The sequence below is a fragment of the Panicum hallii genome, chromosome 7 (assembly GCF_002211085.1).
Source record: "Panicum hallii strain FIL2 chromosome 7, PHallii_v3.1, whole genome shotgun sequence".
Classification (NCBI taxonomy): domain Eukaryota; kingdom Viridiplantae; phylum Streptophyta; class Magnoliopsida; order Poales; family Poaceae; genus Panicum; species Panicum hallii.
The window spans coordinates 10746152-10818240 of record NC_038048.1 but is presented as its reverse complement, the minus strand read 5'-3'; the positions used below and the strand labels follow the sequence as shown (position 1 = coordinate 10818240).

The 72089-nt window shown below is 48.1% G+C and overlaps 1 protein-coding gene and 1 long non-coding RNA gene across 2 annotated transcripts; both read right to left on the bottom strand.

Annotated features, from left to right (window-relative positions):
- Nucleotides 1-62602: 62602 nt before the first annotated feature.
- Nucleotides 62603-65163, bottom strand: LOC112901550. The gene is made up of 2 exons (XR_003230321.1): nucleotides 65132-65163; nucleotides 62603-62850 (listed from the first exon to the last, which is right to left on the bottom strand). It is a non-coding gene; the product is annotated as an uncharacterized LOC112901550 (long non-coding RNA).
- A 1695-nt stretch (nucleotides 65164-66858) lies between these two features.
- On the bottom strand, nucleotides 66859-70666 carry LOC112900483 (the record flags this gene model as incomplete). Its single annotated transcript, XM_025969344.1, has 3 exons — nucleotides 70071-70666; nucleotides 68511-69229; nucleotides 66859-68141 (listed from the first exon to the last, which is right to left on the bottom strand). Coding segments are annotated over exons 1-3 (2598 nt in total), but the record flags the coding sequence as incomplete, so codon positions are not given.
- Between the last annotated feature and the right edge of the window lie 1423 nt (nucleotides 70667-72089).

Below are 72089 nucleotides of genomic sequence, written 5' to 3'. Positions count from 1 at the left end.
ACCATGCAGACAGACAATCCTGGAGATGTACAACTCTGCGAGTCTAGCATCGGAGTAAGTAGTGTTCACCGGGATAAAGTGAGCAACCTTCGTCAACCGATCCACTACTACCCATATGGAGTTGTACCCTTTCTGAGTACGAGGCAAGCCGACAATGAAGTCCATAGTGATTTCCTCCCATTTCCACTCTGGAATCTTCAACGGTTGCAATAACCTGGCTGGCCTCTGATGCTCTGCCTTGACACGCTGACAAGTGTCACAGATAGCCACGTACTCTGCAACTGAACGCTTCATTCCAGACCACCAGAATCGTTCCTTCAGGTCGTAATACATCTTCGTGCTGCCTGGATGGATAGAATACGCTGTATCATGAGCCTCACTCAGAATCAGCTTCCTGAGATCTGCCACATCCGGCACACATATACGACCCTTGTACCACAGGGTACCCTGATCATCCTCCCTGAAATGAGGAGCTTTGCCAATCTTGAGCAACTCACGAATCTCCTGCAGCTTCTGATCTTCCTTCTGATGCTGCCTGATCTCAGCCTCTAGAGTGGGTTCCGCCTCGAACGATGTACCCGAAGTGTGATGCAAGAAACCCAGACTCAACTGCTCAAACTCCTCGCATAACTCCTGAGGCATCTGAAAAGCCACGGCCATGTTAACATAGCTCTTCCTGCTCAGAGCATCTGCTACAACATTGGCCTTGCCCGGATGATAGTGAATCTCCAGGTCGTAATCCTTGACCAACTCTAGCCATCTTCTCTGCCGCATATTCAGCTCACTCTGAGTGAAAATGTACTTGAGACTCTTGTGATCGGTGTAAATATCACACCTCTGCCCAAACAAGTAATGCCTCCATATCTTCAGAGCATGCACAACTGCGGCTAACTCCAGATCATGAGTGGGATAATTCAGCTCGTGCCGGCGCAACTGCCGCGAGGCATAAGCTATCACTCTGCCTTCCTGCATCAGAACACAACCAAGACCATCTCTCGAAGCATCACAATACACTGTGAACCTCTTGCTCTGGTCCGGCAGAGTAAGGACTGGCGCCGTAGTCAACCTCTTCTTCAGCTCCTCGAAGGACTTCTGACGCTCATCAGTCCAAGAAAAACCCACATCCTTCTCCAGCAAGGAAGTCAAAGGCTTCGCAATCTTGGAGAAATTCTCAATGAATCTCCGATAATAACCTGCTAAGCCCAGGAAAGAGCGGACTTCCTTCACCGTCTGCGGTACAACCCAGTCAAGCACATCCTTCACCTTTCCGGGGTCCACAGCAATACCTCCCCTGGAGATAACGTGACCGAGGAATGGGACCTCGTCAATCCAGAACTCGCACTTGCTGAGCTTGGCATACAGCTTGTGCTCTCTGAGCCTCTGCAACACAAGCCTCAGATGCTTCTCATGCTCCGCTTCTGACTTGGAATATATCAGGATATCATCAATAAATATCACCACAAAGGTGTCCAGATAATCCATGAAAACCTTGTTCATCAGATGCATGAAGAAAGCCGGAGCATTAGTCAAGCCGAAGGACATGACCGTATACTCGTATAACCCATACTTGCAGGTGAATGCCGTCTTCTGAATATCCTCAGGACGAATCTTCAGCTGATGATAACCCGAACGCAGATCAATCTTCGAGAATACACAAGCACCCTGAAGCTGATCAAAGAGATCCTCAATACGGGGCAATGGATGCTTGTTCTTGATAGTGACTGCATTCAGATCCCGATAATCGACGCACATCCTCTTCGCGCCATCCTTCTTCTCTACAAGCAATACAGGAAAAGCCCAAGGAGAGAAACTGCGACGGATATAACCCTTAGCTAGCAACTCGTCGACAGTCTTCTTAACCTCCTCATGCTCGACAGGAGCCATACGATAGGGCCTCTTAGCAATAGGAGCTGTGCCAGGCAAGAGATCAATAGAAAACTCAATGTCGCGATCAGGCGGCATACCTGGCAAATCATCCGGAAAGACATCCGGGAATTCAGACACCACGCGAATACCGTCCGTGGGTCTAGCCTCCATCTGATGAAGAAATCCAGAAGGCTCCGTAGCTCCAACAGTAACCTCCTGACCATCCGGTGCTGACAGAAGAACCGTCCTCTGAGCACAATCTATCCGGACTCCCCACTTAGCAAGAGTCTCCATCCCAAGGATCACATCGATGCCCTTGGAGTCAAGCACCATCAGATTTGCACTGAAATCTACCCCCCTTATGGCCACACTGACTCTGGGACAGAAGACATGAGACCTCAACTGCCCTCCCGGTGAAGATACTATCATGCACCTCTTTAATGTGCTAGTAGGAATACCATGATGCTCAACAAAAGACTGGGTGATGAAAGAATGTGTAGCACCAGTATCAAAAAGCACTGTAGCAGGATGGGCATTAACCATGAACGTACCAATAACCACGTTGGGAGCCTCGGCCGCTGACTCGGCCGTCACGTGGTTCACCCTGCCCTGAGCTGGGGTCTTGGGCGGTGCTGCGCGCCCCTGCTGTCCTGCCTGCGCCTTCCGAGGGCAGACGTTGGTGTAGTGCCCTGGCTCGCCGCAGTGGAAGCACACTCGAGGAAGTGCCGGAGCCTGCTGCCCAGGAGGAGGAGCGGGCGCTCCCTGCCTCTGAGCTGGTGGAGCCGGAGGCGCCGGAAGCCTCTGACCCTGTCCCGCCTGCTGCTGCTGCTGAGGACGAGGCGGAAACTGCTGCCGCTGCTGGTACTGCTGGGGCGGCCTCTGCTGCTGCTGCTGCGGAGGGTACTGGTAGCGGGGACGGGTGTTGCTGCCCGAAGAGGATGGAGCCATCTTCCTCTTCTTGTCCTCAATCTCCCGGCGCTTGCGCTCGGTGTTGAGGGCCGCATCAACCAGCTGGTTGAAGTTGTCGAAGCGGTGGTTCAGCAGCGCATACTGGATGTGATCATCCAGTCCCTCCTTGAAGTACTCCTGCTTATCGCTATCACGAGCGACGTCAGCAGGGGCGTAGCGGGCAAGCTGAAGGAAACGGTCACGATACTCCGTCACCGTCATAGATCCCTGAAATAACGAACACAGATAACAAGGATAGAAATCGCTCAATTGGTCAGGTTACGAAAGAAATCAAGGATGGATCAAGCTCAAAAGAAATGGTAGGGAATTTCCGTTAAATTTTTACCTGCTTAAGAGCACGGAACTCCTTCTGCTTCATCTTCATTATGCCCTCAGGAATGTGATGGTTCCTGAAACGCTCACGGAACTGGTGCCACGTGAGAGCCTCACGATCCCGAGCTGGATAGGACTCCCACCAGTCAAGAGCGGAGCCTCGCAGCTGCCCTGCTGCGTACAGAACTCGCTCCCGGTCGTCGCACTGCGCAACAACCAACTGGCGCTCCACCGAGCGAAGCCAGTCGTCCGCCTGGAGTGGGTTGGTGGCGTGAGAGAAGGTCGGCGGGTGACCTCTCAGGAAATCCGCACGCCTGTCCCGGGGCTGAGGCGGCGGAGGAGGCGGTGGCTGAGCATGGATCTGCTGCAGAGCCTGAACGGTGTTGTTCAGGGTAGCCATCATCTGCATCTGGAGCTGGAAGAACTGCTCCGGGGTCAGTGGTGGCGGCATCGGCAGCGGCTGACCGGTACCCTGGTCGTTCTGCTCCTGCTGGTCAGGACCGGAACCGGTGCGCCTGGTGTTCACCATCTGATTGCAACAAACGAAATTTATGAGAATAAGATGTCGTGCAGCTGCGGAAACGAAACTTCGGAAAGATATAACAGAAAGAAAGGAATATAGGTTTTACCCCCAACGTTCTAACTCAATTTTATTATTTAGTTCAAGTTGGGTTAAGTCGATTTGCATGAACAAGTTTAACTACTAGCCTATGCAATCAACCAAAAATCCAAATCAAACATTTGCACAATAACAAACATTCAATATTCACAAATTAGTCGAGTTTTCCACACTACTCGACCAACACACTCGTTCTAGCGTATTTTATCGGGACAACTTAAACTTATAACTTATAAGATTAGGCGACTCAGGCCAACGTCTATGGAAAAACTCGAGCTACTTCTCAGAAAAGACGGGGGAGATAGCGAATCGAGGGCTTAAAACTCAAGGAATAGGAGCAGAAACAATGATGGTTGAGGATTTGCGGAGGCAAGCAAGAGAACAGAAGTCCTAATCTCGACCAATCCTACCTAGGCTTCGTCCTACAGTCGACACGGCTCTGATACCAATCTGTCACACCCGATTTATAAGAACATAAATCGAGCAATCATATATGCGCCAGGATCAAGTCACGCATATATACAACAGATCATCAAGATATCACAACACATGTCACGAATAACATTAATATAAATCATAAATGAATCAATAAATGAATTATTTTATTACAACCGAATCAAGAATCGGTTCAAGAGTTGCGGAAGCGTAAAAGGAATACATGAAGAGCTGGGCGCCACAGGGACGTCGACTGGGAGACAAACGCCTAGAAGTCGTCGAAGCCGCTGACGTAGTCCTCCACGTTGCCGGGCACTGAGCAGCAGTCGAAGATATCCGAAATAGAACAGAAGAGTAGAGAGACAAGTGTGAGTACAAACTCGTACTCAACAAGTATAACACGAGCATGAGGCTCTAAGGTTAGCTGACTCAACTGCATTAGCTTTTAGTCTTGGCAAATTTTATTTAAGCTAATTACTACAAGTGGATGAATTACCATAAACCCAATTGCATAATAAATTAATCAATATTAATTAAAAACTACTGAGAACCATCCAACCAAAACCACCCGGGGAATCACCCTCGTCAAAGGTTGATAACCCCACTAATCAGACGGAGGATCTGGGCCGCTCATGACTGTGAGCACAGCTGATATATCAGTTTTACACTCTCGAGAGGTTGCACAACTTTACCCACAAGTCGTGAGCTACGCTAGTTGTTCATCACACTTCCTTAGGTGAGATGGCTAGCAAGCGCACTACGAGACCATTACAAAGGATCACGTTGGTAAGGTGTAACCGCTAAGGATTCTGGATCAGCGACGATGGGGCCCACCTCCGGGGGTACAAGACACACAGCACAGACCAAGCCGGAGGAGCAGGGACCATTGAAGCTTACCACCCCTCTTGCCCACGCAGGTAAGTTACTCCCGAACCAAAATGACCTAATTAATAAGTCAAGACCGTCCCATACCAGTCTTGTGGTTGCGCGGTTGTCCCAGGTTGTCGCTCTATGAACCGGTCCTTATGGAGAGTGGCCAACCAAGCACTAAGCACCGTGCTGGCCCCCTAAACCATGTTTCTAACAAGAACATCTTTTAAGGACGCACAAACCACTCAAGCACACAGCACAGAGGGTCGGCTCCAGAATTAAGTTGCATAAGACCATTAATCAAATTAATTAAAAAGGACCAAGATTTGTTATAGCGCAGCAACCTAGCACAACTAACCAAAATGCAACCCAAAGGATATATATAAGGATATAAAGGTGGCTAGGAAGTCCTTATAGGTATACAGAATTAAATGCAGTATGAAATTGTATTTAAAAGTGATAGGAGGTTCATGTTATACTTGCCTTCCTCGTACTCTCCCGGCTGCTGCTCAAACTGCTCGGAACACGGCTGCTCCTGGTACTGCTCCAAAGGCTCCGCGTCTACTCACGATCATCAAACATAGTCCACACATACACACATGCATAACAAGAACAAACTATAAGCAAACAGTACAACATTACATAGAAACAGCACATGAAACTAGCCTAGAACTAATCTACGCGTTACAACGATCGCGTGCATATAAAGAACACCTAAAACGGAGCTAAAACGTGAAAACTGCGCTTAAAACAGGATCCAGGGACCTATTTGTAAGAAAAACTGAGCAACCAGGGGCTTCTGGACAAAAACCGAGGACTAAAACCTAATTAAACCCTAGATACAGGGGCTAGCGCGTGAGAACACGAGGCTTGGACTGCGGGTTCAAAATTCAGGAAGCTCAGGGAGTCAAACGTGAAGGAAAGGGCCTGCCTGCAAATACTTTTTAACCTAAGCGGGACGGCGGGTTGATTTCAAACAAACACAAGGACTCTTTAGCAAAACTGCCATGGCTGAAGGGGTATGCGGCTTCTAATCTGGGCGGTTGGATCTAAATCGAACGGTTCGGACGCATCCGGGTTCGGACGGTCCGATCTGAACAGCGGGGTTCGGACGGTCCGATCTGGATCGGACTGGTCCGATCTGGCTGGCTCGCGGGGACGGCGGGTCTGCACGGCGGCACACTCCGGCGATGGCGTTCCGGCTACGGAAATGGGCTAAGGTCCACGGCATCGAGGGCAAAAGGACCGGGAAAACGTGCTGTTGCTCACCAAGGGCTCGAACTGGCCGGAGAAACAGTGCAGGGGGGTCAACGTCGATGACGGGCGGCGGCGCACGGACGGAGTTGGGGAAGAAGTTGCTGCAGAGGTCCTCCTGGCTTCTAATCACCGCGGGTCGGCTTGGGGTGTTCCTGCAGAGGTGCCACGGGGTTAGGGCAGCCCGGAACCGGCCGGCGACGAGGAAATTGGGGCGGCGGAACAGCTCACCGGCGGCGGTTTCTTCGCGAAATCCCGATGATGCCGAGCTCGGAATACAAATACTGGGCTCGGGAAGCTTCTAGGAGGCGCGACGGAACTCTTGCGGGGGATTTGGCGGTCTGAAGCACGGCGGGGCGGCTGGACCACGGTGGAACCGAGGTGACCGGAGCGGAAGAAGAACGGGGCGGCGGTGCTGGGATGTTCGGGTTGCAGGGCTGGGATTAGGGTTCTGAGGGGCGTGGGGCCGCTACTTGTAGGGCGGCGGCGCTGCCCTGGGCGTGCGGGCCCGGATAAGGAAGCTCGCCGGAGATCTCGGGGGAAGTTGAGCGCCGGGGAAGAAGGAGGAAGAAGGGGAAGGGGCCGACAGGTGGGGTCAGCTGAAGGAATGACCGAGAATAGAAAGAGTTACTGAGAAAAGAAGGAACGACTGAGAATAGGAAGGGTGACTGGGATTAGAAGGAATGACTGAGAAAAGAACGGAATGACTGAGAACAGAAGGAATGACTGAGAACAGAAGGAATGATTGAGAACAGAAGGAATGACTGAGAACAGAAGGAATGACTGACCCACCTTCCTGTTTCCCTCCTTTACTCTTCCCGCACCAGCTCAACCTATTTGAATTCGACTCAAATTTGAATTCAACCCCTATGCACTCAACCAAATAAAACTTATGCACCAGCATGAATGCACAAACATGTTGAGCCTAAGATAAATTTTATTTTCTCATGTTATAAATTGCTTTAAATGCCACAAAAATTAAAGAAAAGCCTGGGAAATTTACTTAAGCCAAATAAATCTATTAAAATTTAAGGAAATTACCTTAGGGTGTTACAGCAGCACCTAGCAAAACTAACCACAATGCAACCCAAGGATGAATATATAAAGATAAAGGTGGCTTGGAAATCCTTATAGGTATACAGAATTAAAAATGCAGTATGAAATTGTATTTAAAAGTGATAGGATATTCATGTTATACTTGCCTTCCTCATACTCTCCCGACTGCTGCTCGAACTGCTCGGAAGATGGCTGCTCCTGGTACTCGTCCAAAGGCTCCGCGTCTACTCACGATCATCAAGCATAGTCCACACATACACACATGCACAAACAATAGCAAACTATAAGAAAACAGTACACCAATACAATAGAACAGCACACAAAACTGGCCTAGAACTATTCTATGCGTTACAACGATCACGTGGATATAAAGAACACCTAAAACGGAGCTAAGACGCGAAATCTAGGGCTAAAACAAGGTCTAGGGACCTTTCTGCGAGAAAAACAGAGCTTCCAGGGGGTTCTGGGCAAAAACCAGGGACCTAAACACAATTAAAGGCTAGACGCAGGGGCTAACTCGTGAAAACCCGGGGCTTGGACGGCGGGCACGAAAACTGGAAAGCTCAGGGGTCTAAACGAGTAAAACAGGACTTGACCGCAAATATCTTTGAACTACACAGGAGCACGGGTTAATTTCAGAAAAACCCGAGGGCTCTTTAGCAAAAAGGGCAGGCCGAAGCGGTATGCTCTGATTAGAGCCATTGGATTAGGATCTGGCGGCTCGGGTCTAATCTGGATCTAGATCTAATCTCATTCGCTGGATTGGAAACGGACGGCTCGGATCTAATATGATCCGCGAACCGGTATGGGCAACGCTCGGCCACTGGATCGCGATCGAAGAGCTCTGGTCAAAGGGTGCGCGGAGTCTAATCTTACGCGTCCGGCACGGATCGGACGGCCAGGATTAAGCGGGCTCGCAGGCGGTGGCAAAGGGGGTCGTGTGCGCCTGCGCAGCGTGAGGGCGAGCCAGTGCTAACTCGCGCGCGGGGGGGGGGGGGGGATTGCCGTGCTACAGAGGCCCTACTGCGGCAAATCCACGGCGTGCGCGGCGGCGGAGTGCCGGCTGTGCTGCGCCCCAGGTCCAAAGGCGTGCAATGGGCCGAAACGACCAGTGCAACGGAGAGGGAGGGTAGGGAGGTGGCTCACCGAGGCTGGAATTAACCGGACGCGCAGCGAAACAGGGCCGGCAGCGAGCTCCGTAGAAATCCGACCGCTGCGTAGGCTGGAGTCGAAGAAGGCGGCCGCGGAGAGGTTCCTGGTGCTCGGGCGAAGCTCCTGCGGGGTCCGGTCGGGGCTAGAGCGCAGGGGAGCGGCGTGCCCGCGGCGGCGGGGGCTCTGCTCCGAGCACAGGCAGGGCAGCGGGCGCGTCTAGGGTTTTTTTTGCGGCGGCGCTGGTGGGAATGGGTGGCCGAAGGGGTGGCGTAGGGGCATAAGAAGGGCAGGGCCAGGGATCTTGGGTATGGTTGCGGCGGGGAAGAGCCGGGGATCCCGGCCGTGCAGCGGCGCGGCTGTTGTGGGAACGGGGTGCGGGAGGAGGGGGATGACAGGTGGGTCCGGTTCGTCGGTGAGGGAAAGGGCACTGCGCTCGCGGGCTGAGCGAGGGAGCGGGTGCGTGCGCTGGGCCAACCAGACTGAGCGCGGCAAGAGCTGGGTTGGCACGGCCCACGTGGGGGAGAAAGGGAGGGGGAGTGGCGGCTGGGCTGCGGAGGGAAAAGGAGAGGGGAAACGAGATGGACCGCGAGGGAAGGACCGGCCCAAGAGCTTTTGCTGCCTTCTTTTGCTTCTTCTTTTTCCTTGTCTTTTCCCACACTTAACCATTCAAACAATTATATTTGAATTCAAAAGAATTTGAATTCAAACCCTATACACTCAACTCAAATAAAATAATGCTCCAGCATGAATGCACCAACAAGTTGATCTTATATTAAATTTTAATTACTTGCGTTATAAAATTACTTTAAATGCAAGACAAACTAGAGAAAAACCCTAGAAATTTTATTTAAGCCCAAATAAATTCATTAAAATTAGGGGAAATTACATTAGGGTGTTACAGGCGTGCGGGTCATTTGCGCAATGGCCCCCCGCGCCTCCCGCGGATGCGTTGCGGGTTGATCTAATCCAAGTGCAGGCGGCTTCTAGAAAGGAAGAGGGGCTCGGGTGCTGGCCAGCGGGGCCTTGCGAGTGCAGGGAAGGGAGCCCAGGGGTGCGGCGGAGCGGCCCACAGTCAGCGGCAGGGCGGCCGGCCGGTGGGGGAAGAAACAGGGGAGGGGAAGGAGAGGGAAAGAGGATGCTGACGTGCGGGCCCCGGTTGGCAGAGGGAGAAGGAGAGAGCGGGGGTGGTGGCGCACGGGCTGGGGAACTGGGCTGGCGCGGCTGCCGGGCCGCGCGTGGAAGAGGAGAGAGGGGGGCCCGAGGGAGAGAGAGAGGGAGAGGGGAGTGGGCCGGCGTGGCCCATGCGGGAGAAAAGAGGGGGAAGGGGAGAGCAGGGCCGAGCCAAAAGGTTTGGGGCTGCTTTCCTCCTTTCTTCTTTTCCTTTTTCCCTTCTACACTCAAATCATTCAAACAAAACTATATGAATTCAAATAAATTTGAATTCAAACCCTATAAACTCAACACAATTAAAACAATGCGCCAGCATGAATGCACAAGCAAGTTGATCCTATAATAAATTTTATTTCCTTGTGTTATAAAATCACTTTAAATGCAAGATAAATTAGGGAAAACCCTGGAAATTTTATTTAAGCCCAAATAATTTCATTAAAATTGGGGAAAATTACATTAGGGTGTTACAGAAATAGGTTCGGGTGAGGGCCGAACATGAAAATGGGTTGATAGCGCTGGTTGAACATGAACGGGTTATTCGAGAGTACGAAAAAGAGAAGGGAGAGATCAGGCCGAGTCATTGGTAGATCAGTTCAGGACCTTGCAGCGGCGATTCTGGTTATCGGAACTAGCAGTTCGCTAGCTTCAACAAGCAATCGAACTCTAGGATAGAAAGAGAAAGGGAAATAAGGGGGTTCGCCTAAGGTTCCTCAAAGAGAAGCTTCGGGTCTATTTTCCCGATGAAACGTGACACCCGACGAGATAGTGGTGGTGACCGAGCTGAAACTCGCACGCGGCACGTTTGTAGGGTTTAAGGCGGAATAGGCTCAAAATGAGTTGAATCTAGCTCAAGATGGAAAGAAAACAAATTCAGTTTCCAGAACATATTTTCAAGCTTAAAATAATCTAGAAAAGTCTAGATAAATCTTTTAAACCATGAAAAATATATCTAGAAAAATCCCAAAAATTCCGAGGAAAACTCTGGAGATATTTTGGGACACGAGGAATCCAAATAAAATATTTGGGACTCATGAAAAAGAATTTTAGAGCCTTCAAAAAAAATGGATCTAGCTCTAGGAAATGAGAATAATTGCTAGAAAAATCTTTAAAATTCTTGGAAAACCCTATTGATAGATGAACACATTCTGAAAGACACTCACATACTAGAATTAAATATTTTAGGGTGTGACAGCGCCCAGCCCCCAAGCAGGATCACCGGCGGAGTCACAGAGACAAGCCAAATCAATAGGCGGTGCCCAGTTCCAGAGCAGGGCCGCTGGCAGAGTCACAGAGATGCATTGAGTCAATAAGCAGCGCCTAGCCCCCAAGCAGGGTCGCTGGCAGAGTCACATAGATGCACCGAGTCAATGAGCAGTGCCCAGCCCTCAAGCAAGGTCACTAGCAGAGTCACGGAGATACGCTGAGTCAATGAGCGGCACCTAGTCCCCGAGCTTGGTTGCTGGCAGAGTCATGGAGATGCACCAAGTCAATAAGCGGCGCCCAGCCCCCGAGCAGGGTTGCTGGCAGAGTCATAGGGACACATCAAGTCAATGAGCGGCCGCCATCCCCTGAGCAGTGTCACTGGCAGAGTCATGGAGACATGCCGAGTAGTTTCAAACTTATTCCCTAAGAAATCAGAAACCAACAGATCCAAAATCTTTTTTGGGAGAAACTTCTGGAACACTGCTTGATCTCCTTGCCATCTACCGCCTAAAGTTGTTTCCCCCTTTTTACCGTTGCCTTCCTATGCGCAGGTTGGGTCTTTTACGATTGGGACTAACGGTGCCACCAGGATTTTTACCGTTCGCCCGTCCGTTCCGTCTCCTCATCCGCCATTAGGGGTGATTCGAATTTTGAACGCAGAGCCAAACGGGCGGTTAGGTTTTGGGCCGATATAAAAGAAACTGACCCAGCCCATCCTTATCCATTCGGTTTTTCCTTCCTCTGCCTTCTCCACCATCACCGACCCATTCTAAATCTCGCCGACATCCTTCAAAAAGATTTTGCCCTCTTTCCTACATAGCCGTTGCCGCCTTTCTTCCCGATCCACCAGCCTCGCCTAGTCTCAAGATGGCTAGTGACTCCACGCCCTCCTCGCCATCGGCCACCGCCCAAGGGGACATGCCACCACCAGCTAAAGAATCATGGGCGCCCAGTACCCTTACTGAGGAGGAGCTGGAGGACATGGAGGCGCACAGCATAGAAGTGATACTATGGCCTGGAATTCCCCTCGGAGGACCGGACCGAGATGATCATCTTCCAGTCTTTCTATGAGAAGTAATTTAGCATGCCTGCGGGAGCATTCTTTTGTGGGCTTATCCACTTCTATGGTCTGGAGGCGATCCACCTCAAGCCCAACTCCATTGCGCAAATCGCGATCTTCATCCATCTGCATGAGGAGTTCTTGGGCATTCCTGCCCATTTCAACCTCTGGCGGGCGCTGTATCACCTGAGGGTGAATCCTTTGAAGGACGCGCCCAGCATGGTGGGTGTCGCCACCTTCTCGCTTCGCTAGAGGGTGAAGTACTTGACGCTGTCCTCAAGGATAGCAACAAGTGGTGGGCGGAGGAGTGGTTCGTGGTGGCGAACCCCACTCCAAGTCTTCCGCCCCATACCGGGTATCCCCCAATCCTCAACAAGAAGTGGGAAAAGATGCCCTCCGTGGATGAGATGGTCCAGTTGCGGGTCCTATTGGCCAAGCTATCAAAGCTCAAGGCTGAGAAGCTAAATGGAGCTGCCATGGCCCTATTATTCTTCAAGCGGCTGACCCAGCCAATCCAGCATAGGGCCCACCCAGGATACGAGTACTCAGGTCGGCATGACCCGACCCGGGTGAAGAACCGCAAGGTCTCCTACAAGGAGGCGTTGAAATGGTTCACCCGCGTCGTGAGCGGGGAGGTCTGGGACAAGTGCTACCTAAAGGTGCCTCAAGCGGCCGACCACCAAGGTAAGAACCGCTTCCTACTGAGTTGATCTGGTTTCCTTCTGAGTTGATTTCTTTGTCGGAGTCCTTTTGAATTTGAAATTTGTAGTAGATAGCACCCTTTGGGTTATGACATTGCTCGGGTCTTTGTAGGGAAGGGTGCTAGATTCTGGTGCCCTGCGCTGCTGCAGGAGGGGCAGCAGGGGAAGGCAATCGACCCTCCTGCCGGCCTTGCACAGCCGGCGGAGGGGGCTCTAGATTTCTCCTCTGATTCCTCCATTGGGAGTGAGTCAGGGGATGTTGAGTTGGCTCCATGACGAGGAGGCAGCAGCGCCCCATGCGCAAGGTGCCCATCTCCAGGGCGCCGAAGGGAGCGGCCCAGCCAAAAGGCGTGCGTGCCTCCATATATAGAGCAGAGGGGGACATGAACATCGCTGAGGAGATAGCCGATGGTGGCTATACGGACACTGCCAGCCTAAAGGAGTAGGCAGCCTAGGAGCTATCTTGGATGCAGCAGAGGATGCCGCCCGCGGCGCTGGCACGGTCACTACCAGCCACGGTGTCACTAAAGATGAGCTTCATCGCGCATCACAGCAAGAAGTAAGTTGTAATCCTTCTTTTGCATTATCTAAATTGTAGATGTATATTGTGTTTTGTTGAGGAAGTATCGAACCACAGGAAGGTGTCACTTAGCGGTGCCAAGAGGAAGGTCGAGGAGTTCGCCGAGGAGGCCGACTCGGCTGAGGTGGCCAAGGGGCTGATTCATGCGGATGAGCGGCCCACTACCCGTGCCCGCTTGGAGGATCATGCAACGGCGGGTGAGAAGACAGAGGTGAAGGGAGCGGCGAGCATAGTGCCACCCTAGAGTGTCGATGCCGAGTCAGCATCACGACCATAGGAGGAGGTGGACGAAGCTGCAGCCGCACCGGACTTTGCTCCTGCCTGCGACCTAGTGCGGCGCATTCCACCGTTGGCTCATCTAGCTGCGGTGCAGCCTCGTGGAGGGGAAATGCATCAACAGGCAGCCCTAGTGAAAAAGGAGGCATTGGTGCAGCGACCCAGCTGGCGGTCAAGGTGACGCTGGTAAGTATTTGATGCTCTGTTGGTTTTCCAATACCTTGGCATATCTTTTGATGTTGGTTGCCGGTAAGCCCTGGCCGACCTGAGTCGGCAGGCAGCAGTTTAGCTGTGGGTTGAGGATGACCCGGCCGACCAACTGCACTAGCTGGAGGCGTGGGTGGTGCAGCTGGAAGCGCGGATGCGGGAATTAGGGCAGGAGCGCTTTGATGCTGCGAGGAAGCACGCTGAAGAGGAGCGAGGTGAGCTTACTTCTATTCCCCTATGGTTTGGTTGGAAAGTTGTGCCGAGCTGACTCAGCAGTCCTATTGCAAAGTTGCTTAAGGCTAACCGCTTGATGGCCCGGGAGCTCGAGGTGGCTGTGAAGGCCAATGAAGAGCTGCATCGGCTCCACGAGGGTGCTGAGGGCTAGGAGGCCAACATGCTGGGCAAGCTCTTGATGGAGAAGAAGCACTGTGAAGGTGATGGCCCTATCTTGGATATGAGTCGAGTTGCTGGGACTCTCTCGCGGTACCGAGGTGACTTATTTCTTTTGTTTTCGTAGAGCTAGAGTTGTGCATGGCTGAGTCAAGGTCAGCCCTAGACCAAGTGATCGGCAAGCTAGATTCCATTCTTGTGGTGTTCGAGCCGGAGGAGGTCACCCTCGCTGAGGAGATACCGACCCGCATGGAGGCTGCTCGGGGCCACCTCATGTCTGTCATCAAGAAGGTCGCTACGGATGCGGTGTAATTCTCGATGGTGCTTGTGAAGTTCCATCTTCTGGAGGTGATGAGTGGACGGAGGGCATCACACTAGACTGCACTGATGATGAGTGGACGGCGCATCATGACCCAGGTTGACCTGTAGGTAGTTTAATTAAGTTATGTTGGAACAACTAGTGGCCGAGTGCTGGCCGAAAAAACATTGTTTATTTTGCATGTAATTAAGTTATCTTTTTTATCGCTCCTGAGCCGAGTAGTTTCTGATTTGGCCGAGTGGTTAGGGTGCCAACTCCGCGAGGTGCTCTGTTCCATTGTGTTGAGAGCGGGTCATCGTGCACGTGATGGGTGGGAGTGACGCAGAGTGGATCCAAGACGCACAAGGTTGTCATCAGTTACGGGGTTAGAAGAAACAAAGATAGCTCATGGGCGCCACTGGTGGACTGGATGCGATGCAAGACCATGTTGCCCATGTTGAAGTCTCGGCCATGTACGTTTCGGTCGTGGTAGCGCCAGGGCTATTGTTCGTACCGGGCGTGTTGTCGGCCCGCAACAATGCGGTGTTGTTCGACCGAGTCGATGTCTTGGCGCCGAGTTGTTTCAGCCTCACCTTTTTCATAGTTCTGGATGCGCGGGGCACCGAAGGCAATGTCACTCGGAAGGACGGCCTCAGAACCGTAGACTAGGAAAAAGGGAAAGCAACCTGTGGCTCGGCTTTTCTGGGTGCGTAGGCCCCAGATGACTTGCGGTAGATCTTGGAGCCATTTGGAGCTGTACATCTCGATCGGGTCCAAGATTCGCACCTTGAGCCCCTGGAGGATCATACCGTTAGTGCATTCAACCTGGCCATTGCATCGGGGGTGGGCCTCTGAAGCATAGTAGACATCGATGCAGTTGTCCTGGCAGTGATCCCAGAACTCTCCTCCGGTAAACCATGTGCCCAAATCGGTGATGATCCTATTGGGAACCCCGATTTGTGTGGGATCTCCTGGATGAACTCGGTTGCCTTGGTGGTAGTGGTAGCGGTGACCGGCTTCACCTTGATCCACTTGGTGAACTTGTCGATTGTGATGTAGATGTGGGTGAAGCCACCTATGGCGGTCTTGAGGGGTCCAACTGAGTCGAGTCCATAGCAGGCGATGGGCTATGAAGGCGGTATTGTTCTCAAGACCTGTGCCGGGACGTATTTCTGCTTGGCGAAGAACTGGCATCTTATGCATTTTTTGATGATGTCGTGGGTGTCGGCGAGTGGTGTGGGCAAGTACAAGCTAGACCTGAAGGCTTTCTTCCCTAGGGTGGAAGCTCCGGCATGGTTCCCGCAGATGCCTGAGTGGATCTTGCTAAGTAGAGCTACTCCATCGCTCTGGGAGATGCATTTGCATAGGGTTCCTGAGGAAGCCAAGTGCTTGAACAAGTCCTTGCCGATAACAATGTAGCTGGCCGCTCGTCTGGAGAGCTTTTCATGTTCTTTCTTCTCAGGGTCAGACTTGTTGTCGATGATGAAATCGATAATGGGTGTTCACTAGTCGGACTGATGACTACTTCCTAGCCCTCGGCTGGTACAAAGTCTGGCTTGGTGGGAGCATCCTCCTCAAGCTTCACTGTGGGGCTATTGAGCGTCTGGACAAACACTCGTGCCGGGACAAGAGCTCATTTGGATCCAAGGTTGGAAATGACTTTTGCTGTGATGTTATAGTCCCTGAGGATGTGGTGGAACTCCTTATAGTGTTTGTTGACCTGATGGATGACAACTTCGGAGTTGCCGTAGGCTAGAAGCTGCTTGATGCCGAGCGAGACGGCGATCCAGAGACCGTGGATGAGAGCCTCATACTTGGCAGCTGGAGGATGTACTTTAGTTGTTCTCTTTTTGGTGATATGAGAATGACTCCAGTGCTAGCACTGTCGAGGTTGAGGGCGCCATCGAAGTAAATCTTCTAGTGCTTGGGTTGTTGCTTGGACGGTGGGTCTTGAATCTCAATCCACTAGGCCACGATGTCAGCCAGGGCCTGTGACTTGATCGTAGACCCGGGCATGAACTCGATAGAGAGTGCGCCGAGCTCGACTGATCATTTGACGACTCAGCCATTGGTGTCTGGGTTGTGAAGGATGTCACCGACTGGAAAGGAGGAGATGATCTTGACATTGTGCGCATGGAAGTAGTGTTGTAGTTTTCTGGATGTGATCAGGATCGCGTACAGGAGCTTCTAAACTTGTGGGTATCGCACCTTTGAGTAACTAAGTACTAAACTTTTGAAGTAAATGGGTCGTTGCACCTTGTTGGCATGCCCTGGTTCGTCTCCTTCAATGACCAAGCCGGTGCTAACCACATGAGTGGTAGCCGCGATGTAGAGGAGTAGGACTTCACTCGGGTCCGAGGCCATCAGCACCGGTGGCGTGGATAGGAACTCCTTCAGGCTGAGGAATGCCTTGGAGGCGTCATCGTTCCATATGAACTTGTCGGCCTTTCATAGAAGCTTGAAATAGGGCAAGCCTTTGTCACCGAGTTGGTTGATGAATCGGCTGAGGGCCACCATGCACCCTGCTAGCTTCATCAGATCCTTCTTGCACCGAGGAGGCTTCATGTTTCTAATGGCGTCAACCATGGTGGGGTTGGCCTTGATGCCTCGATTGCTGACAATGAAGCCAAGGAGCTTTCCCAAGGGAACACCAAAAACACAATTCGTAGGGTTTAGCTTCCATTTGAATTTTCGGACATTTTCAAACGTTTCAGCTAGGTCGACGATGAACTGGTCCCCGTACCTTGTTTTTAACACTATGTCGTCAACATAGGCTTTAACACACTAATTTTCAAATTAGGAACCCAAATAAGTTTGGTAGATTATTTACAGGATCCATAAGGTTTTATTCAATTATTTTAATTTGAAAATATTTACCGTTAATTAATAGTAATTTACTTAACCATAAAAAGAAATATAAGGAAATATAGATCTTGTGCATTTCATGCCACATTGTATCGTTTCATTGTTTGTCTTCCATTTGAATTTAAATTTCAAATTCAAATTCAAATACATTTGAATGCATTTCTTTTCTCTCTCTCTCTTTTTCTCCTTTTTGGCCGGCCCATCTTCTTTCTCCTCTTTTCTTTTTCTTCCACGCGGCCTAGCCCAGCTTGGCCTTTCCCTCCCCTTCCTACATCCTGCACGGCCCAGCCCAGCTGGCCTGCGCGGCCCAGCCAGCATGTGTTCCTTTCCTCCCCGCGCAGCCCAGTAGCCTGGATCCCTCATCCCCTCCTCTCCCGCTGATAGGCGGGGCCTGCCTGTTAGGGTCATCCCCGAACTCGAGCCAGACTCGGGCTCGAGCCCGAGGCTGGCCACGGCACAGCATGGACGCCGGCGTCTTTGCCGCGCCACCCGCACGCTGCCTGAGCCCGCACGTCGAGGCTTCCCGTGGCCGCCCTATAAAGCCGCCGCCTCGTGCCCTAGGCTCCGCACATCCAGCAGCCACCACCTTTTGCCTCGCAACCCTAGTCGCACCGCCGCCTTCGCCGCCCAGCTCGGGGACGCTACTGTCTTGCCGCTCCGCTGCCGCTTCATCGCCCACGCCCGCTGCCGAAGCTCCACGTGGAGGTGGGCATCGTCGCCGGCCCTTTTCCCCTCTGTTTCCCACCTTCCCGCGAGCACCATTGCTCGCCGGAGCTCCGCGACCACGCCTCGCCATCGTCCCCTTTCCCCGGCCCTTGGCGCCTTGTCCCAACCTCCTAAATGCGTTCCCCTCCTTGCTCTCTTCCTCCCAGGCCAAACCCAAGTTGAAACCGTGGCTCGAGTCGCATTTACACGATTTTCCGATGAGCCGCCGCCGCCCGTCGCTGCAAGACCTTGCCGCCGGCTTCCAGCGGCGCCGCCTCGCAGCCGCTAGCCATTCCCCGCCATTCGATCTAGATCTGACAGTGTAGAATAGATCTAGACTGGAGTCAAATAACCGAATACGGGTCAACCCTAGGGTATTTTGCGCTTTAGCCACGGCAGTTCAAAAGTATTCATGAGTAGATCCTTTTTTTCTGTTTAAGCCCCTGTCCTTTCTAAAATAGAATCCGCCATCCCTAGCCCCTCTATTTTTCAATCTAACCCCTAGATTTAAGGTTTAATTATGTTTTAGCCCTTGATTTCTTTGTTCAGAGCCCCTGGAATTTTGCCGGCATACCTCGGCTTCTCTTCCCCGTCGAGCCGAGGACCTAATTGCTTTGATTTAAATCTTCTCGAGGGCCTGGCTGCAAGATCCCAGTCCCTCCCCTCAATTCAAAATCAAATACAACTTTTGTTACTAGATTTTGGTTTGAAACCAAATACTTTTTGAGTTATTTTAAAACTTAACAAAAAGGTATCTTGAGCATAACTTGTGCATGCTAGCTCTGGTGTTTGTGATTTTTGATGTGTAGTCTGTTTAGGTTATGAGTAAGCTTGTGTGAAAATTTCAAGTACAGTACTGAACTCTAGTTTGAATTAAATTAAACTTATGCAAATCAAGCTTAAAATGATTTAAATTCATTCAAGCATGCTACTAAGGTTTTCATGCATAGATCTTTTTACCATAGGATGTGCTATATTTGGATGGTTCATAGTAAATCTTTCAAGAATTTATAGCACTGTTTTGCCTAGGATTTGAATTTAAACTTGAAAGTAAAACTTAATTCAAATACCTTAGTGTCTACTAATGAAGAAATAAGCTTACCCACAAAAATTCAAGGCCATAGCTTTTGTGAATTTCAAAATAAAAATCTAACTTGTTAACCTAATTCAATTAATCCAAGTAATTGTAATAATTGAACTAAGATACAATAGTAGGTTTGAATTATAATTTCTTGTCTTATGAAAATTGTGTAAATCCAATTGTTGGATTGCAACTTTATCGTGAAGTAGAGTTCTTAAATCAATACCTATTGCTTCAAATCGCTGCATATCATGTAGATTCGACTACAGTCGTTGACGGAACCTACGAGCTGATCCCGGAACCTAAGCAGGGCATTTTGGAAGATCAAGTAAACATCACCGAGGAATTAACTGAAGCCCCGAACCAAAGTTCGGGAGATATTGACATCTCTGACCCCAGCCCCACCAACGAAGGCGAGGCCCGCACATAAACCGCTATTTTTGCTACACTGCAATTTATACATTCATATACATCTACTTGTGCATTAAGTTTCGAGGATTTGTATTGAAACTTTAGTTGCATATTCTTAGGAACCTATGTATTGAATACTAGAACCTGAGTCCAACTAGCTGCTAAGCTAATAGGTCCGGTAGAGGTCGAGTGATTCCCTGTCACTCGTGAGCTTTATAGGAGTTGCAATGTTTATATTCCTACAACCACTATAAGGATGACGGACGGGGTTGTGATTATGATTCATGACCTTGGTAAAAACCCCGTCTGTGTTGATGAAAATTTGATAAGATCGCAGTGTGTGGTAGCGGTGGTTAAGCGTTTGAAAGTACTAGCCACATGCCGTGAAATATGGTAAGCGGTAAGCCTAGTAACCAATCGGCCCGAGGAGTGGACATACCCCCCACCACTCTTATTCTAGTTTTTCACACGCACCGACGTGCGGGAGTACATTCCGCACAGTGGATAGGAGTACGGTCATGTAGTTGCGCTACAGACGTACGTCCTGCATATTGGATGTGCGTACGGTCCTACAGTCGCTTGTGGTGGCACTGATCCACGAGTCGGAATGAAAGGCAAACGATTGCTTCGGAACAATCATTGGATGTTCGAAGCGTGTGAGTTAGGTTTACCTTTGCAAGGTTTTGAAATTCGATTCAGAATCGTCCATTTCTCACAGAGATTGAGACTGCTTGATCCCTTTGCCACATAGAGTAACAAGAGCAACCTTATGGTTATCAACTAGAATCTGAAAGCCAAAATTTGAAATTAAGGATCTACTCTTTGTTGCTTTTCAGCTGAAAACTATACCCAGAACCATTACATGCCTTTATAGTCTAGCTACATGGCTAAGTATACCATGAAACGGGTAAGCCTTGATGAGTATTAGCATACTCAGCCTTGCTTTGTGACTTTTGTTCTAGGTAATCCCCATAAGGACTCTACTCTGCCTATGCCATGGCCCTATGCTCTTCCCGATGGTTGGTCCGTGGAGTGGGATCCGTCCCCGACCAACACAGGTCCCTCCGAGTGATGTTGAGCATGGGCTTAGCTCAAACATCCATTGTGCGACGTCTGTAGTGTCACATTTTGTTTAATGCTGCAGATACTTCCACCTAAACAGTATTGTACAAACTCGTACTAGTTAGGTCTTGCTACGATGTTTAAATACTAATATAATATTATGCCTATGATGTAAAAAAAATGGCTGGCAGTTGTATCTCTGGACTCGCCTTCGTGCGAGGTACCTTGTTTTGATCCTGTGATAGGTGCTTTTATCGGGACTTTACCTGACAGACCATGGGGTTACACAGTTTGAAGTGCGGTTGAGCCTTTAATGCCTTCCGAGAAAGGATTAGCGTACTTGAGCTGGTGTAATTCAGGTTGGTTCTACCACAGGTCCCTCGGTCAACGGCCCGCGATCCGGCACACGACCTGGCGTCTGGGTCGCTAGACGTGCCACCTGACCTTGTACCTGATCAGGAAGGTGTAGAAGTGATTTATGTTAGTTTCCTACATGCACAGATATGTATAAACATTAGTCCGAGCTATGATCGGCTCATCGGGATATTCCCGATATCGGCTGTAAAGAGCCGATTGTGTCCAGTATCAGATCGGATCTAAATATTTGAATAAAGTGCGCATATTCGATGGTAAAATAAAACTTGCTCTGTAACCATTAAGCTGATCCAATCTACAATGGTTAAAGCTTTCACTGCATAGGCGGAACATCCTACACATAATTGAGCCTAAAAGATACAGAAGGTAACAGAATAACAACCTAAACAGAGGCCTAAAAACCAACAGAGAGCCGATTCCCAGAACAATCCCTCTTTAGGTTGATACAAAGCATCAAGCATACCGCTGGAATGTTCAACCCATTTGAAGGGCCTAATCATGCAGATATTAAGCTAAATCTTTGATGAACAAAGACTAACCATAACAGATTGGATCCACTAAACAAAAACAGAGCAAGGTGCTGCCCTTACACCCGAGATCGGGCACGAGGATAGGTAAACGTTTACAGATAACAAATGATGCATGAAAAAAACATGAAAGAGCCGATGCTACTCTATAAACGCTAGGATAACTAGTGTTACTCGCCATCAGCTGTGACAACCAGGTAATTAGATATATAGATACTAGACTTAGTGTAAAGAGTATGTGCTTGCTATGGTATTTATGTATAGTACAAATAATTAAGAGTATATTTGTAATTTCTATAGAATATAGGTCCTTGAGTGTTGATTAAGTGGAGTGGAAGATATCTTTAAAACCTAGGATAAATATAACACTAGGTGTTAAGTCTATATCACCATACGAACGAAAGTGTAATAGATAGTCTAAATCACATGAAAAATGGGTTTTTGTGTGGAAAACAAGGACCTAAATGTAATTAATGCAAAAATATGGGTCCTTTTATGCAAGTTAAGTAGAGTATAAAAGTGACTTCTAAAGTTTACTTAGGACTATACTGCAAGAATGCCAGTCATCATGACAATCCTGAAAACTTATAAATAGGTCCAAATTTTGACCAAACCCCTTTTGGTAAGAACCAAGGTAATTCAAATTTTACCTTTGTTCAAAATTCAACATGTAACGCTGCAAGTTTTGAGTTTTTAAGCTTGAGCCCTAAAACAATATTGTAGGGCTTGAAAAGTTCTACAACTTTCGTTTTGGGCCTCTTCTCATTAGATCTCTGTATCAGTGGGAAAAGTTAGTTTACCGTAGAGTCCCTGTGATTCTTCAGTTTTACAAATAGGTCCCTAGGAAAATCCCCTTTCTCTTCCTCCTCTGGCGCTTCTCTGTTTCTCTTCTCCGCATCTCGCCGCTGTTCCGGCCGCCCTCGCCACCTCCTACTGCTAAACTCCACGCGCCTTGAATTCTTCCGCAGGCAGCTATGCCGCCCCTCCATCGCCCATCCTTATCCTCTCCTCGCATGACCTTATCCTTCTCCCTGCGCACTGCTCTTCTTCCACGCTCTGCTCCGCCTGCCCTCGGGCGCGTGCAAGCTCTCCCCGTGCACTGTCGGCCTCGTGCCCCAACCTCGCCGTCTGGCTCTTCCTCTTATCCTCTCCTCCCGTGCCGGCACCCCAGTTTCCCCTTGCCCCGTCGCGCACCCGAACCACCTCCGCCTCACGCGCCCGCCGCGCGCCTGCATCTCCGCTCCGGCGCCGGGCCCCGAGGCCGCCTACGCGCCGCCCTCCCTCAATGCCGTAGCCGGGAGCCAAGCCCAAGCGCCGCACGGTCCGCCCGCTCAGCTCCCTGTGGCGCGTCGTCCTCCTCTGCACTGGTTTACTCCGGCTTGACGTCGCGCGGGACAACGCGATCCTCCATGGCTTCACCCCAGCCGGCAACCCCAGATGCCTCCTGTGACACCCTAGGTGTCAAATTGTACCATAATAAGTATGAAATGTAATGCATGTGTTGAAATGTATAAGGTTGGATGTATTTGTAGAAATAAGACCCTATGTGTAATTTTATATGAATATGAGTCCTTTTGTGCAAAATGCATGAGTTACAAAAGTAATCTTCAAAATTACTAGGGGTCAAATTATAAGAATGCAAGTAATCATGACTTACCTGAAAACTTGCATTTAGGCCCAAGTTATGTGTAAAATAATTAGCAAGGACAAAATCTTATAAAATTTAAAGTTAATCCAAAGTTTTAAAATAAAGTTGCATACTTTGAGTTTTTGAATTCAAACCCTAAAGCAATGTTGTAGAGCTTGAAAAGTTACACATTTTCTATTTTGGTCATTTCTCCATTAGAACCCTATAACAGTGGGTAATTTGGCTTTACTTTTAGGCCCCTGAAGTTTTTGCATTTTGCAATCAGGTCCTTGGCACCCTTTTACCTTTCTTCTTCCTCTGGCTGTTTCCTCTGCTCCTCTGTTTTTTTTACTGCTCACCGCCGCTGCCGCCGTTCCTCGAAATTAGGCCGCGGCAGTGCAGCCCCCCTCGCTCCCCCTCACTCTTAGGCGCCGCCCTAGCCCTGCCCTTTACCCTAGCCCGCCCCCGTGGCCTCTCCTCGCGCCCCCACGCGCTCAGCACTGCCGCCGGCTCTGCCACCTCCACGCCGCCGTGGTGCCCGGCCATGCGCCCCTCCCTTCCCTTCTCCTCTCTATAAGAAGCTACCCCGGGACCTCCTGAAGCATTTTCCCCATCCCCTTGTGCTTCTCCCTCGCCGGAGCGTTGCTCCCAGCACCACCCCGCCGCCGCCCTTCGGCCTCCACGCCGGCGGACCTCCTCCGGCCGTCCCTTCTCCTCCCAAGTACGCCAATCGGTGCGCCTCAAGCTCCTAGTGCCCGTAGGCCAACACTTCTCCACCCTTGACGCCCGACCTCGCCGGAATTTGGCCTTAACCCGCCACCGGTGTCCTGTTTCCGGCCATAGGGACCACATTGCAAGGTCTCAAATCTTTCCGAGGGCCTATATGAAAGTTTTCAATCCTTTCTCCCTTTTCAAGGTGCTGAACTTTGGAAATTCCTAGGAAATCTAGAAAATTTAAAAAAAGGTAAAACCAGTTGGGCCTGAATCCTTATTTCAAATTCTATCACTCTTGTTTTGTGACCATGATATGAAAGTGTATGATCTGTGCTGTATTTAAATTAGAAGTAAGTGAATGCTTGTTATTTCATGTGAGTGGTATTTTTGACTTGTAAATTCAATAGAAAATTGTAGGGAATTCCAAAAATTGCAAAACCAGTTTTGTTGGAAACTAGATTTTGAACTCTACAATTTCTATTAAGTAAGTTGGATATGAAACTAAATACTTTTGAATCTATGTTAAATCTAAGACATGGGAGTGTAATATCCTATCCATAGTTCCAATTTTGTTCCTACATGTTAACTTTGTGATCATAATTTTGGATATGCAATCTCCATAGATTAAGTGTGAAGTGATGTGAAATTTTCAAACCTAATCCTGTTTATAATTTAATTTTTTTTAAGTTGATCAATTCAATTTGTTTTATAGTAAAATTTGCTAAGTCTTTTCAGTAAAGCTTGTCTAATTAGATCTTTTGGTCAGAATCTTTTAAGTATGCAATAGAGCTATGTTTAAATTTTCAAAACTTTATAACTTCAATTATCCAAGCTTCACATTCAAACTTAAATTTAATTTTGAGTATTTTAATTCTTGTTTTCAATTAAATCAATGTTATAGTCATGAGTTGAATGTTTATGATTCAAAGCTTAGATTTCCTTTTTGTACCATGAGTTCTTGAGTGTTAGCCTTTTGGGATTGCAAATTTACCGTGAATTGAGATGAAAGTGTGTGCATCCATTGAACTCCATCTTGCATATCATGTAGACTCGGCCACTCTCGCCGATGGAAATTACCAGCTAATCCCGGAACTAGAAGGAGGATGTTCTGAAGACCCTAAGGACTTCGTCAGGGGATTCTCTGAAGGCCCGAACCAAAGTTCGGACGTTATTAACTTGACTAACCCTAGCCCCACCAGTAAAGGCAAGCTCCGGACATAACCCACTATTTTGTTACACTGCAATTTATATCTATTTACATATTCTATGCATTAAGTTCTTAGGAATTGCTTGAAATCCTAGTTGCATTCTCCTAGGAACCAATGTGATGGATATTGACACTTGAGTCCGACTAGCTGCAATGCTAATAGGGCCGGTAGAAGTCGGGTGATTTCCTGTCACTCGCGCGATATAGGAGTTGTAATATTTACATTCTTGTTACCACTATAAGGATGCCGGACGGGAGTTTTGTAAGGTATCATGGTTGAGGTGATACCCCATCTGTGTTGATGAATTTTGATAAGGTCGTGGTGTGTGCCGATTGGGGTTAACCATTTGAAAGTACTAACCACATGCCACGAAATATGGTAAGCGGTAAGCCTAGTAACCAATCGGCCCGAGAAGTGGACATACCTCCCACCACTCGTCTTGCTTCTTTTGGTTACTTATGTTCGATTGGGGAAATACGTGTTGCAAGGGCAACCAAGAATACGGGTTTTGTAGTCACGCTACAGACGTATGTCCTGCACTTTGAGAGTGCGTATGTTCCTGCAGTCGCTTGTGGTGGACCTATCCATGAGTCGGAATGAAAGGCAAACGGTTGCTTCGGAACTATCGTTGGATGTTCCAAGCATGTGAGTTAGGCTTACCTTGCAAGGTTAAATTCGATTCAGAATCGTCCGCCTCTCACGATGATTGAGACTACTTAATCCCTTTATCACACAGAGTAACAAGAGCAATTATATGATAAGTAATACTGATGGTTGAGATAAAGAGCTCTACCTTGCTTGTTTAGTTATAAGTGCTTATCTAGAATGGATAATCACATAGAACTTGAAAGCTAAAAGTTGAAAATAAGGATCTACTCTTAGTTGCTTTTCAGCTGAAACTTAACCCAGAACTATTATAAGCCTTCATAAGTCTAGTTATGGGCTAAAGTATACCCAATCCCGGGTAAGCCTTGCTGACTATTAGTATACTCAGCCTTGCTAGTTATATGTTTTGCAGGTAATATCTTGAAGACCCTACTCTTCCCTTGCCTTGGCCCTGTGCTCTTCCAGATGATTGGTCCGTGGAATGGGATCCGTCCCCAACCAACATTGGTGATACCGAGTTATGTCGTGCCTGGGCTTAGCATGACATCCGTCTTAACGACGTGATGCAATCATTGCATATGTTTTCCGCTGCTAAAAACCATAATTTTAACAGTTTATAATCTTTTCTCTGAATTTGAAACTTCATACCTCTTTTGGAAACATTTGTAATGTAATTCTCTGTAATGTAACATGTGATGGTGATTGTATCTCTGGACTCACCTTCGTGTGAGGTAACCTTATTTGATCCTGTGTATCGGTGGTTTATCGGGACGTTACCCGACAGGCCAAGGGATTATACCGTTTGAAGCACGTTGGAGCCCTCTGGAGTGGACTCGCGTACTTGAGCCGGTATAATTCAGGTTGGTTCTACCACACCTCCTGCCCGGCCGGTCTGAGCAGCGCGCGCCCCTGAGCTCTACCCCCCCCCCCCAATGCCAAGGTTTCCCTTTTTGGTTTCCTCCCGTGGAACCGAGCCCCTCCCCAAGCGCCTCCTCTGCTCCAAATGCAGGTGAAGGACCTCGTGCAACAATTGGAACAAGTTCAGGGAGTTTTCTGCAAAGTTCTAGACTCATAGGAACAATGCTGTTTGGGGATCTCTGTGTAAATGTTAGTGTTATTTCATGTGAGTAGTGCTGCTGGCTTGTAAATTCAATAGAAAATTGTAGCAAATTCCAAAAATTGTCAAACTAATTTTGCTGGAAACTAGATTTTAAATCCTACAATTTTTGTTAAAAGAGTTTGGTTTAAATCTGAGTATTTTTGAATCTATTTTAAATCTAAGATAAGGGAGTATAATGTCCATAGCTCCTACATGTTAACTTTGTTGATCATGATTTTTGGTATACAATTTGTATAGATTAAGTATGAATTAATGTGGAATTTTCAAAACTAATTTTGTTTTGTAATTTAAATTCTTTTAAGTTGATCAACTCAATTTGTTTTATAGTAGAATTAGCTAATTATACCCATTAAAGCTTAACTAACTAGATCTCTTGGTCATAATCTTCTAAAGTATGCAATTGATCTATGTTTAAATTTTCAAAACCTTATAACTTTAATTATCCAAGGTTTACATTCAAATTTGAATTTAATCTAACTTGAAATATTTTAATTTTTGTTTTCAATTGAGTCAATGCTATAGTCATAAGTTGAATGTAAATGATTCAAAGCTTAGATCCCTTTTTGTATCATAAATTCTTGAGTGTTAGCCTTTTGGATTGCAGCTTAGCGTGAAATAAAGTAAAAAGACTATGCATCTCTTAATTTTATATCCTTGCATATCATGTAGACCCGACTACTCTCACCGATGGTGATTATGAGCTGATCGCAGACCAAGCCGTGGAAATTCCTGCAGACCCCGAAGACGCCGTCGAAAGTCTAACAGAAGTACCGAACCAAAGTTCGGAAAATACTAACTGCCCCAACCTCGTGCAAGAATGCAAGCCCCGGTGCATAACCCAGTATTTCAAATTACTACATTATGCAATCTTATATTTATATATTATATCTTGCATTAAGTCTAGGAGATGAAATGAAACCCTAGATGCATGAATCCTAGGAACCAATGTATTGCACCTGAGGTCATATCGAATAGATGCTCTGCTAATAGGACCGGTAGAAGTCGGGTGATTTCCTGTCACTCGCGCGATACAGGAGTTGTAATGTTTACATTACTATAATCACTATAAGGATGACGGACGGGGTTATGTGCAGTATCATGGAAAGGAATGATACCCCGTCTGTGTTGTTAAATTGGTTAAGGTCGCAGTGTGTGCCGATCGGTGTTAAGTGTTTGAAAGTACTAACCACATGCCGTGAGTTTTGGGTAAGAGGTAAGCCTAGTAGCCAATCGGCCCGAGGAGTGGACATACCTCCCACCACTCATCTTGCTTCTTCTGGTTACTTAGTTCGACGTGTGGGAATACATGTTGCAAGGGCAACCAGGAATACGGATTTTGTAGTCGCGCTACAGACGTATGTCCTGCACTTTGGAAGTGCGTATGGTCCTGCAGTCGCTTGTGGTGGACCTGTCCACAAGTTGGAATGAAAGGCAAACGGTTGCTTCGGAACAATCGTTGGATATTCCAAGCGTGTTAGTTAGGTTTACCTTGCAAGGTTGGAAATTCGATTCAGAATCGTCCGCTTCTCACAAAGATTGAGACTGCTTGATCCCTTTATCACACAGAGTAACAAGAGCAACTATATGATGAGTAATATTGATGGTTGATATAAAGAGCTCTCTCCTTTTTCCTTTTCCCCTTTTTTTCTCTCTCCTATTTCTTTCTCCCTTTTTCCCTCTCTTTCTTTTCTTTCTTCCTCCCTTTCTTCTCTTCCCCTCTTCCCTCCTGCCTGGTTCCCGCACTCGCACCCCTGCCCCCCTGCCGCGCCAGGCACCGGCCGCCCCCCCTTTCTCTCGCACACCGTCGCCCCTGTGCCCGGCCGCCCGCACCCGCGCGCGCGCGCAGCGCGTGCATCGCGTGACCGCGCTGCCCGCCGCGCACGCCGGCCGCCGTGCGCGCTTCACCCGAGACGCCGCGACGACCGCCGCTGACACTGCTCGCGCACGCGCCCACGCGCGTCCCTACTCCCCGCCTTCCCGCGCACGCGTGCTCTGGCTCGCGTACGCTCGGACCACGCGCTCGCGCACGCGCCCTCGAGGCTGCGCGGCACGCCGCGCCGCCCGCCGCTGGCACTCCGCCCTCGCCGCTCGCGCGTCGCCCTGTGTCCGCACAGCGTCCCCCACGTGCTCGCCGAGCCGTTGCTTCGCCCCGGCTTCGTCGCCCGCGCCGCGACACAGGAGCCATTAAGGCGCTCCGCGCCGCTCGCCAGCCTCCTCACCGGCCACCACCGCCCACCGCCTTTAGCCGCCTATAAATAGGCCCCGCACAGCCCGCTGTCCCCCCCCCCACAACTCCCACCGCCGCCCCTGCCCTCTCTTCTAGCTCGCAGCGCCGCCGCCGCCCGTGGCACCACCGCCGCCTGCCGCCCACCGTGGGCACGCCTCCCCGCTCCACCTCAGCCCAAGGTGAGGCCGGGGGTGGGATCCCCTTGCTTCCCTCTCCCTCACCCCCCTGCCCCGGGCCGCCCTTTGGCCCTGGCAGGCCGGCACGGCCGCCGCCGCCGCCCCTGTTCCCTCTCCTCTGTTTCGGTCACAGGGGAAGAGAGGAGGAAGAGGGGCACTTTGCCCAAAAGCCCCCCCCCCCCCTTTTCCTGTAATTCCCCAAGAGACCCCCCCTTCACTCTAATTCCCATAAACACCCCTATTCACTCCCTTTCGCAAAAGAAACCTCGCTCTTTCTATTATTTCAAAACGAACCCTCCATTACATAAACCTAGATACACTCAACACCCTTCAGCATACCCTGAATATTTCTAGGGTTTGCAAATAAGCCCCTACCCTCTTTTGATAATTACGAACAAGTCCCTAGACCCCCGTTTAACCCCTGAAACCACCTTTAACTCATCATTTTATGCGCCAAACGATCTCTGATTGAAACGAAACTTTACCACGCCCTTTCTAGTATAGTTCTAGCCATGCCATTAGGAAACCACCCAAAAATATTACCCCTAACTCCATAACTAAATTATTTCCGATTCAAGCTTAACGATAAAAGCTTTTAGTTCGTTCGCTTGATTGTATGCCTGATTGTTTGCGTCGTAGGACACGGAGTAAATGAGGAAGGTCCCAACCGTTACCAAGTGAACGAAGACCAGTTCTGCGACCCCGAACCCGAGGGACAGTGCGTCGACCAGGACCTCCCGCAAGGGTTTGATGATGGCAAGTTCAACTCCACCCTTTGATGCATGTTTCTGTCCTAGTTTTTATAAACACAACCCAGTGGCCTGTTTTATAAAATTGCATAGTTTTGCTTACTGAAAACATGGTAGGATAGCTACTCTTGTTTGTGATATCCATACCTTGACCATCTGGTTTTATAAAGAAAGTGTGTGTGTGGGAAGGGATAAAATGTGGTTTTGAAAGATGAGTCAGACGGGATGGATGGCATTTCTACGTGATTTGCCGTTGGTGTGCTCGTACCTGTGTGGTTGAGCGAGGAAGGGACATATCCATCTTGTCACCCCTAAGGACCGAGTTGATGTGTCATCTCACCTAGCTTCCTATCGTGCAAACCACTTGACCATTGTATGGGCAACGGCTTAGCCTAACCCCACTAGTTAGTCTGATAGCCATCAGGAGAGCTGGGAGCAACAGGTGATCAAGGAGACGGGATAAACTCTGTGTGACTTATACCCCGGTTAAACCTCAGTGATAGGTCGAATGACCCCTTGATAGATCCCGTGGTGGCTAGCTAGGTCTAGCTAAGGTGGGTAAGGGCTTTGATGGGATCTGCACCGGCACTAAGGTGTTCGTGCTGTGGTACCCCACCTGTGGGTAAAGTTGCACACCTCTGCAGAGTTGAAAATCTATTCGAATAGCCGTGCCCACGGTATTGGGCAAGTTACGGTGTGGTCACATAACTAGTGTTTCTCTCTGGGAATGGTTGGACTGGTGTGGGTTGTTTGGGAAGTGTCCGGCAGTTGTGCCGTGTGCTACGGCGGACGAGGAGTCCGGTAGCAGTTTAAGACCTGGATCCTGTGTGGATCAACACCATGTGATCCTTGATGCTTAACAACTTGTTTTGAAAATGTTTTAAACGAACCTTTGCATAAAGCCGAGTTTTCCGCAAATAAAACCATAACCTTATCCTTGGATTAACCTGTGCATTTATTTCTGTTATACCCCCCTCCGCGGGTGTGATTGGACTTGCTGAGTATGTTCGTACTCACCCCATTCTTACTTTTACAGTGGAAGATCCCGACTACATCCCCGAAGACGTCGAGTAGGGTTCCGTCCTGCACCTAGTCTTGCCTGTGGTTGAGGCCACCGTTGGAACTCCGCATGGCGCAAGACTCTGATGATCCTCTTTTCGTAGCTAGTGTAGTAGTGTGGGTTTTAGTTGCAATCCTCATGATAGTGGCGCTTCACTGCCCATTACCGCGAAGAGTTGTACGGTGATGTACCATCTGATGTAATAAAAGTGTTATCAGCCTCCTGGACTGATAAAGCAACACTTTTAAGTCTTCCCTGATGGGGGGACGTTTCAGATGGTATCAGAGCCGTAGGCTGGCCGTAGGACGTGACCCTAGGAGCGAGACCCCTTTTTAGGCCCTAGGACTTGTTCTGACTTAGATATTTTCTGCACAAACACCTAGGAGCGAGACCCCTTTGCCCTGTTCCAGATGGCTGACAATGGACGGGTTAACAGAATCTGCCACGCAGAGCCCGGCCTTCCTAAGTTATTATTACTCAGCCTGGAACGCGCTGGGGTTATGGAATCACCAGAGTATGCCTACCGAGAATACACCTCCGGAGGCACCCTTCGGTGCGATATGATGGTTTTGTGGAGAAGAGCACCCGCTACCCTGATGTGAACCCTTGGTTCATCTCCACCTCTGGCTTCCGCTTCCCTGACACCTACCGAAAGGCCGCCCGTAAAGCCCTGCGACGGCTGCGTGTGCTCTACGGGCACCACCTTCAGCGATCTCCTATGGGATTTTTCCCACCCGCTGAGGGAAGAGGACGCACTTGGATTGCCCGAATGAGGGGACTTGGACGAGAAGAAGAAGACCTAGAAGATACGGTCTCCCACCTATCCATCTACCTTACTGGCTTGGATGCACTCTACCGCGAACAGGTGGCTCAACTGAGGCAGCTAATCCATGGGATTGAAAAGATAACCCAGGAGCTGGAGGAACAACGGACCAGAGCCGCAAGCGCCGAGTATTCCTTAGCCGCCCTCCAAGCCCAGATGCAGGAATACGAAGACCGCAGCGGAACAGGTGGATGGATAGAGGAAGAGGAAGAAGAACCCGAGGAAACCCATTGGGATAAAGGTACTCAGACCGAAGATGAGATGGATCGGTGCCTCCCAATAAAGAAGCGCCCTATCAGGACCGAGGAGGAATCCCCATGATAGGATTAGCACTCTGAGCTAGAACCCTACCCTAATAACCACGTAGCCCTAGAAACTGTACCCCCATGTTGCAATAATAAATGTTATCTACTCCCTCATTATACCTGTGCAAAATTTGTTTACCCTGTTCATGTTTCAGATGGCTGAGGAAGGATGGACCCAGGGCGATTGCCAAGCAGCACCTGGCTTTCCCGGCCTCTTAATCAACACCCTGGAAGGCCTTGGTGTTACAGAACGCCCAAGGTACTACAGCTGAGAGTACGAGCACCATGGTACCCTCCGCTGCAGGGTGATCCTGGTCATCGCCAGGAGCAACCGCTACCCCGACATCCAGCCTTGGCGAGCGACCGCCACAGGGTTTAGGCATCAAGACACCTACCCCTTGGCCATCAGAAAACCACTCCATTATTTTTGCCGGATTTTTGAAGAACACCTCGCCCCTACATCAGCGAAGTTCTTCCCGCCGGCCATCAGAACCCCAGTCTGGGAAGCACGCATGAGAAACCTGGAACGACGTCGCCACGAAGAAGGCCCCTTGTACCAAGTGGCTACTTACCTAGCCGCCCTGGACCAACTCTTTGATGAGCAAGCCAACCTTCTAAGGGAGCAGACCCATCGAGCCGAGCAAGCAGAGCTCGCAGTGAGATTACAGCAAATCCGAGCCGCCCACGCTAAGGCAAGAGCCGCAGCCGCGGTCAGTAGCGAAGCAGTCGCCCAAGAGAGCCTCAGGCAAGCCCGAGATCGGCGCATGCAAGAGTGGACCCAGAGTGGAACACCAGTCCCGGCAATCGGAGAAGGCCATGTTTTACTCGGGACGCCCGTCATAGGATGGGGACCACTCTTTGGAAGCACACAAGCCCCACCCGAGAACCCTGAAAGTTCTGCTGCCGCCAACTAAGGGGATGCTGCAACGCAACCCTTGACCGATGGGAACCCAGAGGACGGCGAGCGAGGACCTCTCACCCTTCCCGCCCCGGAAGAAGGCACGCCGCGCAAGTAGAATAACCGACATCGTCCTAGTGATGCACCCCCTCAGCCCCTTTTGCTCAAGATGTGTCCTTAGACGCGACCCCGGACGAGTAGTACGAGACCTAGCGTTACCCCAAGCTGTACCCCCCCTTGCAGAAATAAAGTGGTGTGTGCTTATTGTGATGTTGTGTGCTGGTTTGTTGTGCTGTTTGTCTGTGTGACTACCGGCAGAAGGTAGATTCTGCCTTATATACGAATTAAACGACTTAAACAACACATAATCGTAACCCCAGTCTACCCAATCAACAGGTGACTCCCCGGAACGTCGCGAGGGCTTCCCGTAGCCGGAACCCCGCAGCCGCTGGTGCTGGAGCACAGCCTGTTGAACAAGACCTCCCTCAGGAAGAACAGGAAGTCAGCCAGAACCGAGGAGAAAATCAAGGAGAGCAGCTACCACCACCCCCACCCCTCGGGGACTTGGCGCAGATAATCCACAACCAGACCCTCATACTGGAGACTCTGGCCAATGCCCTCATTAACCGGCAGCCACGAGGGCAGAATATGAATGACAAGCTGACGGCCTTTCTAAGGACCAAGCCACCCACCTTTGCTGGATCCTGCAACCCTTTGGATGCAGACGACTGGTTACGAGTGATCCAGAGGAAGCTCGAACCATTCGAATGCCAGGACCAAGACAAAGTCCTTCTGGCAGCCCACCAGCTCACCGGAACAGCATTATCTTGGTGGGAAAATTACTGTGCTGCGGCCGAGGATGCCTGTACCATCACTTGGGGAGAATTCGTGAGGGAGTTCCGCCGCTACCACATTCCTTCGGCCACCATGAAGCGCAAGGCGGATGAATTCCGCGCACTACAACAAGGAAGCATGACGGTGGAAGAGTACACCCACCGGTTCATAGAATTGGCCCGGTATGCGCCGGAGGAAGTAAACGACGACGACAAGAAACAAGACATGTTCAAGAAGGGATTAAGCCCAGAACTCCGGACCTTGCTTACCCCACAGATCTATCCTGACTTTAATACCCTGATGAACAAGGCTATCCTTACGGAAAGGGCCAAGGCCGAAGAGAGGAAGGACAACAAACGCAAATTCCTGGAAAGTAAGGCCCGCCAACAGGACCGTTTCCAAAAGCCAAGAAACTTCAGCTATACTGCACCAAGATCCCAGGCCCCAATGCAGTATAGGACTCAGTCCCAAGTGACAGGGCCACGGGCCCCTGAAGCACAGCCTAAAAGTCAGAATGCCATGAGGGCCCCGTAGAAAAATGCAAGCCTGGCCGCCTCCGATAACAACAACGTTAGGGCCTGTTTTAACTGCCGTGAGACAGGGCACTTCATCGCCAATTGCCCTTATGCCAAGAATAAGCCGGCAACATCGGCCTTCTCCAACACGGTGAATGGACCCAGACCAGCCCTGACCGGTGCCAACCGAATGCCTCTCCGCGACAACAGCCAACAGATGAAGCAGCCCCAGCAATCATTTGGACGAGCCCGCGTCAATCACATCGACGCGCAGGAGGCTCAAGAGGCTCAAGGCGTAGTGCTCGGTGAGTACCTAGTCAACTCAGCTCTTGCAATAGTACTATTTGATTCTGGAGCATCACACTCGTTCATATCCTCAAGTTTTGTGGAAAAACACAGAATACCTACAGTACTACTAAGAACACCCCTATTAACCCGGACGCCTGGAGGCGACATCAATTGCCAATTAGGTTGTCCACGGGTAAGGATCAATTTAAGTGGGGTAGACTTTCTAGCAGACTTGGTAGTACTTAAGTCTGGAGGAATAGACGTGATCCTTGGAATGGACTGGTTAAGCCGACACAATGGTCTCATAGGCTGTACCGACAAGGTGGTACACCTAACAAACCCCGAAGGGGTACAAGTGATCTGCCATACCCGGGATAGTAAGTTTGACCCAATGGTGTTTAGCATGGAAGCCAAGCCCTTAGAAGGAGTCCCGGTAGTAAACGAATACCCAGATGTATTCCCCGAAGAGCTTCCCGGTATGCCGCCGGACAGGGATATAGAGTTCGTCATAGACCTTATCCCCGGAACATCCCCTATAGCCAAGAGACCCTATAGGATGGCGGCCTCTGAGTTAACAGAATTAAAGAAGCAACTAGAAGAACTGCAACGAATTGGCTTCATTAGACCAAGCTCGTCGCCATGGGGAGCCCCAGTGCTATTTGTCAAGAAGAAAGATGGGAGTATGAGGCTGTGTGTAGACTACCGAGCACTGAACAAGGTTACCATTAAGAATAAGTACCCCCTCCCCAGGATTGATGACCTGTTCGATCAACTAAAAGGAGCCAAGTACTTTTCCAAGATCGATCTAAGGTCAGGATATTTTCAGCTCAAGATTAGAGAAAGTGATATCCCCAAGACAGCTTTTGTCACCCGATACGGGCAGTTTGAGTTCACCGTAATGTCCTTCGGACTAACCAATGCCCCTGCCTATTTTATGAACCTCATGAACAAAGTATTTATGGACGAGTTGGATAAGTTTGTCATAGTCTTTATCGACGACATACTTATCTACTCCAAGAGTATTCAGGAACATGAGCAACATCTGCGGGTAGTGTTGGAAAAGCTAAGGATACATAAACTATATGCCAAATTTAGCAAGTGTGAATTCTGGCTGGAGAGAGTAGCTTTCCTTGGTCACATTCTGACCGCGGAAGGCGTAGCAGTGGACCCAGAGAAGGTCGAAGCCGTATCCAACTGGCAGCGACCGACTAACGTTAGTGAAATCAGAAGTTTTCTGGGATTAGCCTGGTACTTTCGGAGATTTATCGAGGGATTCTCCAAGGTAGCCCGACCCATGACGGAACTTCTTAAGAAGGAAAAGAAGTTCGCCTGGACAAAATCTTGTGAAAGAAGTTTCCAAGAATTGAAGCAAAGGCTGACAACCGCCCCAGTACTGACCCTACCGGACATTCATCGGGACTTTGTTATTTATTGTGACGCATCCCGACAAGGATTAGGGTGTGTGCTGATGCAAGACGGGAAAGTCGTTGCATATGCTTCCCGCCAACTCAGGACTCATGAACAGAATTATCCAACCCATGATTTGGAATTGGCAGCCGTAGTGCATGCCCTTAAGATTTGGAGACACTACCTGATTGGAAATAAGTGTGAGGTTTACACCGACCACAAGAGTCTGAAGTATATCTTCACCCAGCCGGATTTAAACTTAAGGCAAAGAAGATGGTTGGAGTTGGTCAAGGACTACAATTTGGAAATTCATTATCACCCCGGGAAAGCAAACGTAGTAGCCGATGCCTTAAGTCGGAAATCCTATGGACCCAAAAACGACCATCTGCGCGAGGAAATGGCACGATTAAATGTGCACATCGTTCCTCGAGGTTCCAGCCATGTGCTGAACGTCCAATCAGCACTAGAGGATAGAATTAGAAAGGCTCAAAGCTCAGATCAGGAGTTAATGAAAATCTGCAAACAAACTAGAGAAAACAAAGCACCGGGCTTCAGAGTGGACGATGAGGGAACATTATGGTACGAAGATAGGATTTGCGTACCCCAGAGTGGAGACTTCCGGTAGATAATCATGGACGAAGCCCATAACTCAGCCTACTCCATCCACCCAGGATCCACCAAAATGTATATGGACATAAGGCAAAAATATTGGTGGAATGGAATGAAGGCGGATATTGCAAGATTCGTGGCTTATTGTGATACTTGCCAAAGGATCAAGGCCGAACATCAGAAACCAGCGGGATTATTGCAACCCTTGCCTATCCCGGTGTGGAAATGGGATGAGGTAGGAATGGACTTTGTAGTGGGCCTACCCCGAACACAGAAGGGACACGATTCCATATGGGTAATAGTGGATCGACTCACTAAATCGGCACACTTCATACCCGTACGGACTAATTACGGTGGAGAAAAGCTGGCAAAACTCTATGTGGAGAACATAGTAAAGCTACATGGAGTGCCTAGCAGAATTGTATCAGATAGAGGAACTCAATTCACCTCTAGGTTTTGGAAAAGCTTGCATCAAGCCATGGGCACCAAGTTAGACTTCAGCTCCGCATATCACCCACAGACGGATGGTCAAACCGAAAGGGTAAACCAGATTATGGAAGATATGCTGAGAGCATGCGTCCTGACCTATGGAAAGGATTGGGAGCAAAGTCTGCCTTATGCAGAATTTTCATACAACAATAGTTACCAAGCCAGCTTGGGCATGTCGCCATTCGAAGCCCTCTACGGAAGAAAGTGCAAAACCCCCTTGATGTGGTCGGAAGTTGGAGAACGTGCACTAGTAGGGCCCGCACTTATAAAGGAAGCAGAAGAAAAAGTAGCGGAGATCCACGAAAAGTTGAAAGCGGCTCAATCCCAACAGAAGAACTACGCAGACAAGAAAAGGCGAGAATTAAGTTTCAACCCAGGAGATTTTGTTTATCTCAAGGTCTCGCCTATTCGAGGAACACGAAGATTTCAGGTACAAGGGAAATTGGCCCCTCGATACATTGGGCCGTATCGAGTTCTGAAGAGAGTCAGAGCAGTGGCATACCAACTGGAGTTACCAGAAGAAATGTCAGATATACACCCAGTATTTCATGTCTCGCAATTAAGGAGGTGTTTAAGAGTACCCGAGGGAGAACACGTGCCGGTGGAAACAATAGATCTGCAACCGGATCTGCGATACCAGGAAGTACCGGTCAAAATTCTGGACACTATCACTAGGAGGACAAGAAAGTCTGAAGTACGGATATGCAGGGTTCAATGGAGCCGACACGGAGTGGAAGAAGCAACCTGGGAATGCGAGGAGGCTCTAAAGAAGGAATTTCCCCATCTGTTTAGAAGCCAGCCAAATCTCGAGGACGAGATTTATTTAAGTGGGGTAGGTTTGTGACGCCCTGAAAATTCACCAAAGCTACTCATGCGCTAAGAGTGTCTCGCTTCAAAATTATTCATCGTCAAAACCCTACTAACCCCTTCTGACCAACACCGAAATGGACCGCTGTCCCATCCCGCACCGCTCGGCAGCTGATGACCACGCATGACAACTTTTCCGCAATCAGCGCCGGCGCGATTCTCGCGCAGCGCGTGGCCGACCGGCCGCGGCCGCCGCCGCGATCGGCGCCGACACATCTCTCTCTCTCCTTTTTCCTTTCCCCCTTTTTTTCTCTCTCCTATTTCTTTCTCCCTTTTTCCCTCTCTTTCTTTTCTTTCTTCCTCCCTTTCTTCTCTTCCCCTCTTCCCTCCTGCCTGGTTCCCGCACGCGCACCCCTGCCCCCCTGCCGCGCCAGGCACCGGCCGCCCCCCCTTTCTCTCGCACACCGTCGCCCCTGTGCCCGGCTGCCCGCGCCCGTGCGCGCGCAGCGCGTGCATCGCATGACCGCGCCGCCCGCCGCGCCGCCTGTCGCTCGCCGCGCACGCCGGCCGCCGTGCGCGCTTCGCCCGAGCTGCCGCGACGACCGCCGCTGACACTGCTCGCGCACGCGCCCACGCGCATCCTTGCTCCCCGCCTTCCCCGCGCACGCGTGCTCTGGCTCGCGTACGCTCGGCCCACGTGCTCGCGCACGCGCCCACGAGGCTGCGCGGCACGCCGCGCCGCCCGCCGCTGGCACTCCGCCCTCACCGCTCGCGCGTCGCCCTGTGTCCGCACAGCGTCCCCCACGTGCTCGCCGAGCCGTCGCTTCGCCCCGGCTTCGTCGCCCACACCGCGACACAGGAGCCATTAAGGCGCTCCGCACCGCTCGCCGGCCTCCTCACCGGCCACCACTGCCCACAGCCTTTAGCCGCCTATAAATAGGCCCCGCGCAGCCCGCTGTCCCCCCCCCCTACAACTCCCACCGCCGCCCCTGCCCTCTCTTCTAGCTCGCAGCGCCGCCGCCGCCCGTGGCACCGCCGCCGCCTGCCGCCCGCCGTGGGCACGCCTCCCCGCTCCACCTCAGCCCAAGGTGAGGCCGGGGGTGGGATCCCCTTGCTTCCCTCTCCCTCACCCCCCTGCCCCAGGCCGCCCTTTGGCCCTGGCCGGCCGGCACGGCCGCCGCCGCCGCCCCTGTTCCCTCTCCTCTGTTTCGGTCACAGGGGAAGAGAGGAGGAAGAGGGGCACTTTGCCCAAAAGCCCCCCCTTTTCCTGTAATTCCCCAAGAGACCCCCCCTTCACTCTAATTCCCATAAACACCCCCTATTCACTCCCTTTCGCAAAAGAAACCTCGCTCTTTCTATTATTTCAAAACGAACCCTCCATTACATAAACCTAGATACACTTGACACCCTTCAGCATACCCTGAATATTTCTAGGGTTCGCAAATAAGCCCCTACCCTCTTTAGATAATTATGAACAAGTCCTTGGACCCCTTTTTAACCCCTGAAACCACCTTTAACTCGTCATTTTATGCGCCAAACGATCTCCAATCGACCCGAAACTTTACCACGCCCTTTCTAGTATAGTTCTAGCCATGCCATTAGGAAACCACCCAAAAATATTACCCCTAACTCCATAACTAAATTATTTCCGATTCAAGCTTAACGATAAAAGCTTTTAGTTCGTTCGCTTGATTGTATGCCTGATTGTTTGCGTCGTAGGACACGGAGTAAATGAGGAAGGTCCCAACTGTGACCAAGCAAACGAAGACCAGTTCTGCGACCCCGAACCCGAGGGACAGTGCGTCGACCAGGACCTCCCGCAAGGGTTTGATGATGGCAAGTTCAACTCCACCCTTTGATGCATGTTTCTGTCCTAGTTTTTATAAACACAACCCAGTGGCTTGTTTTATAAAATTGCATGGTTTTGCTTTCTGAAAACATGGTAGGATAGCCACCCTTGTTTGTGATATCCATACCTTGACCATCTGGTTTTATAAAGAAAGTGTGTGTGTGGGAAGGGATAAAATGTGGTTTTGAAAGATGAGTCAGACGGGATGGATGGCATTTCTACGTGATTTGCCGTTGGTGTGCTCGTACCTGTGTGGTTGAGCGAGGAAGGGAGATATCCATCTTGTCGCCCCTAAGGATCGAGTTGATGTGTCATCTCACCTAGCTTCCTGTCGTGCAAACCACTTGACCGTTGTATGGGCAACGGCTTAGCCTAACCCCACTAGTTAGTCTGATAGCCATCAGGAGAGCTGGGAGCAACGGGTGATCAAGGAGACGGGATAAACTCTGTGTGACTTATGCCCCGGTTAAACCTCAGTGATAGGTCGAATGACCCCTTGATAGATCCCGTGGTGGCTAGCCAGGTCTAGCTAAGGTGGGTAAGGGCTTTGATGGGATCTGCACCGGCACTAAGGTGTTCGTGCTGTGGTACCCCACCTGTGGGTAAAGTTGCACACCTCTGCAGAGTTGAAAATCTATTCGAATAGCCGTGCCCACGGTATTGGGCAAGTTACGTGTGGTCACATAACTAGTGTTTCTCTCTGGGAATGGTTGGACTGGTGTGGGTTGTTTGGGAAGTGTCCGGCAGTTGTGCCATGTGCTACGGCGGACGAGGAGTCCGGTAGCAGTTTAAGACCTGGATCCTGTGTGGATCAACACCATGTGCTCCTTGATGCTTAACAACTTGTTTTGAAAATGTTTTAAACGAACCTTTGCATAAAGCCGAGTTTTCCGCAAATAAAACCATAACCTTATCCTTGGATTAACCTGTGCATTTATTTCTGTTATACCCCCCTCCGCGGGTGTGATTGGACTTGCTGAGTACGTTCGTACTCACCCCATTCTTACTTTTACAGTGGAAGATCCCGACTACATCCCCGAAGACGTCGAGTAGGGTTCCGTCCTGCACCCAGTCTTGCCTGTGGTTGAGGCCACCGTTGGAACTCCGCATGGCGCAAGACTCTGATGATCCTCTTTTTGTAGCTAGTGTAGTAGTGTGGGTTTTAGTTGCAATCCTTGCGATAGTGGCGCTTCACTGCCCATTACCGCGAAGAGTTGTACGGTGATGTACCATCTGATGTAATAAAAGTGTTATCAGCCTCCTGGGACTGATAAAGCAACACTTTTAAGTCTTCCCTGATGGGGGGACGCTTCAGGTGGGAGGTATGTCCACTCCTCGGGCCAATTCGTTACTAGGCTTACTGCTTTACCATATTTCACGGCATGTGGCTAGTACTTTCAAATGCTTAGCCACCACTACCACACACTGCGACCTTATCAACTTTTATGAACACAGACGGGGTAACCTTCCGAGTCATGATACTACACATGACCCCGTCCATCATCCTTATAGTGATTGCAGAATAGTAAACATTCAACTCCTATATCGCGCGAGTGACAGGAAATCACCCGACTTCTACCGGTCCTATTAGCAAAGCATCTATCTGATAAGGACTCAGGCACAATACATAGGTTCCTAGTCTCAATGCATCTAGGGTTCCATTTCAACTCCTAGACTTAATGCAAGATATAATATATACATATAGGATTGCATAAATGTAGTAATTTGAAATACTGGGTTATGCACCGGAGCTTGCCGTCACTGGTGAGGCTGGGGTCAGAGACGTTACTAAACTCTTCCGAACTCGGGTTCGGGGCTTCAGTTAAATCTCCGATGATGTTTCCGGGGTCTTCAGAAATTTCCACTTCGGGTTCCGGGAGGATCTGATAATCTCTGTCGGCAAGAAGCGTCGAGTCTATATATGATGCAAACTATGCAGTTTAGAAGATGCATAGACTTTTATTCTATTTCACGATAAAGTTGCAATCCAATGAAAACATAGTTCACTCATCAAACATATCATTCATTCTTCTACTGGGCAGTCATTTATCAAGTATAAACTAACCCAATTAACTACACTAAACAACATGTTTAGATTCATAAAATAACAAGGGCTGGTTTTATTTTAACCTAATAGATATGGTTTACAAACTATAAGCATCTAATCTTAAGATTAAGATCTGATGCTACAAAAATTATAACAAACAGAACAAATAGAATCAAAATTACCCTAAAATTTTAAAAACATTTTATGTAGTAAATAAATCAGAAGAATTATTGCAAACAGTTAACACCTAGAACATGTTTCATTTTTACAGAACAAACTACTATATCACTAGGGTTGAAAATTTTATCAGCTACAGATAAAGCTATGTCTAAGCTACTGTAAATTTATCAAGATTTTATCTTCATAGAAACTATGCCACAAAAATAAACAAAAACAGCACTAACAGATTAAGAGTTATTTATAACTGTCGATATACAAAAGATCTTGTTCTGAAATTTTGGGAACAGGTTACACTACTCAAGGGCAACACCTCACAATACTTTCATAAGTTTTCATAAGCAAGAACTAGCATAAATGAATTATCTTTGAAAACAACCATAAATCTATAACTTGGTGTATAGCCTACTACTAATCCTAATAGTTTTACTATGGATTACAGATGCAAAAAGGAAGCTAGGGTATAAAGTTAAGATACAAACACTATCAGAAATATCCTTAAATAAAATCTAAATATTCCATCAACATACAACAAAGGTACTCGAATTTCTAAGCAATTAAGTAGTAAAGAACTCGAAATTTTTACACAGAGCTACACATGGGACATACAACCTAAGTTTCAAAATTTAGATACAACATAACTATGGATCAAAAGATCTAATTAAAGCACCTATTTCCTATTATTTAACGTAGATCAAAAACCAGACATATTCAGCTTAAAACCCCTATATAAAAGTAGTCTAATTTGACTCAAGGATTCAAACAAAATAGGTTTGGCATTTTTCTGAATTTTGTATAATTTTCTACACATTTTTGAAGTTCACAGCTTTGAATTGGGGGGGAGGGGGGCTCTGGAATCTTGCAGCTAAGACCCTACAAGTTTTCAAATCAAAGCAAATAGGTCCCTAGCTCGTCGGGGAAGAAGGGCAGGGACATCGCCGGCAAAATTCCGGCGAGGGGTGCTGTCGGGGATGGAGAAGAACTGGCCCACGAGCATCAGGAGCTCAAGGCATGTCCAGGGGTGGGCTTGGGAGGAAGAGGGGGTAACCGGAGGTGGAATGCCCACGGCGGCCGAGGCGGCGGCGAGGAGGGGCTCATCGGTGAGGGGTTTCCTGGTGAGGAAGGCGGCCAAGTTCTGGTCTAGTAGCTGCAGCAGGAGGAGAGAAAGCTACTAGGGTGGTTGGATTGGACTGAGAAGGGGCGGAGGGATGGGTTCGACGGGAACAGAAGCTCACCAACGAGGAAGTAGCGACGGTGAGGTGGTTCCAATGGGGGTCTGGCCGTGAGGAGTGGCCTGGGAGTGTCAGTGGGGTGAGGGGAAGCTCCCCAGGGGGTTGTAGATGTGCGGGGAGGGCTGGGGTGAGCTGCCCACGACGGCCAGTGGCTTGCCTGCGTGGAGGCAAAGCAGCGGTGGTGTTCGGGGCTCGGGGTGTGTGCGGCAAGGGAAAGGAAGGGAAATGGGAGGGGCATGAGCTGAAGAAGCTCACGGGCAAGCTAAGAAGGAATGAGGGGAGGGAAGAGGTGCTGGCATTTGCCATGGCAGCGGTGCAGTGGTGTTCGGGCAGAGCCGCAGGCGGCGTGTCATGCGTGGGGAAGGCTAGAGGGGAGGGGAGTAGGGCCGGAAGAGGTAGGGGGCGACGCGTGGAGCGGCCAGGAGCTGGAGGTGGCGCCGGGGACGGCCTAGAACGGCGGTGAGTGGTGGAGTAGAGGGGAAGTAGAGGAGCAGCAGGGGCGCCAGAGGAAGAAGAGAGAGAGGGGGGTCTGAGGGACTTGTTTGCAAAAATAGAAAAGTCTAGGGACCTCACTGTAAACTAAAATCTTCCACCAAACAGAAGCTCAAATGAAAAAGTAGTCAAAAGTAAAGTTGTAGAACTTTTCAAAACCTACAACATTGCTTTAGGGTTCAAGTTCACAAACTTAAAGGGTGAAGTTTTATTTTGAAATATTTGAGCCAAATGCAAAAATATAAAGTTTTTGTCCTAATCCAAATGAATTGCACTAAGTTTAGGGCCTAATTGCAAGTTTATCTGCAGTGTAATGATGACTAGCACTTTACACTTTAGCCCTCAGTAAAAGTAAAAGTTACTTTTGTAATTCAAAACTTTTTGTATAAAAGGACTTGTACTTTTGTAAAATTACATAAATACCCTTATTTTCATAACTTTACACAAATTTCACACAATTCAAAACATACAAAACATTCTTCCTATTTGCTTGCTATATTTAACACCTAGGGTGTCACAGCCATCATGTCACACAGCTCCACGGCAGTAGTCGGGCGGTTGCGTCCAAAGTCGTGGTACGTGTGCTTCGAGAAGAGCCTGTTCTGGAAGCAGAGGATGACGTCCTCATCGGTGATGTTGGTGATGGTAGCGCGCATCTCGAAGAAACATCGGGTGTAGGACCTCAGGGTCTTGTTCATCTATTGCTTGACCTGGGACAGATCATGGCAAGTGCCTGCTCTGATCATGGATACCTGGAAGTTGTCTACGAAAGCCCGCTTTAGGTCCTCCCAGGAGTTGATCGAGTTTGGCTTGATGCTCTCAAGCTAAGTGAGGGGCGTGGATTCCAAAGGTACCAAGAAGTAGAGGGCTTTGGTGGAGTTGGATCCCCCTGAAACCTCGATGGCAATGGAGTAGCATCGGATCCACTAGCACAGGTCCTGCTAGCCATTGTACTTGGGATTCTGACTGGTTTAAACTCCTTGGGATAGGATTTTTCGGTGTTGTTGGAGGTGAAGGTGGGGAAGCGGTCATTGTCTTCATCATCGTGGTACTTGTCGGGACAGTCCCTTCTCCTTGCTTTGATAATATATTGCATGTCACAGCCATCATTGATCTTCTTTCTGAGGTCGATCGTAGGAGCGTCGTAAAGGCTGGCCGCGAGTGGAGCCTGGCCTTGAGGCCTTGCGGCATGCTAGTTGCGAGGTTGGCAAGTAGATTGCTGTACTTCTTGTTCCGCGTTGCCACGCGTGCACTAGTGGCCCTCGTTGCGCTGGTGACTGTTGTTCCTCCGGTTCTCGGGATCTCCTCCGAGTGTGTGACTGACCACTGCAGTGTCACCATGGCGCTCAGATATCAAGGGCAAGTTCCGAGTGGAAGACATCAGATACTGCCCATTTAGTTGCACGAGCCCATGCTGGGTTAGGTACTGCAACTTTGAATCTAGGGGTTGGATGGTAACTGTTGGGCTAGGAGTGCTGCTTCTGCGATGGCCCCAATCAGTGTACGATACTCCCGATCTGCAGCTGCTGCAAAAGCATTGTTGAGGTTCCTTTGGTACATTGGATTGTGAGCGCGATTCTCCATGTTCCACCTGCGCTTGGCACGCTTCGCGTTCTTCACCCGCCGGATCCTTCGATGATCCTTGTTCTCGTCCTGGGGGCCGTCTGTCATGGGCTCATCGGCAAAGACGTCCGCGAGTTGCTCGTCATCGTACTCGGGACCCAGCTCGTCATCATCCACATTGCGAATGGAGGCCATGTAGAGTTGATGATCCGGTGAGTTGTTAGCTGTATGAATGTACTCGAGTAGCTCTGTGCTACTATCTCCCTCTTCCGCGATGGGAGATAGAGGTTTGCCCTCCGGGAAGGGCAGTTTCTGCATGAAGGCCACAAGGCAGGAATCGTAGTCAAGTAGTTTAGAGGGCTCTAAACCCTTCCAATACAAGAAACAGCCTTGCGGCGTAGATGTTATGGTTAAATCCAGATGGTTGCCCAAAAATGATTTGGGGTGGTCATTGGGTTGCGAGTGGTTTTCAAGAGCGGGGGCCCTCCGACGGGCGGTGGCTCTCTCGTCTCCGAGTCCTCCTCAGCTCTGGCTTGAACGTATAGTACTGAAAGAGGAGTACTCTTTGTTGGAATCTGAGTAGTTGTCAAAAATAGGGCCCTCCGGCAAGCGGTGGCTCCCACGTCCTTGAGCTTGAGCAGCAGATCTAAGTCCTCCTCCAAGTCGGAGAGGGACTTAGATTGTGTGGTCCCCTCAGATCGTTAAAACTGTTAAAGCAGTTAACAAAATTTCTCTCATAACAATTTTCAAATCATTCCATGTTCTAGGTAAATCTGAAGCAGTTAAGTTTGTAAGTTTGCCCACCGTGTTGATGCAGAATTCGTTAAAACACTAGTGGCATTCTTAATCTTCCTCCGATCGCGCACATACGACATTGTGCAAAAATATTATCTATCTTAGTTTCCCACTTGATATACTCTTCAGCACCTATACCATCATAAGTAGGCGGAGAAGAACGACTAACGGAAGAAGTTGTAGCAACTGCAGTAGTACTGTGTGCCTCGTGCATCTTTGTTGACTCAGTTCGGTGAGTGTTGTAACCTGTCATTATTAGTAGCAAACAAAAAAATACACAAAAGTATATTTTCCTATCATCTACTGAGCAAGGACAGTGGACTCGCTCCCTCTCACACGTCTTACCGAGCTCTTACATGGATCTTACCAAATCAATGCAGTGGATGGTACAATCAGAAAGCTGGTTCTCACCGTGAGGGTAGTGAGTGAAGCGATTGCAAGTGTCAAACCTGAGCTGATCAAAAGAAAATATGTGGAGCTTTGGGCAGGCTCAATATGGTAGCAAGGAGTAAACAATAATTCATTTCCAAAATTGCAAAACTGAAAAGTAGTCCCAAGCTAGTCTATGTTGCCGGCCTAAACTTGTCTCGGACCTAGTTCAAGCAAGCAACAATACAACTCTGCACAGGGACACAAAGGATGCAAGCACTTCTAAATTTCTTTGTTTCTTTCTCTTCTTTTCTTTTCTTTTCTTCTCTTTTTTTTGGTGCGGCTTTTCCTTGTTATTTTTTGTTTTAGCACCTCTTTGCCTTTTACTTTTGATTGTATTTTTTTCAACCAGAAGTGCCGCAAGAAGTATTTTACAACTCAAGGACTCGAGATGTACATGCATTGGCGGCAAGGAAACATCTATGCATAAATAATTCCTTGGTTTAAACAAACAATCTTGCTCAATTTACTAGCACAAATTCTAGTCAGATATAGAAATTCTTGTTCGAGAATCAGCTGAACGCAGGAAATAAAAGAACTTGTCCGTAGAGAGCAAGCACATAGAGACAATAGATGGAAAATAAAATTTCAGGAAACCACGAAGAGATTAATGGGGAAATCACAATTTATTCCCGGGCTGCAATGATCACTTTGCCTTCTCACTTTGTTTGCTTTTTCCTCGGCTCTTTCAATCGTGCATGTAACTGATACACTAGCTTGCAGCAACAAGGGAATGCCACGATCTGCTCCAAACAGGAAAAATAATGGTGGTAGCACACACAATCACCAGACCAACAAATTAGAGCGTTGCCTTGCAAAGATTTTGCGCCCAACCTTGAAAACATGTCTCACAGAGAAAATCAATCTATGATGCAACAAGTCAAGAAGGCCAGACTCGACACTAGAGATCCAGAACAAGACCTAGACACGATGAACACAATGACAGTGCGAGGGACTAAAATTCAGAAAACTAAACCAAACTGAAAATTGTGAGGCACAAAGTGGGTAATAGGACAGCGGAAGAACGTATATTTTTGTAGGGCAATTTTCTAGAGTTTTAGGACAATGGTGAATTTGATGAAAACTAGAGTAAGCCTGATGGTAATACCTGAGTCTCTAATTACCACTTGATGGGAACTAGGATGCCCGATCTTCCGTCAGGTGAGTATAACTCTTGATTTGGTGGAGTAGAAACACAAACGATCCAGCTTCCGATCAACACGACCCAAACCCCACAATCACAGCACCACTTCTCCTCTGGTTATCAACCATACACAGCCAAATTGATCTCACCACAAAGGCTATCCCCTGCATGCGAATCAAGAACATAAGCAAGGGCAAGGAAGAACACAACAATTTGCAGAAATCCTTGGATTAAGCACTCGAATGTGGCGTTTCACAAACCGATAAACGGCGACTGTTCAATGATAGATTAATCTGAGCAAAACCCAACCCTAACTTGGGCAGTAGCTATATTATAGTCTTAGGGGCGTGAAACACCCCCTGGACATACCCCTAATGGGCTCACACAAGATACATAGCCCAAAGGCCAAAATACGGCATCGCAACACCGAGATAGATTCAGGACATCTACTTCTTTCGACAATTCCTGTCGAATCAGAAATAATTTGGACGTGGAACTGGTGCCATTGGAATCTCTATGAAATTATATTTCCAACCATAGATGGCCCAAAATGGACTCCATATGCGGTCTGGTTGTCCAATCTAACACGGACTGTTCCTGGACTCCAAGGTGGACTCGAACTTGAGTTTTTTTGGGCCTCCAATTGGCTTAGACGCCCAATGCTGGCCCTCTTCACCTCCATGTCTTCCTTCATGTATTTCCTCATCCTCTCAATGGTTTCTAATTATAATAGTATCTTTAGGTAGAAATCTATTTTCAAAATAACTAAAAAGGATACATAGGAATGAGCTCACCTTATCTTTGCAACGAATGGTTGTATGCAAGAGTGTCATGTTCTCACCATCCTCCCTCTCTTGATAAAAAGCCATACTCGACATCGATAGTGCTTGAATGGTCATATTTAAGCATGTCATGTCCTCATCACCAAGGATATGCCCGGTACTAAACTGCCTCCACCAAAATTTTCCGCTAGTGGAGACATTTTAGTACCCGGCCTAGGCATCGCCCTATACTAAACTATGCAGTTTAGTACCCCCGAGACTTATCAACGTCGATCTCAATCGATTTTCATCGCCTAGCTCCCCATCCCTATCACCGGCCGCCGCTCGGCCTCCCCGTCCCTCGACGCCGGCTCGCCACCCTCGACGAGCGCAGTCGACACCCTGGCCTCCACGCGCGCTGCCACCAACCTGCCCTTGACGCGCGCGCCGACCGTGCCCCACATGCTTCACGCACGCTCGTCGCGCCCTAACCGGTCGCTCCGCCGCCTTCCCATCCCTTGACGCCGGCCCGCCACCCTTGATGAGCGCCGCTGACCTCCACATGCCGCTGCCGGCCCAACCTCGACGCGCGCGCTGGCTGTGCGCCATGCGCTTCACATGCTCACCGTCTTCCCTGCTGCCGTGCCCCACGCGCTTCATGCGCGCGCCGCCACCCCGACCACTGTGTCCATGTGCGCACCACCGGCCCTGTACACCGCGCCTCAGCCGTCGTGCCGCCTGGCCTCCCCCGGCCGCGCCCCGCTGTGGCAGAACCGCTTGAATTATTCTAGCTCAAGTGCGCAGACCATCACTATACAGGTGACATGGCCTCAACACACTTCAAACGGAACAACCCAATGGTCTGTCAGGGCCAAGGGGAACTAGCAACTGAGTCCTCGAATGACATACCTGAAAACCATATTACTAGCAAGACTGAGTATACTAATACTCAGCAAGGCTTACCCGTCAATTGGGTATACTTAGCCCATAACTAGACCATGAGAGGTTGAAAGGCTTTAAGTTTCTTTTGCTGAAAAACAATAAAGAATATGTCCTTATTTCCATATTTTAGCTTTCAGATTCTAGTTCAATTAACCATTCTAAGTGGGCATCTATACTAGACAAGCAAGGTAGGTATTAAAGCATACATCAATATTGTTCCATCAACTATTGCTCTTGTTACTCTATGTGGCAGAAGTATCAAGCAGTCTCAATAACCGCGAGAAACGGACGCTCGGAAACTTTCCTTTCCGGACAACCATTTCCCTCATATTCCAGGTCGTGGATCAGCGCCACCACAAGCGACTGTAGGACCATGCGCACATCCAATGTGCAGGACGTACGTCTACAGCGTAACTGTATGACCGTACTCCCGTCTGCTATGCAGAACGTACTCCCACACATCGATGCATGTGAATATAAACCAAAATTCAAGTGGTGGGGGATATGTCTACTTGCCGGGTCAATCAGGTACTAGGCTTACCGCGTACAATATTTACGGTATGTGGCTAATACTTTCAAACGCTTGACCACCACTACCACACACTGTGGCCTTATCAAATTGATCAACATATACAGGGTACCATTCCAAGCCATGATACTACATATAACCCCGTCCGTGATCCTTATAGTGATTGCAGAAAAGTAAACAATCAACTCCTATATCGCGCGAGTGATAGGAAATCACTCGACTTCTGCCGGTCCTATTAGCAGAGCATTTACTCGATAAGGACTCAGAAACATTACATAGGTTCCTAGGTTTCCTGCAACTAGGGTTTCATAACAACTCCTATAACTTAATGCACAATATAGATATATAACAATATAAGTGCATAATTTAAAATACTGGGTTATGCACCATGGCTTGCCTTCACAGGTCAGGTTGGGGTCAGTGATGTCAGTGTCTTTCAAACCTTGGTTCGGGGCTTCAGAAAGATCCTCAGCGACGTTCACTTGAGCTTCACAAATACCCTCGTCGGGTTCCGGGATTAGCTTGTAGGTACCGTCGGTGAGTGTCGTCAAATCTACATGATATGCAATGATTTGAAGTAAATGATTGTTATCTTAATATTTTGCTTTCATGATAAAGTTGCAATCCAACAAGAATACATTCAATACATCACTTCAAGACTTAACTAATTTGTACAAACAATAAAAAGATTTGAAAAATAAACTTAAGTAGAGTTTCTGGTGTAGAAACTTTGTTCAAAACGACTACTTGGTGAAGGTTACTATAGAGCCAATTGGATCCACTTCACAGCATGTTTTTCAGATAGCTTATCTAGCCGATTGGGGTGTGCATCGGCTTGCCTTAGCCGATCTGTGTGAGCATCGGCGTAACTAGCCGATCGTGTGTGCATTGGAAAAGTTCGATCTGTGCATCAGCATAGTCCGATCTGTGCATTCTGCATCGGCTGTGTTTAGCCGATCGATGTGTTCTATATCAGCTGTGCCTAGCTGATACTTGCTTGAGGTGTCAACCTAGGTAACTACTTGTGCGCGCATTGGCCCGATTTTTCTTTGGCAAAAATAGCCGATAGAAGTGTAGCCGATCGATGTGTAGCCGGTGAGCGTGTGGCCGATGGGTGTGTAGTCGACGGGCATGTATCTTACAGACATGTAGCTGATTGATTCTTGATATTTTATAGAAAAGACCCTAGAAAGAAACAGAGGCTTGCAATTGGGTCCCTAATCGACTTGAACAGGGAGCTTCGGCGTGGAGATGTGGTGCTGATGGTGCTCTTGGCGAGGGAGGAGAAGGGGTGGAACTTTGGTTCAAGTAGAAACAGGACGGCGACAGGGAGTGAGATCGCCGGCGCGGCGTTAGAGGCTGCATGCGCACGGGAGGAGGAAGAAGAGCAGGTCAGGAAGGGGCAGTGAGATGCGGCGGTGCTGGTGGAGCACGAAATTGGAGAGGAGGAGTAGCGGAGGCGGCTAACGGCGCTAGATAGAGGAGCTCCGGCGAAGTAGTCGAGCAGAGAAGGAAAAAGAACAGGAATGCAGGTGCGTGCGAGGGAATAGAAGAAGGGAGAAGTTCACTGGGCATGTTCCAAAGACAAAAAGAGGCACGCGGGTAGGCGGCAAGCAGCTGCTGGTGGTTGACGGCGTGCGTGGCAGCTCGGGCAGGCAGCGGCACGATGCGTTCTCGCGAGGAGGAGCCAGCAGGGTTGGGCGAGCGGCGGGCGGGTGAGCTGGGGGCCAGGTGGTGCAGGAAGAGCGGCGAGGTGGCAGCTGGCGGCCGGGGGAAACGCCGGCGATGGGCGGGGGGCGGCGTTGCAGAGAAACAGTGAGGGGGAAGCAGGAGAAAGAAGATGAGGACCTGTTTGTAAATTTTACAAAAGTTCAAGGAGTTCACTGTAAAGTAAAAGTTTCTTCCAAACTATAGCTCTAATGAAAATATGCCCAAAATCAAAAGTGTAAAGCTTAAAAAGATCTACCACTTTGCTTTAGGGTCCAACTTCAAAAGAGTTAGGGTTTTGAAATTATTTTTAAAAGCCAACAAATCATTCAATTTCAAATAAATCCAAAATAAATTTTACCTTTTCAATGAAGTCTTGGAGTATTTATATTTCTTAAAATGGTTAAAGAGTAAAAACTTACGTTTGCAAATAAACTCTTCATACATTTTTGAAATTATCTCCCATTTACACACAATTTACAAAAAGAACCCTAATTTATCGTCGATGAATACTACGACAAATTTATCGAGCTCCGGCATAAAGATAGAGTTCATGAGATACATGACATATGCTGGTGCGTTGGTAAGACCAAAGGACATAACCAGATATTCATAAAGTCCATATCTGGTGAAGAATGCTGTCTTTGGGATGTCGTTGGGTTTAATCTTTATCTGGTGATATCCAGAGCGAAGGTCAGTTTTGGAGAATACCTTGGCTCTAGCTAATTGATCGAACAAGATGTCAATGTGGGGAAGAGGATATTTGTTTTTTATGGTTACTACATTGAGGGGGCGATAGTCCACACATAGTCTGAGGCTATGGTCCTTTTTCTTCACAAACAGGGCTGGGCATCCCCATGGTGAAGCACTTGGATGAATAAAACCTTTATCAAGAAGGTCCTGAAGTTGAACTTTTAATTCTACCAGCTCATTGGGTGGCATATGATATGGTCTTTTAGAGATGGGGGCTGTACCAGGTTGTAAATCTATAATAAACTCAATGTCCCTATCAGGAGGCATCCCGGGCAAATCATCCGGAAAAACATCTGGGTACTCACATACGACCAGGATGTCCTCAAGCTTGATCCCTTCTATGGCATAAATGCAAGAGTTGATATACTCCCGCTGTGGAAGATATAGAATAGTAGCTCTGTAATCAGATGAGTCTATCTCAACTGCTCGAGAAGAGATATCTAATGATACTTGGTGCCTAGTCATCGAATCCATACCAAGTAGGATATCCATTCCTTCTAGGTTTAACAAAATTAAATCTGTCTTTATCAGGTTGCTATCCAATTGAATTGGCACATCTCTACAGATTGGATTGGAAGCAATTTTACCGCCATGAGTCGCTATCATATATGTTCCTTTAGTATGATAGAAATCCAAGCCTACTTTTGTTCCAAACTCTGGACTGATAAAGCTATGGGTTGCACCGGAATCAAAAAGTATAACTGCATGTTGATGGTGTATAGTGAAAGTACCCGTCATTATTGGTGCACCCTTAGGAAGTTCGGAGAAAGTTGTGAAATTCACCCTCCCTTGGCGGATTTGTACAGTTTGCTTCTTGCCTTTGCCCTTGCTGCTTGGGTTGGAAGTCTGCCCTTGGAATGATTTCCTAGGTTGAGGGCAATTCTTGATGAAATGCGATGAGCTGCCGCAATTGAAACAATGATTGTTGTTGTTTCCCTGGTTGAGCTGCGGAATGTTCGGCCTTGATCCAAGCTATTGCTGCTGCTGTTGATGCTGAGGCACTAGTGGCATATTGAATCTAGACTGCCGAGGGGGTGTAGCTATCCATCTGCCTGATAGATTGTTTCGGGGTGGGGCTTGTGGAGATGTATTCAGGACTAACCGATACCTCGGGGGTTGAGCACTTGAGGGTCCAGTGGGTATCTTCCGCTTCTTCTCAGCCTGATGGGCTGACATGCAATCTTCCTGAGTAATTGCCATGTTGACCAACTCATTGAAGGTGTCTGTCTTAACAAGATTCAGTCATTCTTTGAGCTTGGTGTTCAAGCCACGATGGAAACAATCTCGCTTCTTGGCATCGGTGTCTGCATGATAACCCGCATACTGACACAGGTGATTAAAGGCCTGTGCGTACTGCATTACGGTGCGGGTCCCCTGGGTAAGAGCTAAAAATTCAATGAGCCCTTCGGGAATATGATGCGCCCTAAAGGCGGTCCGAAACTCTTCCCATGTGACTACATGTGCATCTGGCTGCATGGCACAATAATGATCCCACCAAATGTGAGCAATGCCACGAAGCTGCTGGGCTGCAAAGAGTCTTTGCTAAATATGTTGGGGCACAACGTAAGAGTCCAAAGACTTGTGTGTGGGTGCCCAAATCACTTGTAACTAATGTGAGAGGACCCAAGCAAGTTTGGGTACCTAAAAACAAAGCCTAAACTTTTTTTGCAAGGCTATGCCTCTGGTGGATCGAAGTGGATCATTGATAGTGGATGCACCAACCACATGACCGGAGAAAGAAGCATGTTCTCAACTTATGAAGAGAACGACGATCCAACCGACTTAATCTCCTTTGGCGACAATAGCTAAGGAAGAGTATTGGGTTTTGGTAACATTGCTATATCTTCCGAACATTTCATTTCAAAAGTTTTTCTTGTTGAAATCTTAGACTACAACCTATTATCCGTATCACAACTTTGTAACATGGGTTACAACTGTATGTTTACCAATGAGGGTGTGACCGTCTCAAGGAGGAGTGATGGTTCAATTGCATTTAAGGGTGTACTAAAGGGAAAGCTTTATGTAGTGGACTTCACCAAAGATAAAGCTCAACTTGATACATGCTTAATCACAAAGTCCAACATGGGTTGGTTGTGGCACCGCCGCCTAGCCCATGTTGGTATGAAAAATCTTCACAAGCTCCTAAAAGGTGATCATGTCATAGGACTAACCAACATTGTGTTTGAGAAAGACAGGCCTTGTGGAGCATGTCAAGCGGGAAAGCAAGTTGGGTCAAGCCATCCCGCCAAGAACATCATGAGAACAAGTAGACCATTGGAACTACTTCATATGGACTTGTTTGGTCCTATTGCCTACATAAGCATCGGCGGTAACAAATATGGTTTAGTCATTGTTGATGATTATACATGTTTCACTTGGGTATTCTTTTTGCATAATAAAAGTGAAACACAAGGAGTTCTCAAGAAGTTCTTAAGGAGAGCTCAAAATGAGTTCAACTTAAGAATCAAGAAGATTAGAAGCGACAACGGGAGCAAGTTCAAGAACACTCAAGTAGATGACTACTTGGATGAAGACGGAATCAAGCATGAGTTCTCCGCTCCCTATGCACCTCAACAAAATGAGGTGGCGGAGAGGAAGAACCACACGCTCATCAAGATGGCAAGGACAATGCTTGATGAGTACAAGATCTCCGACCGGTTTTGGGTGGAAGCAGTCAATATCACTTATCACGCCATCAACCAGCTGTATCTTCATTGTCTACTAAAGAAAACTCCCTATGAGCTTCTCACCGGTAACAAGCCTAATATTTCATACTTTAGAGTTTTTGGAAGCAAATGTTATATTCTCAACAAGAAAGCTAAGAGTTCTAAGTTTGCTCCTAAAGCTATGGAAGGTTTTCTACTTGGTTATGATTCAAACTCACGAGCATATCGAGTATTCAACAAAACCTCTGGGTGTGTTGAAATCTCATGTGATGTGGTGTTTGATGAGACTAATGGCTCTCAAGCAGAGCAAGTTGATCTTGATGAATTAGATGATGAAGAAGCTCCAAGTGCAGCCTTAAGAAACATGTCAATTGGAGATGTACGTCCTCAAGAATCAAACAATGATCAAGGTCAACAATCTTCAACCAACGCATCTCCTCCAACTCAAGATGATGATCATCAAGAAGATGGCAATGATCAAGGGGGAGGTGTTGAACAAGATGAAGAAAAGAAGGATGATGAACAAGAGGAGTCAAGAAATCAAGTGCCACATCCTAGAGTGCACCAAAGTGTTCAACGGGATCACCCTGCGGACAACATCCTTGGTGACATTGCAAAAGGAGTGACTACTCATTCTCGTATTGCTACTTTTTGTGAATATTACTCCTTTGTTTCTTTTCTTGAACCTCTTAAGGTGGAAGATGCTCTACGAGATGCAGATTGGGTAGTGGCCATGCAAGAGGAGCTCAACAACTTCAAGAGAAATGAAGTGTGGTCATTGGTGGAGCGACCCAAGCAAAATGTTGTTGGAACCAAGTGGGTGTTCCGCAACAAACAAGATGAACATGGTGTGGTGACAAGAAACAAAGCACGGCTTGTGGCAAAAGGTTATTCACAAGTCGAAGGTTTGGATTTTGATCAAACTTTTGCACCCGTAGCTAGGCTCGAGTCAATTCGCATTCTTGTTGCCCATGCTACTCACCATAACTTTAAGCTCCATCAAATGGATGTCAAAAGTGCATTCTTGAATGGCCCAATCAAGGAAGAGGTACATGTAGAGCAACCACCGGGGTTCGAGGAAGAAGCGTATCCTAACCATGTTTACAAACTCCATAAGTCACTCTATGGGCTTAAGCAAGCACCTAGAGCATGGTATGAATGCCTTAGGGATTTTCTCATTGAAAATGGTTTTAAAATTGGCAAAGCAGACTCTACTTTATTCACTAGAAGAGTGGGTGACGATTTATTTGTTTCCCAAATATATGTTGATGATATTATATTTGGTTCTACTAACAAAGCTTGCTGTGATGAGTTTAGTCAAACAATGATCAAGCGATTTGAGATGACTATGACGGGAGAGTTGAACTTCTTCCTAGGATTTCAAGTCAAGCAACTCAAGGAAGGAATATTCCTATGCCAAACCAAGTACACTCATGACCTACTCAAGAAGTTTAGCATGGAGAATGCAAAGCCAATCAAAACCCCCATGGGCACAAATGGACATCTTGACCTTGACATTGGAGGTAAATCCGTGGATGAAAAGGTATATCGATCCATGATTGGCTCATTGCTTTACCTTTGTGCATCTAGGCCCGATATTATGCTTAGTGTTTGTTTGTGTGCAAGATTTCAATCAAATCCTAAGGAATGCCATTTGAGGGCTGTTAAAAGAATCATAAGATATTTAGTTCATACATCTTACCTAGGTCTTTGGTATCCAAAAGGTTCCAATTTCAAACTAATTGGCTATTCCGATGCGGATTATGCCGAATGCAAAATTGATAGGAAGAGCACATCCGGGACTTGCCAATTCTTGGGTAAGTCCCTTGTATCATGGGCATCCAAGAAACAAAATTCCGTTGCTCTTTCCACGACCGAAGTGGAGTATGTTGCTGCCGCACATTGTTGTGCTCAACTCTATTGGATGCGACAAACTCTAAAGGATTACGGTTACACTTTTAACCGTGTTCCACTCCTATGTGATAATGAGAGTGCCATTAAAATAGCCGAAATCCATGTGAGCACTCTAGAACCAAACACATAGATATCCGGCATCATTTCTTGAGAGATCATAATCTTAAAGGAGACATAGAGATCTCTCATGTGAGAACAAATGACCAAGTAGCCGATATCTTCACCAAACCCTTAGATGAGAAAAGATTTTGTGCGTTAAGGAATGAGCTAAACATCATTGATTCTATGAATGTGGAATGAAGTGTTGCACACCTGCTTGTCTAGTGGTAAATTTTTTAAAAACAAAATGATTTTCAAAATAATGCATGGTTTGTTTGCAAAAATCTTGGATTTTCTTAATCATTGGATCAAGTTGGTTAACATGGTCATTTTATGTGATGTTGTCTTGAAAACCATGTATTATATACCTAATGCCTTATATCATATACATCCAATCTACTCTCTAGGTTATTTGAATGTTTGGATAGGTTTCTTGGAAGATGAGGGTTTCTACTGGCTGAGAGCTCCTGGCGGACAGTCCGCCAGGATGCTTCGGGCCCAGCCAGCAGAGCTGGCCGATTTCTTATGTCCAACATGTCTCCTCGTGGTCCCATTGTCTCATGTCCGTGGGTGAGAGACCAAGAGGTCATATACCTTGGGCGTGGCTCCTCATTCTCTCTTCACCCACATAAACACAACACCATCTCCTCCCTCTCCCTCACTCTCTCTTCTTCTCCACGGACACCACCTCCGTTGTTCGTGGAGCCAAGAACTCGACCCCTCCGCAAGGTCCATGGCAAGGGAGCCCCTCTACGAGCTGCAAGGACCTACTCCCTTCGATTTCCAACCATTGGAACCTCTTTCGTCCAACCTAGGGCAAGAACAAGGTATATGCAATCTTCCATCGATCTTTCTACTCGATGCATATCTTGAGGAATGCTTTTGGCTATGGATTCCTGCTAAGTAGAGCATGCTATTCCTTGAAAATCTTGAAGAATGGATGGCTAGGTCTAAAGTTTACTTGTTCATGTTCATTTCATGACTAAAACATTGATTCAAGTTGATCTCCAAATCTATTCATCCAAAGTTGTTCAAAATTTGTTTCTAGCCTTCCATTATCATCTAGAATATGCCTACAAAGTTTGAGCCTCAACAAGTTAGTGCTTGACATTGCATGTTTTCGCGGGAATATTCAAAACCAAACCTTCCTGGCGGACAGTCCGCCAGGTAGGTTCTATTCTGACTTTTCCCGCATAATCACGTGTTTGTCAACAATCGTTCTTTCATTGCTTCTAACCAAGCAATATGCTTCCTATACCTGTCTAGATGGTGCATGAGAAGAGGACCAAGTTCTTGCATGATCCCGCCTCCGACTCCAATTCCGATGAGATTGAAGAAGTGGAAGTCGCTCCTCCACCTAAGCGCACAAGGAAGGCAACACGCAAAATACTGCTTAGTCGAGCTAGCCCAATGGGTGGTCCTAGCCATGGGGCACCCAGCTGTAGAGGCCAAAGGGCTGCTCCTCCACAAGAAGATGGGCCTCAAGAGTCGGTTCCTCTCTTTGATGATTACACTCCACTCCAACTCTACCGAAAGTACATCATGCACAGACCGGAGTACACTAGGATCAACTTCGGTGAACTTGGAGTGAAGAGAAATGACTACACCACAAAGCAAGGGGGTGCTGCATTTAAAGAAAGAAAGGAAAATCCTTATGCATTTGAGAAGTACATTACGGATAGGAGATTTTGGAGCAAATTCCAAGCCGATTGGTACATATCCATTTTTATTGAGAAGAAGAATACGATCACCGTCTCCAAGTACATAAATTGGGATGAAATGAGGGATAAGAATAACCCTACTTTTGTGTTGGTCATAAGAGAATGTGAGAAGAAACGCCTCTATGACTTCTTGGCCCTCAATCAAAATTGGAACTATGAGCTAGTTGCTCAATTTTGCTCCACTACTTGGTTTGAAGGAGAAGGCAAGATGTCCTTTATTCACTTCAACCTTCAAGGGCGTGCTTTCTGGGTTTCATACAAGCAATTTGCAACAATCCTCAAGCTTGATGACACCCTAGATGAGATGGAGATTCAGGATGAAATTAGTCCAACGGATGAAGCTCTTATGACTCTCTACCGGGATGAGGATCCAGACTTGTCAATGACTCATGGACTACGTCCATATATGGAGACCATGAACAAGATATTCTGGGAGACCTTGTCTCCCAAGAGAGGTGATCGCACAAAGATACATGGAACGGTGAAGCTTCTCTTGGCTATGGACTTCGATCACCCGTCCTTCAATGTATTTCACTTTTTCTGGACAGAGATGAGGTACATGCTCCATCATGGCAGTAATCCCGTCATCTATGCTCCATACATCCAAAGCATGATTAATGCCGTGACTGGAATGGAGTTTGGATATGACACGGTCCATGCACCATATTGTCCATAGCCTCCCAAGGAGCCAGAGTTTCCTCCCGAAAGCGAGTCTCCACCGTCAGCTCATTCTCCACCCCAGCCCACTCCGGGCATGCCCTCCACTTCGGCGATGCCCCCCACTTCTAGGGCTCATCCTCGCAAGAAAGACAATGCTTTTGTTCATGGCTTGAAGGCTCTCTTCAGGGTATGCCGCAACACAAATAATGTGGTTTGCGCTCACGCTCGAGCAAATCAACAGAGCATCAACAGGATTGAGCGCCACCTTGGCATTGAGGAGACGGCTTGGCCCGCATTTCCACCATCTCCTCCTAGGGACCTTCCAGCTAAGTGAGAGCAATATGATGAAGGAGACGATGATGACGATGATGAGGATGATGAGTAATCACAGCTCCTAGCTTCCGTTTATCTTTTCTCTTTTTGGTGCTTGATGCCAAAGGGGGAGAAGATTGTATCCTAGCATTCTACGAGACTATGCTTTTTAGAGTCGTGGTGAGCTTGAGTGTCAAAAAATTTTTATCTCTCTTTGGATGTATGTGAGACTATGTGTTTATTTTGCTTATCTCGTATTTGAACTAAGTTGGCTTGTAATAACTTATTTCTAGATGATGCTATGCTATGTTTGTGAAGCTATTGCTTATCTATGTTTATCTAATCATGTGATATTCTATTATCTTGGTTACATCATGGTGCTATAACTTTATTTGGTATGCTCATTATGAAATGGAGTTCATGTATATCTTGTGGATGCATGGATTTAGGGGGAGCTCATCACATATATATTTCCTCAAGCTCTATTGAATTCATTGTTTTTATTGGTTCATTTGGGTTGTCATCAATCACCAAAAAGGGGGAGATTGAAAGTGCATCTAGGCCTAATGACCTATTTTGGTGATTAATAACAACCTAAATGAGTATCTAATATTTCAATTGAGTGTAATGAGCAGGGGTCAAAGAAACCAAAAAGGAGAAAAGAAAAGGAATGAATCTCGACGATTATTCAAATTTGGAGAACGGTACCGGTTCAAGAAAGGTGTTGCAAGCGGAGATAATTCTTTGTTTTATGTTTTCTTGAGTTTAGGTATATCGTACTATCAAGGGGGATATGGAAAGTGTGTGGAAGATCACCAATAAACCAAATCCGGAATTTAAGCCTTGAAGCAATTTATGCAAATCTGAGAGCTCCTGGCGGACAGTCCGCCAGGACACTGAAAACTAGCCGTTAGGCTAGTTACGGCTAGTTTTCAGTGAGGCACTATATATACCCCCACGAACCCAAATGAAAAACTCTCTTGCCTAGCCAGTCAAACTGAGCCTCAAGCACATTCCAAGCACTCCGAAGCTCCCCAAAGTGAAACCCTAGCTTCTCCACTCCAAATCTTTGGTCTAGGGTTGTGTTTGAGCAAGATCCAAGCAAGATTCGAGTTTTCCCCATGAGATTCACCTCTCTTGGGCATCTCTTGGCACTCTCCATAGCTTTCCGCATCTATTACTCTTGGAGCTTGGCTCCTAGATGGTTAGAGGTGCTCAAGAACAACCAACTCGTGGTGTGGTTATCTTGAGAAGTTTGTATTACCCTTGTTGCTCTTAAAGAGCTCAAGTTTGACCTTTGTGGTTGCTTGAGAGAGGAAAGGGTTGAGAGGAACCCGGTCCTTTGTGGACTCCTCAATGGGGATGTAGAATCCTTGAGTGGATTCGAACCTCGGGTGAAAATCTTGTGTCCTTTGTGTTTGATTACCTTACTTCATTATTTGTGCATTTGTTATACTTACCACCGTCTAGCATTCTTGCCCGATCTACTTGTGTGCTAGATTGCTTCCGCATTTAGTGTTCCTAACTTGTATTAAAGTCTTTCTGTTCAAGTAGATTTTGTATACAAGTTCTATTTTTTGAACGGTTGCATTCCATACCCGAGACTGCCCAGCGGACATTGGAAGTGCCCAGCGGAGGGGAGTGAGATCGTAGGCGCGGCGTTCAGGGCTGCGCGCGTGCGGGAGGAGGAAGAAGAGCAGGTCAGGAAGGGTAGTAAGATGCGGTGGTGTTGGTGGAGCACGAAATTGGAGAGGAGGAGCAGCAGAGGCGGCTGAGGGCGGTGGACAGAGGAGCTCCGGCAAAATAGTCGAGCGGAGAAGGAAAAAGAACATGAATGCGGGTGCGCGCGAGGGAATAGAACAAGGAAGAATGTGACATTCAGGTAATAAGAGATATAGACACTAGACTCTAGTGTGAAATTGGCATGCTTGCTATGTTTTATGTGGATAGACCTTAGGAAACCCAAGACAACCCAAAGTTGTACTGGAGGCACACCTGTTAGTCAGTCTACGGATTTTCGATGATGATGCAACACCATGCACTAACCAAAGATGATATATGTTATGATGCATGAGTTTTGCCAGAAGATTTGTATCCAAAAGTAATTATTGTCATACATCTTTTTAATTCATCCAAAATTATCTGAGCAAAAGTTGAAGGTGCATCTTTCAGATGTTGTAACCAGAATAGCCAACAATATATGGTACAACATCAAGAGAGAATAGATGAATCACTGAATTATGGATTGAAGGGTTTGCTGATGATTATCAAGGTTTAACCATCAAAGGAAAAGCTCAATAGTTCTGCCAAAACAGGTTCAAAACATGATCAAGGGTTTGATTTGGCTATCAAACTAAGATCAGCGATAAGGTCCAAACATGACCCAACTCACTTGATTCACAAAAGATATTCTCAACTCTCGGTTAGCCTAGCAGATTACGTTGGCTCCTACAACACCAAGTCTAGGCAGGCATTCAGATACAAGCACACATTTTAGTACAATAACATAACAAACAAGGCAATCAAATCAATCCAAGATAACATGATGCATGCACGTTCTACATGTCCTCACAAACAAAAATAACTGCCAAGTAATCTTGGTCTTACGTGGTTAGTTACAGTGGCACAATATAAATACGTCTCTCCCTGTAATATCTAATCGATAAATCCTATTCGTCTTAACCTATTTTAACCGTGGTTAATGTACCTGCAGAAAACCACAAGATATATATTTATGAACCTTTCATGCCAGCATGTCATAAAAGCGTCCCCAAACATTACTGTTCACTATAGAAACAACATCTGTACAATTACCACCGTACAGACAACATTAACATACGTTATCAAGATAACGTATTCACGGGGTACCTGAAACGCCCCGGTCTAAACAACCGGAGCTAAACATGTATTTAAACACCAGAAAGCAGTCTCTGGCGAAAATACATTACACAAGTGGTGCCACAGTCATACATAGCTTTATTTAATACGTTCGATTACAATAATAACATAAACTAGGAATACAACAATAGCGGTGATAAACGCGAGGGTAAACTCTTCATCTGACATGGTGGCTTCTACTGCGACGGCACCACTCCAGACTTGGGTATAGGGCACGAACTACTCGCCTTCCTCAGGCACAAAATCAGGATCCTCTGCAACAAGTCATAAACGGGTGAGTACAAAAGTACTCAGCAAGTTCCACCTCACCCTACGGGAGGGGAATGATATGCACGATGCACATTAATCACAATGCATTAGTAATGCAACTTAGGTTATACAACTCTTCCCGACACAACCCATAGTAGGTAGCTCACTAGTTGTCAGGACCACACCGTAGCCTGTCCATTCCGTGGACACGGACCATTCGAATGGATTCTACACTCTGCAGAGGTCGTACACTGTACCCACAAGCTCGACTGCCCGAACGGACAACCGACATAGCCGACACCCAGCCGTGGTCACGCCCCAGCCCGGCCGCACAACCCTCGGGTCCTGACCCCAATGGTCTATACCCGTGAACCATCCCTGCGACCGTCAGGCTAACCAGTGGGATTAGGCTAAGTCCGGCCCATAACGGAACCTGTGGTCGTACTAAAGTAAGCTAGGTGAGATGTCAAAAGAACTCGGTCCTTATGGTTCACCAGGGCAGCAACCATTCCTCAACATGTCAACTCGAGCCTACCTCCACGGTAGCACTCACCTGCCAGTCTACCACCACGGTAGCGCCGGCTCCAGCATACCCAGCTGCCCTAGCCTCAGCCAAAACCCTTCATATCCTAGTCTCAACTCTGGATATGCATAACTACTCATATGCATGTATGAACACGCTCAATCACTCCAGCACTGATATATGTAATCGATCCTAAACCAGGACTACAACTAGACGTCCTCACATGGATGCAACCGCTCACGTAGGGGTCAATGAAACTTGCCTTCGCTTATGTACGCGTCGGCGGCGGCGACTTCCTGCTCGTGGTACGAGTCTTCTGGCTCCGGCCCGCTGTACTGACCTTCGTACTCCTTGGCCAGCTCCTCCTCGATCACTCCGTGATCTACGGTGGAAACGGCACAACCGGCAAACAACACAAGCAAGCTATAAAATAAGCTCAAATGGAGATGAAAATAGGGGAAATAGATAGTACATGATTTGAGGAGAGGATCAACTGTTGGAGCTTCGTCTCGTGAGTGAACTGGGCTCGTGAGAAGTGGTTTAGCTAGCGAAGTGAGGCGGCTCGGTGTGCTTTGGCTGATGACGGAGTTCATCACGGCCTCGCTCCTTTTATAGGCAAGGAGAGCAGCAGCGGCGTCGCACAGGGACGGCGACGGCGTGGGCTGTGGCAGCTCGCCGTCAGCTCCAACAGTGGCAGCACTGGAGACGCGAGCGTCGAGGCGGCAAAGCCGGCGAGGACGCTGCAGCGGCGTGGGCAAGGTGGGGACGCGGAGGTGGGCGGCACGGCGCGGTGTCGGTGGCAGTGCGCGGTCCCGTCGTGGGGCCGGTGTGTCGCGCGTTTGCGAGCGAAAGCGAGCACGGGTGGGGGACGGCAGGGAGGTGCGTCGGCTTCCTTTTTAAATGAGGTGAGGTGGTTTGTGCGGCGGAAAAATATCTCGGCCGGTGCTGTGTGCGACGACCCTGATTTATGGCGAGGTGGAGCCTACCAACAGATGAATCACAACCTATATACTACGTACTCAAGTTTAACCAGGAGACTAACACTTACCTTATTGGAGCGACAAAGCCACGAAGGAACGCACACCTTTAAGTGGCTAGTCCAGCACTAACCTTACCACAACTTATCTACCTTGCTCATGGGTGAATGGCAAAAGGGGGGTCCTATTTATAGATCAAGGGGATGGTGCTGCCAGTGAAGATAAAGAAAGCACCGGAGAAGGAAAACAGAGGGGAAAGGGAAATGGAATTCCTCAAGGACTTATGCGCAATTTCAGAAAACTGCAGGGACTCATCTGTCAGGCAAAATTTTCCATCAATCCAAAACTCAAATGAAGAAATTCCCAACACGAAAGTTGAAGAGTTTTTCAAACTCTACAACATTGCTTTAGGGCTCAAATTCAAAAACTCAAAACTTATGTTTTTACACATGAATTTTTGAATAAAAGTCGGATTTGAATTGCTTTTGTCCTAAAGGGTAAAACTTTATAAAATTCAGGACCTAAATGCAAGCATTTATGACACGTCATGATGACGGGATAGACTTGTCATAATGGTTGGATAGACATGTCATTATGACGGGATAGGCTTGTCATAATGGTTGGATAGACATGTCATTATGACGGGATAGGCTCGTCATAATGATTGGATAGACATGACTCGCATTTTTACACTTTAGTCCTGAGTAAATTTAAAAGTTACTTTTGTAAATCAAATATTTGCATAAAAGGACTTGTACTTTTATAAAATTACGCAAACACCCTTACTTTGCATTTCTTTCAATAGTGATGAAAACTGGGATGTTACAAACCTACCCCACTTAGGTTGAATCTCGTCCTCGAGATTCAGCTTCACCACTAAAGAGACTGGGGAACTCGGCTCGGAGCGCATCTTCTCTCTCCCAAGTTGCTTCTGCTTCAGAATGCCCACTCCACTGGACTCGACAAATTTTGACTGCTGAGTTGCGGGTTCTTCGCGTCACAATATCTAGAATTTTTACTGGTACTTCTTGATATCTGAGATCATCCTGCAGGTCGATTGTTTCTGGGGCCACCTGTTCTTCTGGTACTCGCAGACACTTTCTGAGTTGGGACACGTGGAATACATCGTGTACATCTGACATCTCTGCTGGCAACTGAAGCTTATAGGCTACTGCTCCCACTTTCTTGATAATTGGGAAAGGTCCAATGTAACGTGGGGCCAACTTTCCTTGTACCTGGAATCTGCGTGTGCCGCGGATTGGGGAAACTTTAAGGTACACATAGTCCCCAACTTCGAAGCTGAGAGTACGCCTTCTTTTATCAGCATAACTTTTCTGGCGGGACTGAGCTGCCTTTATATTCTCTCTGATTTCCGCTATCTTTTCTTCTGCTTCCTTAATAAAATCCGGGCCCTCAATAATGCGGTCACCGACTTCAGTCCACATGAGCGGTGTGCGGCACTTCCTCCCGTAGAGGGCTTCAAACAGCGACATCTTCAAACTGGACTGGTAGCTGTTGTTGTAAGAGAACTCCGCATATGGCAAACTATCTTCCCAATTTTTGCCATAAGTAAGAACACAGGCTCTTAGCATGTCTTCAAGGATCTGATTAACTCTTTCAGTCTGGCCATCGGTCTGGGGATGATATGCTGAACTGAAGTCCAACTTTGTACCAAGTGCTTCATGTAACCTGCCCTAGAATCTCGAAGTGAACTGGGTGCCTCTATCTGACACAATCCTCTTAGGTACTCCATGCAACTTCACAATACGCTCAATATATAATTTGGCTAATTTATCCCCTCCATAACTGGTACGTACTGGGATGAAGTGTGCCACCTTAGTAAGTCGATCGACAATTACCCAAACCGAGTCATGGCCGCTCTGGGTTCTTGGTAGACCGGTGATAAAATCCATACTAACTTCATCCCACTTCCAAACTGGAATTGGCAACGGTTGGAGTAATCCACTGGGTTTCTGGTGCTCTACCTTAACCCTTTTGCACACATCACAATGAGTTACGAATCGGGCAATATCCCCCTTCATACCATTCCACCAATACTTCTCTTTAAGGTCCAGGTACATTTTCGTAGTGCCGGGGTGAATGAAATAAGTGGAGTTATGGGCTTCATCCAAGATGGTCCTGCGAAAATGACCTTGCTTAGGCACACATAATCTTTTCTTGAACCACAAGACTCCATCCTTATCTATCCGGAAATCTGGCGCTTTGCCTTCACTGTTGCGAGCTTTAATCCATACCAATCTTTCATCCTCCATCTGAGCTTCCTTGATCTGGTCATCAAGGATGGGATGAACACTAAGATTATGGTTGCAGGAGTGGCGTATAACCCTTAGGTTCAACTTCCTCATTTCTTCACTCAGCTCTGGGGCTTGCATAACTAGGTGATGGCAATACGCTTTACGACTGAGCGCATCAGCCACCACATTAGCTTTTCCGGGGTGGTAATGAATTTCCAAATCATAGTCTTTGATCAACTCCAACCATCTTCTCTGCCTAAGGTTGAGATCTGACTGGGTAAAAATGTACTTCAGGCTCTTATGATCCGTGTAGATCTCACACTTGTTCCCAATTAGGTAATGTCTCCAAATTTTGAGGGAATGCACCACCGCGGCTAACTCCAAGTCATGGGTGGGGTAGTTCTGCTCATGTGTTCTCAACTGTCTTGAGGCATAAGCTACAACTCTTCCTTCTTGCATAAGCACACAACCCAATCCTTGTCGGGATGCGTCGCAATAAACGACAAAGCTCTTCTGATTATCTGGCAAAATTAGCACCGGGGCAGAAGTTAGTCGCCTCTTCAATTCTTGAAAACTTCCCTCGCAAGCTTCAGACCAGACAAACTTTGCGTCTTTTCGGAGCAACTCGGTCATAGGCCGGGCTATCTTAGAGAAACCTTCTATAAATCTCCGGTAATAGCCGGCTAATCCCAACAAACTCCTGATCTCCGAGACTGAGGTTGGTTGCTTCCATTCTGATACTGCCTTGACCTTTTCTGGGTCTACTTCAACACCTTCAGCTGTTAAGACGTGACCCAGGAAACTGACTCTCTGCATCCAGAATTCACACTTACTAAACTTGGCATACAACTGGTGTTTTCTAAGCTTTCCCAGCACAACTTTAAGATGTTGTCCATGTTCCTCAGCACTCTTAGAGTAGACCAGTATGTCGTCTATGAATACCACGACAAACCGATCTAACTCCTCCATAAACACCTTATTCATGAGGGTCATGAAAAAGGCAGGGGCGTTAGTTAGACCAAAAGGCATCACTGTGAACTCATACTGGCCATAACGGGTCCTAAAGGCTGTCTTAGGGATGTCCTCTGGTCGTACTCTGAGCTGATGATAGCCTGATCTCAGATCTATCTTGGAGAAGAACTTAGCTCCCTTAAGCTGATCAAACAGGTCATCAATCCGAGGCAGAGGGTACTTGTTCTTGATGGTGACTGCATTCAGGTCACGGTAGTCCACACAAAGTCTCATGCTTCCATCTTTCTTCTTCACAAAGAGCACTGGGGCTCCCCACGGAGAAGCAGCAGGTCTAATAAATCCCTTTTGTTGGAGCTCCTCAAGCTGCTTCTTCAACTCGGCAAGCTCTGGGGCTGCTAACCGATAGGCATTCTTTGCTATAGGCTTGGTTCCAGGGACTAAGTCAATAGTGAACTCTACATCTCTTTCTGGAGGCATACCGGGTAACTCATCTGGAAACACATCTGCGAATTCCTGAACTACTGGCACATCCTCTGGGGACTCTGCTTGAATGTGGTTCACCATGGAGTCTGATAGGCTAGACCGGATTAGGCATGTGACTATTGACCCTTGGTGGTTGGTGACTGTCACTGCTCTCTCAGCACAGGCTATGTTTCCTCGGTGCTTGGTGAGCCAGTCCATACCGAGTATGACATCTATCCCTTTGGAAGCAAGGACTACTAGGTTGGCAAGGAATACTACCCCACTTAGGTTTATAGGGATATCTAAGACGCCTAAGTGGCAAGGTATATTACCTCCAGGCGAACGTGTCATTAACGGCCTCTTAAGGGCTATAGTAGGGATATCATGCTTTTCCACAAAGTGGGAGGATATAAAGGAATGCGATGCTCTAGAATCAAAGAGTACTGAGGCTAGAGTTGATTGGACCAGAAACTCACCGAAAACCACTCCTGGTGCATCCTCTGCCTCTTCAGCATGCACATGGTTCACCTTTGCCTTGCCGAAGGACTGCTGCTGGCTCCTAGCTGGTGCTGTACGGTTGGTTCCCGTCGGCTGCTTTGGCCCTTGAACAGAGTTGGAGAAAATAGAAGGGGCCGGCTGATTGAGATACGGACAGTTGGCCCTGTAGTGTCCGACTTCGCGGCAGTGGAAACAGGCCTTCGCATTGGTCACTTGACTTCCGCCAGTCGGTTGGGTGCGGGAGGTATTCTGGGTCTGCATAACCGGAGCTGACTGGGCTGGCTTCTGGAAAGAACCGGGGTGCGTTTTGAATGAGGTTGCACCCTGGCTCCTCTGGCCTGAGTGAGCCGGATACTGAGTCTTCTGGAACTTCTCCGTCTGCTGGGGTTTCTTGCTTTCAAACCGTCGTTTGCGCTCACTGAGTTCTGCCTTCCTATTTCTCTCAGTGGTGATAGCCCTGTTGATCATGGCATTAAAGTCACTGTGGGTGGTGACTTCAACCAAGGTCCTGATTTCAGGGTTTAGCCCACCAAGAAAAGCTTCTTGCTTCTTCTCGTCATCATTGATATCCTCTGGTGCATAACGAGATAACTCCGTGAACTTATGGAGATACTCTGTCACATTCATACCACCTTGACGAAGCTTTCTGAACTCATCCCTCTTGAGCTTCATGACACTGCTGGGGATGTGATGTTCTCTGAGATCTTGACAAAGTCACCCCATACCATCTCGTTAGCGTTTTCATTTATTTCCCGGTAACTCTGCCACCAAGCAAGGGCTGGTCCCCTTAACTGTTGTACTGCGAGCAAAACTTTGTCTCTGTCATCTGCATGAACCACCTCGAGCTTCATTTCAATCTCTCGCAGCCAATCATCTGCCTCAATAGGGTTATCAGATCCTCCAAACTTAGGTGGCTGCAAGCGGTTGAAATCTGCAATTCTGCTGCCATTGCCATGATGCATTGCAGGTCTATTGTTGCCAGGATTGCCTTGAGCTTGAGCTGTGAGAGTTGTCACAAGAACTTGAAGGAGTTGGTTCTGCTGCGGCAGTATGGCTGCCAGATCAATGGGTGCTGGGGCACGGGGAGGTGGCGGCGGTGGGTGTCCATTTTCTGGTGCTCCTGGGGCTACGTTCAAAGGGGCCTGGTTTCTCGGGTTGACCTCATCACCGTCTTCCTGAGCATGGAGTCCCTGGACTCAACTCGAATGATGGGACATCTGCGGTCAAGGAGGGATAAGGTACGATTAGGTGGCTCTCCTAATTTATTATTAGGGTAGATTTGCATATATATATATATATAATAGCACACAACACAAACAATCATTCAAGCACCAAGCATTCTTTCAAACAAGCAGGGATACATGACACGACGGATTACAATAACGCGGCTCGACTTTTAAGGGTCGGCCGGGATGACTCGACTACTGAGCCCTACCACACGGTCTTCGGGGTCACTGTTTCCGGGATCTCGGGGAGACGCGGGAGGCGTGGGCGGCACTGATTCGCAAATCCTCCTGCGCGGTTGGGACAAAGGGTACAGTGGGATCCCCTCCAGGATTGGTGGCTCCGCGGCGGTCCTGGAATGGCGTTCCTTGCGCTTGGCACGGTCCACTAGGTAGACACCCCTAAGGAGTTGGCTGTGGCGATCTGCCTGTTCTCTAAGGTTATCTTCAGCCACGGCGAGGCGGCTTTCAGCTTCAGCCGCTCGGGCTTCTGCCTGAGCTAAGGCCAGCTTAGCCTTATGCCAACGGGACTCCGCTCCCTCAGCACGCTGGATTAAATCTCTCACACGCTGATGCAGTTGGTCGCACAAATTGTCGAGGCTAAGCAAATAGCCAGACATAGCGACAACTGTGGGGTTCTTCTCTATCCCTGCGGGGCTTTCCAGGTTGCGGATCCTCGCTGCCCAAGCAGGACGGCTACGATCCAACGGTGGAAAGTACTTCATGGGCGTGGAACCCAAGTGCCATTCAAACATCTGGCACAGGTACCGCAGTGCCTTGCGAGCTGCAAGTTGAATGGTGTCAGGCATACGGGCTCCAGTGGCGGTGATGCTCCAGGGTTGCATTTCCAAGTATTTATCACTGGCGCCAATATGGACGGTGACCTCACAGCTTTCGGTGCCATGCTCCATGAACTCGCGACCCGCATACTCCGGTCGTTCCGGAATACCCAGTCGCACCGTGGCAGCATAAAGCACCCTGGGAAATCCATCTTCGTTGATGCAGTAGGTGGTGTCCAGTCATCCGCCATCTAACTTACAAAGGTAGGGTTAGCATAATAAGGATAAAGTTTTAAGGACTAATAGGGTCTCATGGATTGACCATCCTAGGGCTCCTACGGTCATCGTTACTACCGGTTCGTGTCCTACAGCCAAGCATGGCTCTGATACCACTTGAAACGCCCCGGTCTAAACAACCAGAGCTAAACATGTATTTAAACACCAGAAAGCAGTCTCTGGCGAAAATACATTACACAAGTGGTGCCACAGTCATACATAGCTTTATTTAATACGTTCGATTACAATAATAACATAAACTAGGAATACAACAATAGCGGTGATAAACGCGAGGGTAAACTCTTCATCTGACATGGTGGCTTCTACTGCGACGGCACCACTCCAGACTTGGGTATAGGGCACGAACTACTCGCCTTCCTCAGGCACAAAATTAGGATCCTCTACAACAAGTCATAAACGGTGAGTACAAAAGTACTCAGCAAGTTCCACCTCACCCTACGGGAGGGAATGATATGCACGATGCACATTAATCATAATGCATTAGTATGCAACTTAGGTTATACAACTCTTCCCGACACAACCCACAGTAGTAGCTCACTATTGTCAGGACCACACCGTAGCCTGTCCATTCCATGGACACGGACCATTCGAATGGATTCTACACTCTGCAGAGGTCGTACACTGTACCCACAAGCTCGACTGCCCGAACGGACAACCGACATAGCCGACACCCAGCCGTGGTCACGCCCCAGCCCGGCCGCACAACCTCGGGTCCTGACCCCAATGGTCTATACCCGTGAACCATCCCTGCGACCGTCAGGCTAACCAGTGGATTAGGCTAAGTCCGGCCCATAACGGAACCTGTGGTCGTACTAAAGTAAGCTAGGTGAGATGTCAAACAACTCGGTTCTTATGGTTCACCAGGGCAGCAACCATTCCTCAACATGTCAACTCGAGCCTACCTCCACGGTAGCACTCACCTGCCAGTCTACCACCACGGTAGCGCCGGCTCCAGCATACCCAGCTGCCCTAGCCTCAGCCAAAACCCTTCATATCCTAGTCTCAACTCTGGATATGCATAACTACTCATATGCATGTATGAACACGCTCAATCACTCCAGCACTGATATATGTAATCGATCCTAAACCAGGACTACAACTAGACGTCCTCACATGGATGCAACCGCTCACGTAGGGGTCAATGAAACTTGCCTTCGCTTATGTATGCGTCGGCGGCGGCGACTTCCTGCTCGTGGTACGGGTCTTCTGGCTCCGGCCCGCTGTACTGACCTTCGTACTCCTTGGCCGGCTTCCTCCT